The sequence below is a fragment of the Chanodichthys erythropterus genome, chromosome 8 (assembly GCF_024489055.1).
Source record: "Chanodichthys erythropterus isolate Z2021 chromosome 8, ASM2448905v1, whole genome shotgun sequence".
NCBI lineage: Eukaryota > Metazoa > Chordata > Actinopteri > Cypriniformes > Xenocyprididae > Chanodichthys > Chanodichthys erythropterus.
Window position 1 is genome coordinate 22,136,922 of NC_090228.1, and position 72,089 is coordinate 22,209,010.

Below are 72,089 nucleotides of genomic sequence, written 5' to 3' on the forward strand. Positions count from 1 at the left end.
CAATGCATGGACTTTTTTGTCAGCTGAACCTCTTTGACCTAATAATACATTTACTTGAAGTAAAACCCCCTGAGATTTTAAGTTAATAAGTTCAATAATAAAATTAAATCAATAATAATAATAATAACATTTTGTTCACGGTTCTCTGATGTTGTTTAATGGTCACATAACATGCAGGTAAACTAATAATAATAATAATGATAATATATATATATATATATATATATATATATATATATATATATATATATATATATATATATATATATATATATATATATGAACCCCTCTAGTTCCATCATGAACCCCAGCCTGGGAAACCCTGACCTAATATACAGTAATACTTGTAATACTAATGTAAAATGCACTTCTTGTTGTTGATAACAAAGAATGGAAAATACTTTCTTTCTCTTTGTATTTTTATGTGATTTTTATGTTTTTTATATATTTTTATGTTCTTAATTAGCTTATTTTATTTGTATATGAATATAGTACAAGATTATCCTATTCAAAGCAACGCGATAAACAAGTTAGGTCAAGAGTAATTTAAAAGTATTAAAAAAGTAGTCAGTAGTCAGTTATATTACTTTAAATGTGTAAAGTAATGTTTATGATTAAGTTACTAACTACTAAAAAATGCTGGGTTAAAAACAACCCAAGTTGGGTTGAAAATGGACAAACCCAGCGGTAGGGTTAAATGTTCGCCCAACCTGCTGGGTAGTTTTATTTAACTCAACTATTGTTTAAAAATTACTGTATTGCTTAATTAAAATGAACCCAAAGTATGTTGGAAATGAACATTTATTAAGGTTCAATGAATAATTATTAAACAATAAACATTTATTAAATTGCTTATTAATAATTTTATATTAATAAACTATTAAACTTTTAAATTTATATTAATAAAATATTAAAGCTTATTAATAAACATTCACCTTTTGTCTATTATTGTTGTCTCTAATTGCATCTGGTTTTTAATTTGCCAACTATTTTGGGTTCATTTTAAGCTAGCTATATAGCAATTTTTAAATAATAGTTGGTTTAAATAAAACTACCCAGCAGGTTGGGCAAACATTTAACCCAATCGCTGGGTTAAAACAACCCATTCGCTGGGTTTGTCCATTTTCAACCCAACTTGGGTTGTTTTTAACCCAGTATTTTTAAGTAAAGCATTACTTTTTCAATTTACACCAAAATAACTTTATTTTTAAAGTTACTTTTTCAAATAATTTTCACATTTATTGATTCTGACAGCTCTCCTGTCCCCATGTTGAGAGAAATAAAGTGCAGAGGTGTTGTGTGTGCTGTATGAACATGATGGTTATTGTAGTTCTTCACTAAATGTGAACATGTTTTTACTCATCTCACTTGCACGAAAACATTCAGCACTCCTCAAAATGAATAAAAACAGTGAAATGCTGACCTTCAATCTAATTCAACCATACTAATCAGAAAAAAGACTTTAGATTAGATTTAGAAATAAGAGTGCTGAACTTCCTTTTCCTATATCCTATTCTCCTTTAATCCAGAATGGCAGCACAGCTGAAAGGCTTGTTTAAACTGCGCCCTCTACTGTACAGCTGTAAATATGCATTTCCTTTAGTCTGAGGTTTATTCATTTAAAGGTGCTACAAAAGATGTTTTGTTTTATACATTTTTTTGCAATATTACTTGAAACTGTCTTTACTAACTGATAAAAGACTATTTATTAGGTCCACTGAAAGGAATAATATTAATATACATCATCTGTGCACAAGGTAGGGCCTTAAACACATCAGCCAACCGTTTATGCGATCATCACGTAAACGATTGGCTCTCTGGCTTGTCAGTCACTGCCATTACGTTCCTTGTGAGAGACGTGCGCGCTTCAGTAACTTTCCAAAGAAAAGTCTTCCAACTGCAGATTATGAGTTACCTGCGGTGAGTCTGACATAATGAATCCACACAGCGAATGCCAGTGGTAAACAAATAAACTCGTGTTCCAATACTCGTGCACGAGATACCCGCTTACCCTACGTTTTTGAAGAAAAAAAAAATCGCAGGCAAAATGTTTGACTACGTTTTTAATACACTGTATGATTTGCTAACTGTTTTCTCCTTTTTCTTTCACTGATCTTAAGCATTTCCAGAGTTTTCCAAAGAGGTATGCATTGCTAAGGACTTAATTTGAACAACTTTAAAGGCGATTTTCTCAATATTTAGATTTTTTTTTGCACCCTCAGATTCCAGATTTTCGGCCAAATATTGTCCTATCCTAACAAACCATACTGTACGTCAATTGGAAGCTTATTCAGCTTTCAGATGATGTATAAAAATACCAATTTAAAAAAATTTACCCTTATGATTTGGTTTGTGGTCCAGGGTCACAAATAATCATACCTCTCTCGAATTCATCCGTGAGCTCCACCTGCGAGTCCCATGGCTTCAGTCTCCTCGCCTCAGCCACAGCAGGTCCTGAACCATGAGGCAGAGAAGGCTGGCCCGATTCCCTCAAAAAAAAGGCCATACGAAATCAAAGTTTCCTCATTGGAAAGTGCCCGCAATGCACACAAACAGCCCCCTCAAGGACTAAGTGTGCATGCTCCTCACCCATGCAAAATAATACACATATCATGTGTGTCATCTGGTGTCAGTGCTTTCCATTCTGAGGCAGTTGAGCTAGAAAAATAAAGATGGTGTTTGAAAGTTGCGTTTGCTATTCAGTTTGTGTGTTAATGTACGTTTTGACCAACATTTTCTACTTTTGATGTCATTTCTAGCAAGAAATTACTACTGTAGTAATTAAATATTTGTTACATTCTCACCAAAGCTCACGCTATTTTGCTGTTGACCATTAAACTGTTACGCTGCCTCAGAAGTCTGTCTGAATCAGTTTCGTTAGATGCCTTCATGCACAAACGCTGCCTTACAAGTCATTGCCTGATAACAAGTCAGCTGTTCTCAAATACTGCCAATGTCAAGTTCATTGTCGTGTTTAGACTCATGCTTCAGATACCTGGTATACCAGAGGCTTTCCCCATAGCGACCCCCAGGGGACACAGCGCGAGTTCCCTTTCGAAAGGGATTTCGCTTATGTGCCTGAGTACTGTACAATTTAATAGAATGACATGCACATGCACCATGAAACTATTTATAGGTTTACCTATTAACCTATATATAAAAATAATGAATATATTCTGAATAAAACTCTTAGGTTTAAATGTAAACCTGCTTATTTTTAAACAAGGTTTAAAGTTTGGTGTAACAGAATTATTAGATAAACCTTGATTTAATCTAGATTTAAGATGAATCTTTATTGGTACAACCCACCCTTAAAGGAATTTTACAGATTAAGTAAATACAAGTCGATCTTTATTGAAAGTTAATGTCTGTTAACAGCATAAATTTAAACAAACAAACAAACAAACAAACAAAAACAAGCGAACAAGCAAACAGACAAAAACAGTGACAGAAATGCAGTTACAATGAAATGTATATATATCTGTCAATGTGTTTAAAATTAATAACTTATGGGATGGATTTTTCACCAATATGATTTTACATTAAATACTGTCATTACAAAAATTTCATGCATCGTATGATTTTTTAATGTTCCTTTTAAACTCATTTCTGTCCACTGAAATCCAAATATTTTAATGAGTGAACATACCTTTGTAATTAATACATCACAGTTCTATGGAATCACTTTTGTCTATTTTAAATTAAAGGTGCCCTAGATTGTTTTTTTTACAAGATAATATAAGTAATATAAGTCCTAGGTGTCTCCTGAATGTGTCTGTGAAGTTTCAGCTCAAAATACCCCATAGATTTTTTTTTATAAATTTTTTTAACTGCCTATTTTGGGGCATAATTAACTATGCACTGATTTTTTTTCAGCACGGCCCCTTTAAGAAATGCGCTTCCTTTGCCACACGAGCTCTCAACTATATATACATCGCATAAACACAGTTCACACAGCTAATGTAACCCTTTAATGGATCTTTACAAGATGTTCGTCATGCATGCTGCATGCATGCTTCGAATTATGTGAGTAAAGTATTTATTTAGATGGTTACGTTTGATTCTGTGTGAGTTTGAGGCTGTGCTCTGTGGCTAACGGGCTAAAGCTAACATTACACACTGTTGGAGAGATTTATAAAGAATGAAGTTGTGTTTATGAATTATACAGACTGCAAGTGTTTAAAAATGAAAATAGCAACGACTCTCGTCTCCGTGAATACAGTAAGAAACGATGGTAACTTTAACCTCATTTAACAGTATATTAGCAACATGCTAACGAAACATTTAGAAAGACAATTTACAAATAGCACTAAAAATATCATGATATCATGGATCATGTCAGTTATTATTGCTCCATCTGCCATTTTTCGCTGTTGTTCTTGCTTGCTTACCTTGTCTGTGCACAGATCCAGCCATTAATGCTGCCTTTCCTTGTCTAATGCGTCGAATGGGCTGGCATATGCAAATATATGGGGCGTACATATTAATGATCCCGAATGTTACGTAACAGTCGGTGTTATGTTGAGATCCGAGTGTTTTCCGGAAGTCTTTTAAACAAACGAGATTTACATAAGAAGGAGGAAACAATGGGGTTTGAAACTCAATGTATGTCTTTTCCATGTACTGAACTCTTGTTATTCAACTATGCCGAGGAAAATTCAAATTCTGATTCTAGGGCACCTTTAAAATAAATGAATGCAGTTAATTCAAATGAATCAAATGAAATAAATGATTTAAAATACACTATTTGAAGAAAAAACATTATAATTGATAAATATGAATAGGTATTGGATATTACTTTTATGCAACAGTTCTATGAAAAAGTAAAATACCTGGATTCATTTAGAATATGAGAAGATGAATAAACAATCAAATTTTATTTTGCATAGAAGATTTTTTTATAAAAATAGCCATAAATCCTTCAAATCTTTGTGTGAAAGGTGTTGAAAGGCAGTGATGCATTGAGCCATCAGTGGCTGCTGAGTTGGATACTATAATAACAGTGGTGAGCAAGTTCTCCATAACTGTGTTGGGATCATGTTTCAGAATAAATAGCTAATGCACCTGCTCTGGAACAATGACTGCATGTCAGTAAGGTCATTTGTCTACTTCCTCCCATTGTTTTCTTTTCTATTACCATTACAAACTAGTGTGTTTGAAATGTCACAATAAAGCTTACCAAGAACAATGTCATAAATCGTTGATTCTACTAATGGTTTCTCGCATTGACAGTGAAGTACAGTCATGTGTTTGTTGGTAGAGTAGATGAAATTGATGCCTATTTTAAATGCAAACATCTGACCTCTAAGTTGATCACTTCCTGCACATGGAACTTTAGAAATGTGCGGAACGGGCATGTAGAGTGTCTGAAAATTTAGCAGGTGAACAGGCAAAAGTTCACTTTTTCTTTAATTGTGAATACAGTTTTTTACTGCTTCTTGAGACAAGGACAAAATATGTTCCATTGTTTCCATTTTGTTTTAACTGACGTTAGTCTTGGATTTAGTGAGACATCAACAATTCACTACACGTAAATACCATATACCAATTTAAACACCAAATACCAATTATTACAATACTCACCTCAGCACCACCTGTCATTTTGATTTAAATAGGTAACACTTCACTTCAATAGTACACTTGAGATATTCTACTAACTATAAGTAACTTTGCAACTACATGTTATCTACCAGTCATTAGAGTATTAGTATGAGGGCTAGATGAGTTCCAGGAGTGCGTAGTTAGGTGCCAGGGAAGATGACGGGAAATTCAGTCCATGACAAAGATTTGTAGATGAAACATCAATATAAAGACAGACTCTCCTCTATTGGTATCAATAGCACACCTTTTAACTGGTTCCATTAATATCTCTCAGGTCGCACCCAGTTAAAATCATTAACCTCCCATCCATTTCCTGTCAACACAGGTGTGCCCCAGGGTTCTGTCCTGGGGCCCCTGCTGTTCATCATTTACCTTCTCCTCCTTGGTTACATCTTCCGTAAAATCAAATTCACTTCCATTGCTATGCAGATGACACCCAGCTCTATCTTTCAACCAAACCCAACTCAAATCTCCCACCATCTTCCCTTACCAATTGCCTCCTTGACATAAAATCCTTGTTCACTTCAAACTTCCTCAAATTAAATAGTAATAAAACAGAACTTCTTCTTATAGGTACAAGATCAACATTAAACAAACTCCATAATTTTTCTATTCCCATTGATAACTCCTTCATCTCCCCCTCCCCTCAGTCTGTGTGTCATCTTTGATATCACCCTCTTTTTCATCTTCCAAATTAATGTTACCCGGTCTGTTTACTACCAATTTTGAAACATCACCTACGTCCCTTCCTCACGCCTCACTCCACTGCCATTCTTGTTCATTGCCTAGTCACCTCTCGTTAATCCAATTCCCTTCTGTTTGGCCTCCTGCATAAATCCCTCCATAAACTACAACTGGTCCAAAACTCAGCCGCCCATATTATCACTTGTACCCCCTCTATCCATCACATCACACCCATTTTACAACAGCTCCATTGGCTCCTTCACAATCTCGCCCCTTCATATCTTTTTGACCTCCTCCATATTACCACACCCGCTCGCACTCTCAGATCCTCTTCCTCCATCCATTTCATTGTTCCCCCTGTCCGCCTTGTTACTAGCTCTGGAACTCACTTCCACCTGACCTCAAAACACTGCTTCATGAAGCTTCGAAGCTTTACGAATCTTTTGTTTTGAATTAGTGGTTCGGAGCGTGTATCAAACTGCCAAAGTCACGCCCCCCAGTGGTGAACCATTGAAATTTCGATACACTTATGATGTAACGAAGCCTCGTTTACTGAAATCAAGTGACTTTGGCAGTTTGATACGTGCTCCGAAAAGATTCGTAAAGCTTCAAAGCTTTATGAAGCAGTATTTTGAAATTGCCCATCACTAGATATTGTTGAATAAAGTCGTTATTTATTTATTTATTTATTTATTTATTTTTATGCACAAAAAGTATTCTTGTCACATCATAACATTAAGGTTGAACCACTGTAGTCACATGAACTGTTTTAAATGTGTCTTTAGTAGCTTTCTGGGCATTTAAAGTGTTAATTGTCTTGCCTCACTGGCCTCAGTGAGCCATCAGATTTGATCAAAAATATCTTAATTTGTGTTTTGAAGATGAACAACGGTCTTACGGTTGTGGAACAACATGAGGGTGAGTAATTAATGACAAAATTTTTATTTTTGGGTGAACTAACCCTTTAAATCCAAACTCAAAACCCATCTGTTTATAATAGCTTCCTTCCTCTGATCACAACTGCATTGTCTTTTTTAAATTGTATTGTATTTTAAACTGTCTCATTGTCTATATTGTTTTTACTTGTGATTGTCTTGTTAATGATGTATGGTGACCTTGAGTGTCAAGAAAGGCACCTATAAATAAAATACATAATAATAATAATAATCATCATTTATGAAATCAAAGTATTTTTGAGTACTGCCATCAAAAAGTACGATAGCAACAAATGCCAAAATGAAATACCCTGTACTGGTTTTGCTACAGGTCCCAGACTTTACATTTTGTGGTGACCCAACACAGTATCAAAACTGTACTATTATTTTACAAAAGGAAGATATTACCATAAACTGCATAGGAAATAACAATTTCACACACAAAAGACAGTAAATACGAAAATTGGTATTTAACACATTAAAAACAAACAGTAGTGTGTGTTACCAAAAACACTGGGCTACATACTGATTTGCTATTAGCCACATTACTAAATGACAGATGGATTTGCATCACTAAGTTTGATTGAACACACTGTCTTTTAATAGCAGCAATTTGGTCCCACTTTATATTAGGTGACCTTAACTACTATGTACTTACATCAAAAAATAAGTACAATGTACTTATTGGGTTCATATTGAATTGCAAAACACTTTTGCTGCTATTGAGGTGGGATACGGGTAAGGTTTGGTGGTATGGGTAGGTTTAAGGGTAGGGGAAATAAGGGATGGGTCAACGGTGTAATTATAAATGTAATTACAGATGTAATTAAATGCAGGTGTTTTTAAAATATAAGTACAATGTAAAAACATGTATGTACACAATAAGTGCATTGTATCAAATGATTAATTTAAATGCAAGTGCATAGGAGTTAAGGCCACTTAATATAAAGTGGGACCAGCAATTTTATATGGGAAGGCAACAAATTCTATGAAAAATTTACAATATCCTTACTATTTAAATTAATAAAGTTTATTATTTGCATTTAGTATTGTTTTTCCTTGCTGTCCAAAACCCAAGAGAACAGACCTGCAATCCATTTTGGGGTTGTGACACATCAGAAACTGTTTTAAGAGGGTATAACAGCATGTGAATGGTACATTTTAATAGAGTTTGGTGTTTGTTTATGAACTCAATTCTAGTCCAAAGAAAAGTCATTGTGTATTCTTTCATATTGCTGTGTTGTCACAGCTTTACAGTTGGAGATATTTCATTTCTAGAGCACTGCCAAGGCATTCCTGGCGACAGACACTATATCTGCCAGCCAGTGGCGGCTGGGCTATAAAATCCCTTTGTCTCGACACCCTGTTGTTCTGCCTCTTGTCCATGACCATCAGCCAGACAGAAACCAGGTACAGCATCCATGCTTACTTTAAAGAATTGACAATGTCTTGAAAATATTTTCAGTTTTTTTTCTTATTTTGTAAGTTTCATCTGAAATCTCTAGTTTAATTTCTTTTTTAGTTGTTCAGCAAGACGTCACAATGGGCGAGTAAGTACAATTATTTTTATTAAAAGGTTATTAGATTATTTAAAGGTTATTAAAGATAATTTAAAGGTTATTTATTATTTATGATACACATTAGCATGTTAACGAAGAATTCATTATGTGACTGTGTGATATTGGTATGTATAAATATGTGATATTGGTGCTAGTTGTCACTTTCTTTTTTTTATTTTAGTGAATGTTTAAGAGTTGCTATCAAACTTTTCTTCCAATATTCACCATAAAAAAAGATATACATTGATACTTTGTGACAACAAGCCAAGCAAATTACCCAATATTATTATTAAAAAAAAAAAAAAAATAAATAAAATCACGATCAGCTTAATTTGTCAGCACACGTGGGATGCTCGAGATTCCACAGCAAAGACATTCTAAGTTTAGTATGTCACTGCAGATGACATGTTGAAAATGGAAGTGAACAAGCCACTTAAAGTGCATTATTTAGTGATCAATATATGCTTTGAAATACTTCAAACAGATTGATTACTCAAAATGCTTTAATAAATGCCTTACTGATGATTGTTTTCCTTTTTTTGTTTCTTAACAAATGATACTGACAGTCAGGTAAGCATTTGATATGCCTTTGACATAAAAGTACTAGATATTGTTTTTAGTATTTACATAAATATCAAATTAATATGCTTGCTTTCAAATTTAAACATTGTTGCCTTCATTTATATTGTCGTTTGGCAGATACGAAGACCTGGAAATCCAAAAGTGGACATCAAAGTATGTCTTGATCATGTAACAAATCATGCCATGCCACTCAATATTTTACCAAAAACTAATTTCCCTTACCTTTTTTAACAGCCTAAGTCAAAGATTTCAGCATCACGGAAACTTTCTCTAAAGGTTAGATTTATTTTCATAACTTATTTCCTATTTTGTGGTGAAATTGTTATTAAAGCTCATCTTCCATCTTCTATCAGATAATGCTTCTTAACAGAGCAATGGAGGATTTAGAGAAAGAGAAACAGGACAGGGATGAAGAGAAAAATCGCTACCTCAAAGACAAACACCCTCCTTTGCAGCTTTCTGGACTCTCTATGGGGGAGTTACAGGTGATTCGTTCAGTCATACAGAGTCAGCTGAAGACAAAACATGCTGTTTAGCTTAATTAATTTCTCAAATCTTACACCAGTTGTATTTACTAATGTTGTATATTCATCTTCAGAATCTGTGCAAGCAACTCTACGCAAAAATTGATGTAGTAGATGAGGAGAGGTATGACTATGAGGATAAGGTCATCAAGCACAACAAAGATGTAAGTCTAAACCAACACATAAGATACATTTGGTAAATACTATACCAGGGGTGGGCAACTCCCAGCCAACATTTCATGGTGAGGCCAATGTAGGCACGATATTTGTTTGAGGTATGGGCCCAAATGGGTTTGTCCATAGGTTCCATGCCAGCCCTATATGAAATAGTCCATATGTATCTCATATAGAAGCTAACTGGGGCAAATTCAGATAGAACCAACATGGAATCCGTGGATACCTGTTGAGGCCCATACCTCAAGCCCATATTGTGCCTACATTGGCCCCACCATGAGAGGCTGCCTGGACTCTGGCCCTCAAGGTCTGCTGTACTGCAGAGTTGAACTTCAACCCAGATCAAAAAAACCAGAACCAGCGTATCAAGGTCTTGAGGATTACTAGAATCAGGGGACCTAATTAATATAGTGGACCAGAGTTACCCACCCCAGGGTAGGTAGGTCTCCGGATGTCAACCCCTTCAGGAGCAGGATTAGTTACCCCTGAGTCTAGAACAGGCATGGGCAACTTCAGTCCTGGAGGGTCACTGTTCTGTAGAGTTTAGCTCCAACCCTAATCAAGCACACAAGCCAATCAAGTTCTTCAGGATTAGTAGAAAGGTATTGGCAAGTGAGTTTTTTTTTATTTTTTTATCAGGGTTGGAGCTTAACTCTGCAGGACAGTGGCCTTCAAGGACAAAAGTTGTCCATCCCTGGTCTAGAAGCTTTATTAAGATTCTTGGATATTCATTAGAACAGGGGTCTCCAACCCTCCTTCTGGAGAGCTACGCTTCTGGAGAGCTACCATCCAGCAGAGTTCAGCTCCAACCCAAATCAAACACACCTGAACCAGATCAATGTGTTCAGAGTTACTTGAAAATTACAGATAGGTATGTTGAAGCAGGGTTGAAGTCTGCAGGGAGGTATCTTTTTAGAAACAGGGTTGGAAACCACTAAATTAGAGATGCAGCTTCTTTTTGTCTGTATAGGTTCTTAATTAGTGATTACAACTTCTGCAGATTGGCAAAAGTCACAACTTTCATGTGATTAGGTAATGCCTAAGGCGGGGGTGTCCAATCATGCTCATAGAGGGCCAGTGTCCTGTAAAATTTAGCTCCAACACACTTACCTGGAAGTTTCTAGACAGATGAAGACCTTGATTAGCTGGTTCAGTTGTGTTTAATTAGGGTTGGACCTAAAGGTTTAACTGGATATCATGGTCCAATGTGAAACAAACCGTGTAGCCAGAACTGATCAAAGATGGATGTCAGAGATTCTGTATGGAGAAATGACCCAAGAGCAGAGTGATCTTGAATAGAAACTTTATTGAAAGCTAATCATCAGAATACAATCAGCGGTCCATAGAGTCCTGGTGCAAACAGCACATAGAGAATCCGAGGGTGAATCAGAATCAAAGTCAGTGACAGGCAGGGGTCAATAACCAGGAAGCAGTCAACTCGAGCAACCAGATCTGATGATGAGCCAGAATTAGTAACTAGGGATTAATTTCTCATACTACACCGTGACTTAACGTCCATTGTACGATGCATCGTTGGAGAAAATACCTAAATTGACATGACTGTTTCCCAAAACCGTAGAATCTCAACAATATAGAACTGTTGTTAATGCCATCATGGGAGTGGTGGAGTGATTTTTTTTTTATTTATTATTTTTTTTTATTTCGGCTAATTAATCTATGGAAGAGGATTAGGGCCAAGCAATAATAAAAAAATAAAACCATCTTGAGATTAAAGTTGTTAAATTTCGAGAAAAAACTCGTAAAATGTTGAGAAAAAAGTCGAAATAACATGTTGAGAATAAACTCATTAAGTTGCGACAAAAAACTCATAAAATGTCAAGATAAAATGTTGAGAATAAAGTCATTAAATTACGAGAAAAAACCCGTTAAATTTCGAGAAAAAAAGTTGAGATAAAATGTTGAGAATAAACTCATTAAATTATGAGAATAAAGTCATTAAATTACGAGAAAAAAATCGTTAAATTATAAAAAAAAATCGTAATTTAACGAATTTGTTCTCATAATTTAACGACTTTTTTCTCATAATTTAATGACTTCATTCTCAACATTTTATCTCAACTTTTTTCTCGTAATTTAACGAGTTTTTTTCTTGTTATTTAACAAGTTTATTCTCAACATTTTATCTCGACTTTTTTCTAAAAATTTAACAAGTTTTTTCTCGTAATTTAACGAGTTTATTCTCAACATTTTATCTCGACTTTTTTCTCGAAATTTAACAACTTCAATCTCGAGATCCTTTTATTTTTTTATTATTGCTTGGCCCTGATCCTCTTCCGTATGAATCTGATCTGATTGAATTAATTTCTACAACATGATTGCATCTGAGGACTACTTTTTTTGTTTTCTGTTGTTTTGCTTTATTTATAGATGTTTGAATCTTTTGGGGATTCCCTCTTATGTAATACTCCAGGTTTTCCCTGGAGATATAGATATGTACTGCATTCTAGCTTTCTTATTTTGATTAAGAGTATGACCTGTCCATGTCATATTAACAAGAAACTATAGACTTCTTACTACAGATCGAGAGCTATAATTCCGACCACACCTTTGCAATTCTGTTTGCAAATGTTTGTTGGAATTATGGTTTTGGGAAATACCAAATGGTTGAAATATGTTGCTAACAATGGAATTTGGAACAGTAATTGGCTGTCAATGCTTTTGAGAAATGCACACTTGAACAAAGCAGATGATCAAACCAGGTAGAGCAGACAGGAGACCAGAAATTCACTGATGAGACTTACCGGAGACACTGCCTGAAAGACTATCAGAATTGACAGGACTGTCAAGACCAACAGGAGAGAATCGAGAGTGACAGTGAAGGTAATGAAACACTTTGGATCTGAAGAAAAAAGTGTAAAATCAGATATAGTGTGAATACTGATTGCCAATGCCATACAATCACCATGTGGAGCAAGAAAACAGAAACAAACAGGACTGAGAGAACCCAAGTCCTGACATACTAGGGTGCATGTACTAACCAACAAACAGCCATTGAGATGAATCAGAGTTCTAACGGATTGATATTATGCTAGGTATTAGATATTACTCTAGGTATTGTGTACCTCCTTGATAATGGACATTTTGTATTCCCTTGATTTTAGATCAATGAGCTTAAGTTGAAAGTTCAGGATCTAGGGGGGAAGTTCAAGAAACCCGCACTGAGGAAAGTACGTGTGTCTGCTGATGAGATGATGAGGGCTTTGCTGGGCTCCAAACACAAAGGCTCCATGGACCTCCGTGCAAATCTGAAGTCGGTCAAGAAGGAGGATATAAAGCAAGAAAAGGTCACGACAGATGTCATAACAGATTATAGAAATGAATTGAATGCCATGACTTTAACCATTTCAAATTTTACCTCTACAATCCAATGTTTCTTTCTGTCAAATAGGTCTTGACCAGTGAAGTAGGTGACTGGCGTAAGAATGTGGAAGCCATGTCTGGCATGGAGGGAAGAAAGAAGATGTTTGACGCTGCTGGGGGAAGCCAGTGAGCCCCTTCATGATACCAAACTGACTTCTGGATGGCCTTGGTCTTGACAGAGAAGATATAAAATGGAAAGTTTTCTGGCTTTGTTGACCTCTCTGAGCTGCTGTCTTTTTAGCAAATTCATAGTAACTGCTAATCTTTTAAAGATATTAATTGACCCAAAATGTACATTCTGCAACAATTTAAGTACCTTTTTGTTGATCCAAACCTGAATTATGGACAAAAGAAGAATTTAGAAGAATGCTAATGTGACTCTTTTTCCAATCAATGACAGGGGAGAGCTATTCCTTTAAAAATATGATTGACATCCTTTCTCCAAAGAGTAATATGCCTTCGTAGTTTCAGGTGTTTTTGATACCTGTATAGTCTGCATCCTACATATTATAGTCTGCCGTCATTTTATTCATTATGTATGCATGCATGATGAATATAAATGTGTTGAATAAAAAAACCCCAAAAAGTCAGATAGTATAAGTTACACTGGGATATATGTATGTTTTTGTGCGCTACATTGAAGTCTTAAGTTGGCATTAAAAGTTGCAGAATTAAGCAGAAATTGACCTTTTTTCTATTCTTTCATTAATACAACTAATTTTGCTGAAGAGCCAGGAATGTGTGTGTATATATATATATATATATATATATATATATATATATATATATATATATATATATATGTATACACACACACACACACACACACACATATATACATTATGCACTGTCTTTTTAAAGAAGAGAACGAAAAAACATGTAATCGTTAGGTTCTACATTTCTAATAGCATTAAAATGCATGGAAACACAATTTTTTTTACAAATGATTATTTGTTTTGTTCAGTCAGTTACAATATGATGATATGATTCATCATTATCCATTCTTACTTTCTGCCTTAAATACGATATTTCATGGTGAATATGATAAGACCAGCTAAGCTAGCAGGTTAGGTGACGGGCCATCTTCTGTGGTGACAGCAATAAATAAAGAGGTTAAGCTGGCCATTGTTTCAGTACTGCACAGCTAACGCTGTATTTTTAGTCCTGTTGTACCCCGTATCTAATCTGACTCAACCTTGAAGAGATGAACATTAGAAAGTGCACACGTCATTGGGAACATAAAGCATGCAGGACAAGAGAGCTTTCCTGTTGTCACCTACATGGGTCATTCACACAACAACACTGGAAGTCCAGACGTGGTTGTCTGCTTAAACAGTGAGGTTTATGCTAAAAACAAAACAATGACAAAAAATCTGTACTGATGTAGACTCCAATGTAGACTCCATTTGCTGAAATTAATCCACATTCTTGCAAATATCAACTGAAAAGATTTGTAAAAAAAGAAAAAAATTGTATTGTCACTCAATCCTTTATTTTTATCATAGTCATAATTTTCACATAATTAATTTTTTTGTAACTTCAGTCGATATTTCATGTACATGTATTTATTTCTGTCTAGTAGCCTTGTGATAAGTAGGATAGGTCCCACTTTACATTAAGTGGTCTTAACTACTATGTACTTACATTTAAATTAATCATTTGATAAAATGCACTTATTGTGTACATGTTTTTACATTGTACTTATATTTTAAAAACACCTGCATGTAATTAGATCTGTAATTAATTTATGTAATTACATTTATAATTACACTGTTGACCCATCCCTTACACCTTACCCTTAAACCTACCCATACCACCAGAGCTTTCCCTAACCTTACCAGTATCCTACCTCAATAGCAGCAAAAGTGTTTTGCAATTCAATATGAACCCAATAAGTACATTGTACTTATTTTTTGACGCAAGTACATAGTAGTTAAGGCCACTTAATATAAAGTGGGACCGTAGGATAATGTTCAGTTAGATGGTCATATTTGCATTTGTTCCACTTGTCCTACATAGGTTAAAAGTTGACAACACATAAGATAACTCATAAGATTGTATTAAAAGGGGTGAAAGATGCACATTTCCAAGTATGTTCGCTGACATACTGGATCATTGGATGATTCAGTTTAAATCTTTAAAAAAAATTAGACTTCACAGTAATCCTCCACAGTAATGTTTTTTTTTTTTTTTGCTGTTATGTTTTAAACACTTTTGACACAATAACACTGTCTTTTAGAACTACTTTACAGCAAAATTGAATTCTGTTTGCATAATTTTTTCCCTATTTATCACTGTAAATCTGCTTTGAAATAATCTGTATTGTATAAAGAGCTATACAAATAAAGGTGACTTGACTTAAACTGCATCCTCTGCTTTTCTTTACAGGTATGGTTTGTCCATGTTTGAATGTTACACATTCCCATTGAGATGTGAACACATAATGCAGCGTGGCAATAAACACTTGGAAATAAAATACTTGTTATTAATTGATTGACTAATGCTAGTGCTATAGTAACTAAATTGTGATTGGATACTAAAAGTCTTTGGTAGAAAGTTGAGAGGGTAGTGACTAAAGTTGGCATCATCTAAAGTGGTTCACACTATATTTTTAGACTATTTGTTCATTGCAACTAATCTCACTTAACCTTGAAGAACATTTGACACTGTGAACTCAACGGCAGAAGAGACAAAGCATGGCTATAATAGACTGTGGGCCTTCATACATTAAGTATGCATGCCACTCAACAATTTGGGGTGAGTGGTAAGGAAAGTGACATTAAAAACATTTATAATTTTACAAAAGATTTCTATTTTAATGAAATACTGTTCTTTTTAACATTGTTTATTAAAGAATCCTGAAAATAATCAATAATCCATTAATAATAATACAAAAAATAAAAATAAAAAAATGTTTCTTGAGCACCAAATTAGTGTATTACAATGATTTCCGAAGAATCATGTAACAATGAAAACTGAAAATGCAGCTTTGCTATCACAGGAACAAATTACATTTTGAAAAATATTAAAATAGAAAGCAGTTATTTTGTTGTAATAATATTTTACAATATAACTATTTTTATTGTATTTTTAAACAAATAAATGCAATTATGGTGAGCAGAAGACTTCCTTAAAAGAATAGGCCTGGAGCTAAACATACAACAAAACCACTTTCGAGTGTACAGACCAAGCTGAATAAATAATAGATGACAAAGGAAAATTATTAGCCTTCAGATGTTTGTACATTGAGTATGAGTATTTTTCCAGAGTATTAGTAGGACTTACTTTTATTTGACTTTGTGTGAGAAAGATCAAGAATTTGTTGTACTGAGTTACGGCTGGGTCACACAGAACTCGTTTTTGCTGTTAAAAACACATAAACAGTATCTGCAAAGTTACAGTGCTGAAAGTTCACTGCAAATGGAGATATTGTCTTTTAAAAGTTATGGTAGTTTAATGCTGTAAGGAACCCTGCATCGTCCCAGAAACGGACTCCGACGCCCCCGGGCGAAGGTTAACAGCCTTTTCAGCGTCTCTATTAAGTTCACTTAATTTCACTCGTTTAATCTGACTCCAATTTCAAATGATTCTTACACTTAGGTTGTGTTTCCAATTAGAAATTCATCATTAGTTATGCATTAATTTAGATATTTGATGATTCTGGATATTCCATATTTCAATTGTTCAGTCATTAGGGACCCAATGCCGCACAGAGATACTAGCCCCGGGATTTCGTGGTCAACTCACGGAGATAAACTCGCCAGTCTGATCTTTGTCAGAGGGTGTAATAAGTTAGCTAATACCTTTAGTCGGTTGCCTACTGCTCACTCGAACAAAAGTGTATTTTAATTTAGCCACTTCCATACAACTTGCTAAATCAGCGGTAAACAGAAATCAAAAGGTCTTCAGATGAAGTGCCTACTGCTCCTTCATTCATGCGCCTTCAGTTTGTTCTACCCTGGACACAGATTTACGGTAGCACTAGCCTCCCATAATTTACTGGTAATAATGATATCAGGAGAATCCAGAGTAAATCAAATATAACATTTTATTTGTCAGGTAACAGTGTATCGTGTCAATTACACACATAACCAATTAAAGCCAATTCAGAAATGATAAATGCATAACATCGATTACTCAAAGAAATGCATATATACACAGTGATGGGTGAATGTCTTCAGACATTCACCCATCTTTGTGGGGGCCTCTCCTACAGATGATCCCCCATGACTGCTTTGCTCTTTACCTTTTATACCAGGACCACAACACCTGTTTTGGGGGAGAGGAGAAGAGACACCACCCAAAAAGAGGACAGAATTTTCCTTAGTTTTCCATCTTCTTCATAATTCTAGTGACTGCTGTGAAATTGAGACCATTTTACCAATCGCACCTGAGACATTTATAATGATACCAAACATGAAAAGGGAAAAACAATAAATACACAAGTTACATTATATGTGTTGAATAACTTTGAGTCAGGGGAAGGAAAGGTGTGTTTGTGTGTTGGGGGAGGCGTTGTCCTTTTGGAGTTAGGGCAAGGCGTTGCCCCATGCTATTTCTCTGAGATCTTCTTCTCTAGGCGAGTTTTATTGCTTTATTGCAGGATGCTTGATCTCAGTTTTCGTTTAGCAGGAAAATCAAGCCTTACAATGCCTACAAAAACGACCGGTTTGGACTACAATGAGCTTCTTCCCGGGTTGGTGACATAATAAACCCTGCAATTAACATAAACACTGCCCCCGGGAACATGCAACAAAGGCCATGCCGCATGCATACAAGTCTTCTTCCTAGGGACACTGGACTTCTTTAATTCTGTTCCTGACAATTGTAATGCTAATTTAGCTGTCTGTGCTGCACATTTTTCGAAAGACAGCTTCCAGAATCTACACGAGTTTAATGCTGGATTTGCACAAAGGCTATTACTGAAAGATGGAGCAGTTCCCACTTTAAAAGCAGAAGCTGCTGTTTATGGGCCCCAACCTGTAAGAATGTTTTATTTTTTTTATAAAGTTATATAGTTTCTGGGATGTAAACAAAGACCAAGGCGGTTTGACTTCACTATCCAGTTAGCTAGGTTCTATTTCTTTTCATCAGAACACTATGGGGCAGCAGTAACATTTACACGTGACAGCACTTTGACACAAATGCAAACAAAAATACTTAACATTCATAAACAGCCATTAAAAGCAGTGCTTGCGGAGGTTCTGCTTGACCCTCTTATTATTTAACACTTGCACCGAAGCAAAAACTGGACTTTGACCGAAGCACATGTGATGTTTGCCCATAATGGTAAGGGGCGTGGCGTTTCCGGACAACATGACTCGTGACAACGTATTCCGGACAGCGAATCACAATACACAGGGCCAGCTAACCAATCTCAGTCCATTGCATATTTCTGAGGGAGGGGCTTCATAGAACCAGGAACTCAACAGAGCGTTTTTATGAGAAGAGAAACAGCGGTGTAGGATAAAGGTAAAATATATGAAACATGCTGTGTTTTTTAAAAAAATGAAGCATTAAGACATGTTAAACTGCACCCCATAAACACAATCAAAAAACCAGTGAACCACCCCTTTAAGTTGAAGATATTTTAACTTGCGTGCCACATTTTTAGAATAATTTGTCATGCATAAGAAGGTGCAAAAGATGTCCATCAGCATATGTTTACATTGAAAAACAATGGAAAAGCAGCACAGTGGAATGGAAAAACGTGTTCTGTGTGAACTGCCCCTTACAATAATTCAGTGTCATTAAACTTTATTCATGTCATCATATGCTTGCAATTGATCAAATCCAAAGTACTTTAAGTCTGTGTAAAGTCAATTCTGAGAATTATTTCTAAACACTTTATAAATGTTACAAATGCATTGCTGAAACACTTTACAAAGACTGTGAACTATGTAGTTCTGAATTGTGGAGTTAGACCGTTAAACAGTTTTTCACCAATTCTGTGTTCAGGATTTTTTTGGGCGGGGCTAAAACGTTGGCTTGATGACACACTGGAGTCACCGAGCATGGCCCCGCCCTTAACACTTTAATAACTACAGTGTATTAGCATCAGTGGCTCGGCTGCTCAATCGCGAGTTATTGTCATTACTGTTAAGTTAGTTACTACAGCCTATATTTTGCTAGCTAGCTATGCCTTTGTCACACAAATGCATATTAGCTGGTTGCGATAATATACAAAAGACTTTGGTCTCCTTATTTAAATTTCCTAAAAACGATGATATGAAGAAGAGTTGGGTTAATTTTGTGAAGAGTTGACAATCACCACCAACACCTGCCACTGAAGTGATAATTTTACACTGGATGGTTTTACAAACTTAGAGACAACTGGGATTCACTGATAATCTGCTGTTATTGGTGAATGGGGCTAAACTGACTATCTGCCACCCAGGCCTTCATCCTCCTGTCTCGCGGAAGGGACATCTGGTGTGACAGTCGGCAGTACTTCCCTACCAATGAGCGTAAGATGCCTTGTGTGCTTATGTTGTACTTAGTAGTCGACAGTAACTCACAGTACCACAGTAACTAAGTTTTCCAAACCTCTAACTGTCACAGACACGTCAGGCTCCACCTCCCGTCAATACCCACGCACTCAATCACCGGAATTCTAATCGTCGTCACCTACACTTCATCAGCCACTTTATCACCAGCACTATTTAACCCACACTCACACACACACCAGTTGTCCGGTCTCGTTTGTTGTACAGACTCATGTATGCGAACCTCAAGGACTCTACCTGCTACTTACCTGCTACTTACCTACTTACCAGCGATCCCTATCGCCCCGTCGTCTCCAGTTCCCCTCCTGTGTTCCTCCTTCCGTGTGTGTGAGTGTTCCTCGTCAGCCATTCTCCATCTCCTCGACTTCTACCTCCATCTGCAATCACAAGGACAGTATCAAACTTCTATCATCTCCTTTGAACTCTCCATCTTCCATTTACTCACCTGCTCATTGCTGTTTCTCAAATAAACCACCATACTTGCTTTTACCTCTGTCTCCGTGCCGTCTGTATCATAACAGAAGACCGGACCAGAAGAACACGGCTAGAGATCAGCATGAGTCAACAAGACCCGTTCCAGGAGCTCGTGAGTGCGCTGCGCCGAGCACTCACTCCACCACAACCATCGTCACCAGCACCTGCCGCCGCTTCCCCAGTCACTTCTTCATCGCACTTTCCAACCATGCACGCCAGTCCCATGGCCAGGCCGGCGCCCTACTCAGGATCGGCGGAGGATTGCAGCGGATTCCTCCTGCAATGTGAGCTGGTCCTGGAGATGCAATCGCAACTTTTCCCTACTGAAACCTCTAAAGTCGCATTTATCATCTCGCACCTACAAGGTAAAGCTCTCCGTTGGGCAGACGTACTCTGGATTCAAAAGAACCCCGTGGTTAAATCCTATTCAGCCTTCGTCTCTCACTTCCCTGAAGTCTTTGGAAAACCCCTTAAGGATTCATCTGTCGAAACTCTATAAATTAAAGCAAGGATCTAACGCTGTGAGTGACTATGCTTTGCAGTTCTGTACCCTGGCTTCCAGTAGCGGATGGAATGAACAAGCCCTCATCACTTCCTTCCGCCAGGGGTTAGAACCAAAGTTGCGATTGCATCTCGCTGCATACGAGGATAACATCGGCCTCGAACGCTTCATCCAACTCGCCATCCGTGTGGGCACTCGTGTCTTGAAGAGCAGCAGGGCCAGCCACCTCTTCAACCTCTCCTCCGTCGGTCCGAACCCGTCAGCTCCCCAGAACCAGCCAGCAAACCTATGCAAGTTGAAAACTCCCGACACACCCCTGCAGAACGACAACGCCGGCTGACCCTGAACTTATGCCTCTACTGCGCCTCTCCCGGGCATGTACTCTCCGCAAACCAACACGCCCTCCAAGACCTCTGGTGAGTGCCATCCTTCCCTCTTTAATCCAGATGAAACCACTCACCACCGTTGTAACCCTTACTGCTGCCAATATGTCTGTTCCAGTTGTTGCGCTCATCGATTCAGGGTCAGCCGGGAACTTCATCTCCGGGTCCCTCTGCCGTCAACTCAAGTTCAAAACCTCGCCTTCGCCTAGTATCTATCAAGCCCACTCCATTACCGGAAAACCCCTAGGCCGCAAAAAGATCACCCGATGTGCTGGTCCTCTACAACTCCGCATAGGAGTTTGCCCCTTGGGGCAACCTTCATGTCGAGGATATCCATCTGCTGGTTCTGGAGGAATCCACCGCTGATGTGGTTCTAGGGCGCCCGTGGCTCGAACTCCACAGCCCAACCATCTCCTGGCGCACGGGCGAGATCCTGAAGTGGGGCGAACACTGTTTCTCGACCTGCCTCTCCGGGTTTCCTGTTCCTCCATCTCCACGTTCCAAAGAAGTCTCCATCTTTGCCACTTCCATTGAAAGCCCCATCGAGAAACGATCCATCGACATCCCAGCCTGTTATGCCCCCTTCAGCGATGTCTTTTGCCCACAACAAACCTCCAAGTTACCTCCACACCGGCCATGGGACTGTGCCATAGATCTGCTACCGGGTGAACCAGTGCCATGGGGAAGGATCTACCCCCTATCCGTGCCGGAGGAGAAGGCCATGGAGGACTACATCGACGAGGCCCTCAAGCAAGGATACATCCATCCGTCTACTTCCCCTGCTGCTTCCAGCTTCTTCTTCGTGGCCAAAAAGGACGGAGGCTTGCGGCCCTGTATTGATTACCGTTCACTCAACAAGATCACCATAAAGTTCCGTTACCCACTTTCCCTCGTCCCAGCGGCCCTGGAACATCTCCGTGGTGCCACTGTGTTCACTAAGCTGGACCTCCGCAGCGCATTCAACCTCATCCGGATACGCGAGGGGGACGAGTGGAAGACCGCCTTTGTCACGCCCACTGGCCATTATGAATACCTGGTCATGCCCTACGGACTAGTCAACGCCCCCTCCGTATTCCAGGATTTCATTCATGAAGTGCATCGATGATATCCTCATCTACTCCCGGAGCCTGGCTGAATATTGCCACCACGTTGCGGAGGTCCTCAAACGCTTACGGCAGTTCCAGCTGTTCCTCAAGGCGGAAAAATGCTCCTTCCACCAGTCGTCAGTCCACTTCCTTGGATACTACATTGACCACAGTGGCATCCGGATGGACGAGGGGAAGGTGGACGCCATCCGGTCCTGGCCCACTCCGACTTCCATAAAAGAACTCCAACGCTTCTTAGGCTTCTCCAACTTCTACCGCCGTTTCATCAAGGGCTACAGTTCCATCGTCTACCCACCCACCAACCTTCTACGCCATCAGCCCAAGTCTCTGTACTGGTCCGAAGAAGCCACACAAGCCTTTGAAGCCCTTAAGGAAGCCTTCACCACCGCTCCCCTCCTCGTCCAACCTGATCCCAACTGGCCATTCATCATAGAGGTAGACGCATCTGCCACAGGAGTGGGAGCGGTACTTTCACAGCAGCAGGGGCAACCAAGTAGACTCCATCCATGCGCCTTCTCCCGCAAGCTCAACCCGGCGGAGGTCAACTATGATATCGGTGACCGTGAACTCCTGGCCGTCAAGCTCGAGTTGGAGGAATGGAGGCATTGGCTGGAGGGAGCCAAACACCCCTTCCAAGTTTTAACTGACCATAAAAACCTGGAGTATCTTAAAGCTGCTAAAAGATTAAACCCCCGACAAGCCCGCTGGGCCATGTTCTTTTCAAGATTCGATTTCACCATCTCCTATCGTCCCGGCTCCAAGAACCTCAAGGCTGACGCCTTATCCCGTCTCCATGCTCCTGATGAGAAGTCTGAAGCTCCTGAAACCGTCCTCCCAGAAACCATGTTTGTGAATCCCATCCAATGGTCTGAAGAGACTCTGCCCTCCTCCAATGCCTCCTCCAACACTCCGCCGGGTTGCCCTCAAGGTCTCCAGTACATCACCCAAGCACGACGCCCTCAACTCATCCAGCAGCTCACTCATCACTTGGCACTGGTCACCTGCGCACTCAATCACCTGAATTCTAATCATTGCCACCTGCACTTCATCAGCCACTTTATCACCAGCACTATTTTAACCCACACTCACACACACACCAGTTGTCCGGTCTCGTTTGTTGTACAGACTCATGTATGCGAACCTCAAGGACTCTACCTGCTACTTACCTGCTACCAGCGATCCCTATCGCCCCCGTCGTCTCCAGTTCCCCTCCTGTGTTCCTCCTTCCGTGTGTGTGAGTGTTCCTCATCAGTCATTCTCCATCTCCTCGACTTCTACCTCCATCTGCAATCACAAGGACAGTATCAAACTTCTATCATCTCCTTTGAACTCTCCATCTTCCATTTACTCACCTGCTCATTGCCGTTTCTCAAATAAACCACCATACTTGCTTTTACCTCTGTCTCCGTGCCGTCTGTATCATAATACTAACGTGATTCTTTTGTTTATATGCATCAGTATGTTTTGACTCATTAGACAAGTTAGTTGAGAGAGATGGAATCTTTCTCGCAAGTGGGTGTGGTTTCAGCGGCAACAGCAGACACGCCCCAGTGTTTGAGAACAGAGAATACTGCTTATTTTTTCAAAAATTTAATAACTTATTTCATTTAATTGGCGTTTTTTTAATCATTCAAATTTGGCTGGGTGGTTAATACATTTTTCTGTGGTGTGACACACTCAAAATACACATTTTAGTATTGCTTTAAACCAACAGATGCAAATATATACACAAACCAACACATTTTAACCAAAAATGTACAAAAAAAAAATGGTATTATGTACTCAGTAAATACATTTACATTGTATAAATATAAAACATTCAACCTCGTTCAAAGTTCAACCCTCCACCAACTTCATTCGAAAGGCTGATTCTGCTTGTAAAAGATGCAATCAGCACTTGGCATGTGTGTGTTTTTTAGCCTGAATCGTTGGTTACCCACATTCCACGTCTGGAGTGAAAATGGTGGAAAAAATTTTTCAGGTGGAGTCGTTCCACCTCTAACCCATTGCCTAAGATTCTAAAAGAGAGACAGAGAGAGAAAAACAGGTTTAAAGAGATATTTTGAGAAAATAGTAAAACAGTAGTAAATGTAAAGGTGCACTTTTTGTTGCAGTAACACCTAATCACATGGATGGATGTTTATTGCCTGTTTAGTTTTATTTATTTATTTTTTTAATTCTGCCACTTCACAGTGAAGCTGTTTTGTTAGTTTTTGTTGCATTTCTTGTCATCTGTTTTTCAGTACACACATCAGTATTACAGTCCTACAATCCATTAAAATATGATATTCAATTCGTTTTTGCATGTTATTGCATCTGTTTTGTATTTAATATGTGTATTTATTGTTATACTGTTTTGTTTTCTTATTGTTAAGTACATTGGTTTGTGCTTTGTAAAGTGTGAGACACACATTCACTGAGAAGAATGCACCAGAAGTTATCAAAGAGGTGGTGGAAATGTTAGATAAGTGACGTTGGTGACGTTTCTGAAGAGAACAGGAGCTATTGCAAGTTTAGCCAACAAGAATGTGAAGAATGTACAGTGGGCCCTATCATATACCCGGCACCGGGTTGCAAGGGACTCAAGTCTTTTTTGCTAGTTTCAGCCCGACACAGTTATCATTTTCACGTCCTGCGCCATGTTGTTTAAATAGCAGATGCATTTGTGCCCATTTGTGCACCTATGGGTGTGCTGGTATGAAAACGAGGTGTGTTCAGGCGCATTGTTGGCGCATTGCTATTTTGAGGCAACTGAAATAAACTGCGCCATTGACCAACTGAAACCAGGTCTAAAGTCAATGGTACAGTATTTGTTTTATTTAAAAAGCGCGTTAGTAATGTGCGCCTATAGGTGGGTGCACAGCTCGCGTACACTCTATTACACACACAAGGACGTGCAGCAGCACACAAACATGCCAAATATTAAAAATAAAAGGATTACAATGAAAAAGATTATTATTGTGTGCATAAAGTTAAAAATGCTTTGGTGGAATCCGGCTTGTCCCATAACTTGTGCACTTTAACTGTCAGAGTTCTGGCCTGGCAGCCTTGTCTGTGTTGTCTTTGTTCCATGTCTCTATGTTTGTGTTGTGTGTCAGCACATGGCTTTGTCTTTGTTGGTGTTTGCCATGTGCTCATCTTGTCCTGCCTCCTTGTTTGCTGTCTCCACGCCCCCTTGTCTAGTCCTCGTTTCACTAATTGTGCTCACCTCTTCCTCATGTGCTCTGGTCCCTTTATATTGTGCTTCCTTCCCTCATGTCTTTGATGGTTTGTTGTGTTCATTGTGCTTTCAGATCTGGTCAATCAGTGATAGATTTAGTTTCCTTGTCTGATTATGTTCCTTCTTGATAAATTCTAGTAGTGATGGGAAACAGAGGCTTTTTGAAGCATTTGAGGCTTTCATCAAATTGGGCCGAAAAACAGTTCATTACTCGAAGCTTTTAACACAGCGCGCATTAGCGACATCCGGTGGTCAGACTTGTTTTCTCCACCATATCTAAATCATTGCGGAGCAGATCTGGTTTGAAAAAGCACGTGACCAAAGCTTCGGAAGTCCGTGAAATACGGAATCTCTTGTCTTGATTCAGATATATCTAATCTGATCTAATGTCATCTAAATTAATTTGTGACCATGAGACCACCACTCGTGTCATGTGTAGTCTGCAACGGATTCACATACTGATCAATAATATAAAATATACAATGATATGATCATAACTGACATGAGTAGGCTAGTTGAAATATTTTGGATTAACCCTTATATTCTGTTCAGGGTCTCTTAGACCTATCATAAAACCGAAATCATAAAATATGATTAAATGCATTTTCGAAGCTTCAAACGTCATCAATCATGTGGTATTGTCAATTTGATACAAGCATCGGTACAGTGTGTGATACAATAGTGCTTTGAAAACTGCATCGGAGCCCCGGTATCAAGTGTCCCATCACTAAATTCTAGTTTTTCTTGAGTTTTGTCTAGTTCTTCTCTTTATTTTGCTCTAGTTCTCCAAGGCTTCATGTTTTTCATTTCTTTTGATTTGGATTTGAACTAATCCTTTATTAATTTTTAGTTTCCTGCTAGGGTGTTCTCTTGCTTTGTGTTTGCTAGTTTCAGTCATTTACTTTTTACATTTCTTTTGTTTCTCTAGTCTAAGTTCTCTACTTCATAATTTTGTTGCCTCATGTTTTATTTTATTAACCCTCTTGTGCCTTGCCTGTTTGTCTTGTGTCTTGTCTATTGTTTGAGTCTTGTCTGTTCCTGCCCTCCTGTGTCCTGAGTTTGCTTGGCCACGGTTGACTGCCTGACAGTCAAGACTGGAACTACTTGAGAGATCCGCATCAAGCCTTGAGTTCCTTGTATTCCTGTCTGGTTCTTCCCACCTTCATCCCACCTGGTGCTGCTTCCCAAGCTGTCTCCAAGTCTGTTGTCACCTTAGACTGATTCCCAGTGGTCATCCTCCCTGCCTGTCATCGTTTCGTCTGCCTGGCCCTGCTGTTTGCCCTTATTCTCCCTGTTGTGCATGGTCTTTAGTGTTTAATAAAATCCCCTTATTGCTCATTCTGCGCCTGGGTCCTCACTCCTGCAAAATCCTGACATTAACCTCGCGCATGAGCAGATCCGTTTCCTTGCTAGAGAAGCGTTCAGTTTTTCCACTTGCAAATTCCGCCATGGCGCGTGCGCTCAGGGGCGTTCAGCCCCGACAAAACATTGCAAAATGTTTTTTAAATGGAAACGGTAGTGCGTTGAACACCCTGTTCTGATGACACAAGAGTTGCAACTGTGAGTGCAAGAGTGCAATTTTCGGAGCCTGATTAAATCTGTATAAATACGTGTTTAATACTACAAAATATGCTCGATGTTACAGTCACTGCCCTTGCCGTCCAGAATAAAGAGAACATCCCAATCGAGTGAAGGGATTTGTGGAAACTTCTACTTATTGTGATCCAACATTTGTCTCGCATTTCAGCATAAAAAAGACAAACATTTCAGGTGAAGGATTATCCACTTCTTACCTCTGAGACTGTTATGATCTAGGCTATATTATTTTTATTGTGAGTATTATGCTTATCATTATTGCTGATCACTGTTGTTGTGCTATGATATTGTAATATTTACCATTATATAATCAGAGGAGTATAGAAAAGTTTATTAAAGTGTCACTTCACAATACAATAGCAAAATATGTAAGTATAGTATTTTTATGTTACATTAATATCCATTGTGTGAGCTGTCTCTTTAATACCGCATGGTTTATATACATCTTGCCGCTGATTGGGCTGACATTTCTGACACACCCACCAAACGAGAAAACGTATCTCAAACCTGTTGCACACCGTTTCTAGGAAACATGTCGTTCAACCCGGAAAACGTAGCAAAACGTTGCGCACCGGTTTGAGCTTGAACGTGCCCCTGGCTTTTATAGGGAATGGGAGATGAGACTGTGATTGGTTTATTGCATGTTATGCCCAAAACACCCTTAAGAGAATAGCGACAACCCTTCTAGACCATGCGCCGGGCACGCCGACCATTTTTCCCATCGTTAAACTAGCAAAAGTGGATTCAGACACGCCCTAAGTGCACTTGCACCATGCGCTTAGATCGTTAAAATAGGGCCCTAAAACAGTATAGTGACATCAGACAGCTCCTGGATGACAAAGACCAGCTGTATCGGATGGAGGGCATTTTTCAAGACCAGCTTGTGCACTTGAATGAATTCCTTACTCAAACTGAATTCCTCACACATCAAAAGTTCAGTTCAATGAGTCATCAGAGGAAAATTTGCTTGCTTTCTTGGAGAAACAAGATCGCTTATTCACATGGCTGCAAAGCCTTGCTATGAGTATCTTGTGCATTCCTGCAACAAGTGCTGCGAGCGAACGCTCATTTAGGCTGCGTTATAGAAACAAGGTAAATCGCCTGAATCCTGGCACAGTAGATTGCACAGTGCAAAGAAAAAGTTTAAATAAGACGGGGCCATTAACAGCCGTTTTTGTTCTATATCTGTAGGCTTTAGAAGCAAGGAGTTTTTGTAAAAAAAAAAAAAAGTTGTATAATATTCCGGATTGTACTGAACAGATAAGGCTAATAAATTAGCCTATATCGAGCCATTAATTGGGCTGTGTGTTTTTGTGTTCGCCTGTTTGGGAAGTGAAAGAAAAAGTGGCATTCAAGTTTAAGTTTCGAGGGAGTAAAGCCTGTGTTTATGCCATTAAGAAAATGAAATTTTGTCAAAGCAGCATTCCTCAGCGTATTATGTTACCATTAGAGATGTGCGCATCAGCTCTGGTGTCGCCGAGTCTGCTGTTGAAGGTGATTATACATTTACCATATCATCATGCTTAACACATAAGAATAATTGCAATTGATAATTGGGTGCGGATATCTAAATCAGAGAAAATTATAGGTGCGGGTGGATGATTTGTTTTTGGCCGCAGATTTTGGAGCTGATCCGCGCATCTCTAATGTGTATATAAATTAAACATCTTCTTCTAATTCTTCTTATTAGTACTACTAGTAGTAGAAGTACTAGTAACAAGCAATTGTATGACATATTTAGTAATGTGATTTCAAAATGGCAGTGCCCATGAGGGGGCAACCCACCCCTTGAGGAATAAAATAGTTTTTGCTGGAAGACTGATTATTCATGTCATGTGGTTGTACATAATTGTAATGATATATCTCATAAGTACTATAATTTCTTTAACTGAAAAACTCTTTCAATTAGTGAAAAATAACTGAGGGCACAGGTGTAAACAACACTATGACTTTTTTAAAATAATGCCAAAGACAATAGGCTTTTAATACCTGTCTAATAACTCCCAGTCTTCACCCCCCCATTTGTCTTTGAATTCTCTGGTGTTCATGCCACCAATACGGTCCATGTCTGACTTGTAGATTCCCATCAAGCCATAACCAGCAATCTCCCAAAAGCCTATGGAAGAGCAAAGATATTTGAGCTTACTCAACCAATGCCATATTGAAAAAGAAATAAAGAGTACATTAGCATTATTCGCATGAACTAGATTTGCATTTCCTGTTGAAAGTACCAGTACCTGCAAAGCAGGCAAGGTATAGGTAATCTTAGGTTTTGGTTCAACATAAGAGCCACTTTAACTGCACTGTTGACATGACACACTGCCTTGTAAAGGCAAGTTAAGTTTGACAAAAATGAAGTCTATGATATTGTAGTCCCTAAATCTATTAGTTTTTTCCACTTGTTTTATTGTCAACCTGGCAAAACTTTGTTGAACCCTGGAAACTCTAATTAAAATTGGAGACCAGTACCTTTTGGGGCTCTTGGGGAAGAACCACAATCTAGCCTCATCACAACTGGAGCATAGACCATTTTTCCCTCAATACAGTGTTTTCGTATACTGTTTATAATATTCACAGGATAGTAAAGGTGCAGGTCACACAGGAACAAAATACTGTTTTCATCCTGAGGAGAAAGTTCAAAAATGAAAACATTCCATTCATCCATTATAGCTTCACAGGAGTAAGATATCAGAAACATGAAGAACTTTGATTGATAAAATGAGGTTACCTACTTCAACAAGATCTATTCCAGCTTGAAGGCCACCTGTTCTTTGAAAATTACCCTCCATCTTCTTAAACTTGTAACTGTATATTTGTAATGTGAATGGTGACACCATTAGCCATTGATATTGTGCACTGACAAACACACTCATGTACAAAAAAGAAAAAAAGTGTTTTACCTTGGTAATTTTGCCTTTTTGAGTCTTTTCTCAATATCTATGTCAGAGCTGTTGTAGTCTACAATTATTACATTAAAGTTTTTGTCCCCAGTTGCTCTGTACACTTTTTCCATTTCCCTGATAAACTGCATGATCCATCTGGCCTGATCTTTCACTGTTTAGAGTCAAATAAAGATTACATTCAGAATTTGAACACATGCATGGATAATATCTGATAATTCAAATCAAAGTATTGTTGCATTCAGTTTAGAAATGGTGCATTCACATTGTAATGTTGGCATAATTTTAGAATTTTGGTAATACTTTATTTCAATACTAACTAACTATAAGTAACTTTGCAACTGCGTGTCAACTAGCAATCATTAGAGTATTAGTAGACTGCTTAATATCTGCTAACACTTAATTTTGATGGGCCCCCAACTGACATTCTATAAACAACTTTGTGACTACATGTCAACTTATTTTACTAACCTAAACCCTAACATCTAACCCTAACCTAACACTCTACTAATAGTCTAATGAGTGTAAGTTGACATGTAGTTGCAATTTATGGTTAGTATGGTTGCATATAATTTGTAAAGTGGACCATCAAAAAGTGTAACCAGAAAGTTAATTACAAGACTTATTCATAAATGCATCATTCAAAAACAACCAGAATGGCAACTGCTTTTGTCAATGGTTGTTTTTTGTTTTGTTTTTTGGTCAAAAATGTAAAAAAATGTTGCAAATCCACTGAGATGGTGCCTCATATGTACACAGAGGACAAACGCAAGAGTCCATGAAAGTGTTGTGAACTTCACACTTTTCCTGATGAATGTGCATTTCAGAGAGTTGCTTTTAGTAACAAAATTTCACATAGCGTATTGCACTTAACTTAAAGCCTGAAAAGAATCTTTCCACATGCACCCTCTCAACAAATCACATGCAAACACTCAGCTTTCTTAGCACTCTTAGAAAAAATTGAAAAATTCAGTTTTTATCATTTTCATGATCTCTACTTATTTTACTGCTTGATATAGCTTAATCTTGATTACTATAACCATGTATTTCGCTTTTAAGAGGATTTTGATGTGTTGAGCATTTGGAGTCTAAAGACATGAATAGCTCCTAGTCGAATATCAAATTTGACATTTTGTAATTATTTTAAGTGCCACCAAGACTTGAATGCAGTACAGTTATTGACAGATATTGATAATCTGATTAGTTTCACCTGCCACAATTACATGAACAGTAGCAGATGGGTTCCAGTTGAATGCTTTTGGACTGCAGAGAAACACTTGTTTTGATGAATCCTCAGCTTTTGCATAAACATAACGTGAAACAAGAACTTTCTGACCCTGTGGGCCCATAAGTTCCAGTTCCACCAGATAACGACTGCCCAAGTCCTCGTCTTCACGCCTTACAACATTCACCACATGCAACAAGGAGTAGCCACTGTTGATATGAAAAAAAAAAAACATTTTTTTAGATCATATATAAAACACACAAATATTGTAATACCAAAGGTATGCGGGCACACTACACCTTCTTTGTGTATTGTCAACAAAAAAAGGGCCTCATTCTATTAAAAATATTTTATCCACCTGTTAGTAATTGGTGCAGCTGAAAAGGTGAAACATACTAATTAGGAAGGGGTGTACATACTTTTGCCTATGTAGCATAGGGTAAACTGTCACTTAAGTTATGCTTAAATCGTCTGGAACGTATAACTGTACAAAAATAATTTTAAAAAGTGACACAACTTGCCTCACATTCTGGGGGTAAGATGTGTCTTGTCAAGTTAAAGCACTGAGAAATATTTCATGTTGATATCCAAAACATCAATATAAATGAATGTTGTAAATGTATAAGATATTCATAAGCCAGTCAATAAAAGGTTTAATATTCTGAATATGAAATGAAACAATCTTCAATTTTTTTTTTAAATCATCTTAACAAAGAAAAGTTAAATTCTTGATAGAAAATTGAAATCATTTTTTTTTTTTTACACTTTTCTTGAGTGAGAAAGGTTGAAAGAGGCAAACCCTGGACATACCGTGTCTCTTCTCTTGAATGCAGTGCTTTCAAAAAGGCTCTAACTATGGACATGGCATGACTTTGGGACATCACAATGTTTCCAGCTGTTCTGCAGGAATTTGCCACAATAGCAGTTTGCTTTGAAGCAGCATTAAGGGGTTTCACGTCATAGACACGCTGCCAAAAAGGACCTTCACCTAGATTTTGAAAAATGTTTTAGAGTATTGAATTCAATAATTATTGCATTGGCACTATATTTAGTACATAAATGAAGCCTACAATTGTAAAAAAAAAAAGAAGAAGAAAAAAAAAAAAGGTTCTTCAAGTGTTCTTTGATTCACTCTAGGTCCAGAAAAAGAACTGTCAAGTTTACAAATAACTGTCTTCATAATAAGAACCATTTCATTGCTGTACTGTAGGGTAATGATATGGAAATCAAATGTCTCAAATGTCAGATGTGCTTATAATGTAAAATAACATTTAATTTATTAATACAGTTTATTCACTATAGTTTAAAAAATGGTAATAATATATGACAAGATCTTAGAGTTAAACTGTCAGAAAAACAATCTTAATTATGACAGATAACACTTACGCAAAACATGGTCAGGTCAAAGTGTCTGAATAAATTTTGGTTACAAATTTTTATTAATTTTACTGGTAGTCCACCGTATTAATAAATTTGGTAATATGTCACAGTTTACTTTATTTTGCTATCCTCATAAATGAACTATAGTGTCCTGCATCCACTTGTAAAAATATATCAAAAATGTCTGAATATGTTTTGATTTGACAAGATGCAAAAAATGGCTAAATAGCAATTAGCTATTAACATTAACCAATTGTCTACGTGGCCTAGGTGACATCAACCAAAAAGGAAATTTCATGAGCAGAATCCTTCATAATAAGACATTTTTCCTATTACTTCAAGGTGTAAAACTCATTCTGGAACCTTCATTTTCAGTATTAATATCAGGATAAGAGTTTTACCTGTTTCATTCTTTTGTATATCAGGGTCTTCAACCTCGATCAGGTAAGCAGCAAGTCCTTTTCTAAAAAAGTGAAGCATGCACAATACATGCACAAGTACCAGTTAGTTATAAACAAAAAAAGCAGGTGAAACTTGTAAAATAACGTGAAGACTACAGAACAAGACAATATCAAGGTGTATTCTGATTAATGCAATACTGTGTGCTTCATACTCTGCCTGAAATGATGGATCTTGATTGTAAAAGCACATCTCATCATTGTGATCGTTAGTTTGTCTTGTGTAGTCAATTGGGTACACTGAAGAAAACTGAATCTACAAGAACAAGAAACAGGGCCAAAGATATCCATTAGCCTGATTGTTTACAGGATCTGTCTCTTTAATGTGGCAAGTTGTCAAAATGTATACGATTTATCAATTTAATTACAATATTTAGCAAAAAAAGAAAAAAGAAAAAAAAAGGTCTCTAATTTGGTCTTTTGGAAACACTTTACAGTTCAATTATTTTATTTCTTATTAATCTAGGTCAAAGTTTAAATATATTGTTCTTTGTTAAAGGTGCAATTGATTCAAAAATTGAATTTACGTCGGCATAGTTGAATAACAAGAGTTCAGTACATGGAAATGACATACAGTGAGTCTCAAACTCCACTGTAATCTAGATGTGCTGTGTTTGACAGAAAACTGGCTAAAACCGGACGATTACATTACTTTAAATGAGTCTAGTCCTCAAGGTTATGATTATTGACACAATCCTCGTCAGAAAGGCAAAGGGGGAGGTGTTGCTGTAATTTATAGTAATATTTACAGTATCAGCCAGAAGTCTTTCAAATATAATTCCTTCGAAGGGATGGTGCTTTATGTAACATTATGTAAGTTGACATTTGTGCTGGCTACTGTATACAGGCCACCAGGACACCATACAGACTTTATCAAAGAATTTGCCGATTTTCTATCAGAATTAGTACTAGCTGCAGATAAAGTCCTTGTTGTTGGTGATTTTAATATCCATGTAGATAATAAAAAAAGACTCATTGGGATTGGCATTTACAGACATTCTAAACTCTATTGGTGTTAGACAACACGTGTCAGGACCTACTCATTGTCGTAATCATACTTTAGATCTAATAGTCACATGGAATCGATATTGATGCCGTTGAAATTCTGCAGCAGAGTGACGACATCTCAGCTCATTATCTAGTCTTGTGTATACTACATTTAGTCAAAGAGGCTAAACTGCCTCCCTGCCATAAATATGGTAGAACCATCACTTCTACCACTAAAGGTCACTTCATAAATAATCTTCCTAATCAGTTTCATCACCTTAGCATACCAGACAGCTTAGAAGACCTCGATGTTGCAACAGAAACTATTGCCTCTGTCTTTTCCAGCACATTAGACTCAGTTGCTCCTTTGCGTTTAAAAAAAAAATATTAAGGAAATTAATCCAATGCCATGGTAAAATGAGCACACTCGGGCCCTAAAAACAGCAGCTAGAAAAATGGAGCGCAGCTGGAAGAAAACAAAACTAGAAGTATTTCGCATTTCGTGGAGAGAGAAAATGATTGAGTACAGAAAGGCCTTTAAAACTGCTAGATCTGCCTATTTTTCAAAACTTTTAGAAGAAAATAAATACAACCCTAGGTATTTATTTGATACAGTGGCTAAATTAACAAGAAAAAAAATAAAAAGCTATAAATAAAGCTTCAACTTCTGATGTTTCCAAAGAGCATAGCAGTAATGACTTTATGAACTTCTTTACTTGCAAGATTGATAATATTAGAGAGAAAATTATAACCATCCAACCGTCTACTACAGTATTGTGTCAGACAGTGCATTGTAGTGTCCCTGAAGAAAAATTCAATTCTTTTTCTGCTTTAGGAGAGGAAGAATTGTCTAAACTTGTTAAATCATCAAAATCAACAACATGTATGTTAGACCCTATACCGACTAAGCTATTGAAAGAGATGCTTCCCGGAGGTCATAGATCCTCTTCTTAATATTGTTAATTCATCTTTATCACTAGGATACATACCAAAAACTTTTAAGCTGGCTGTTATTAAACCTCTTATTAAAAAACCACAACTTGATCCTAGAGACTTAGTCAATTACAGGCCGATTTCAAATCTCACTTTTCTATCAAAAATACTAGAAAAGGCAGTATCATCACAACTATGTTCCTTTTTAGAAAGAAATAGTATCTTTGAGGATTTAGACTGTAGATTTAGATTTAGACTGTACCATAGTACTGAGACTGCTCTCATTAGAGTTACTAATGATTTGCTCTTATCAACAGATCGTGGTTGTATCTCTCTATTAGTGTTACTGGATCTTAGTGCTGCATTTGACACTATTGATCACAATATTCTTCTAAATACACTCGAAAACTATGTTGGCATTAGTGGAATTGCATTGGCATGGTTCAAATCATACTTATCTGACCGTTATCAGTTTGTAGTAGTAAACGATGAGATGTCATATCAATCACAAGTTAAATATGGAGTACCGCAAGGCTCAGTACTAGGACCATTGCTTTACACTCTGTACATGCTACCCTTGGGAGATATCATTAGGAAGCATGGCGACGGCGTTAGTTTTCATTGTTACGCTGATGATACTCAGCTCTATATTTCTTCACGCCCTGACGAAACTTACCAATTCGCTAAATTAACAGAATGTATAGCTGATATAAAAAACTGGATGACCAGTAATTTCCTACTACTAAATTCAGAAAAAACAGAGATTCTAATTTTTGGACCGCGCAGTAACCTAGAATACTGTCTAACACTTGATGGCTGCTCTGTTAAGTCTTCATAGTCAGTTAGGAACCTGGGTGTGCTCTTTGATACCAATCTTTCATTTGAAGGCCATGTTACTAGCATCTGCAAAACCGCATTCTTCCATCTTAAAAATATATCTAAACTACGTATGCTCTCAATGAAAAATGCAGAACAGTTAGTTCATGTGTTCATGACCTCAAGGCTAGATTACTGTAACGCTCTACTGGGTGGTTGTTCCTCTCGCTTGATAAATAAACTACAGCTCGTACAAAATGCAGCAGCTAGAGTTCTTACTAGAACTAGGAAGTATGACCATATTAGCCCAGTTCTGTCATCACTGCATTGGCTTCCTGTTAAACATCATATAGATTTTAAAATCTTGCTAATTACTTACAAATCACTAAATGGTTTAGCTCCCCAGTACCTGAGCGAGCTCTTAATGCATTATAGTTCTTCACGTTTATTGCAATCTCAGAATTCAGGCCAGCTGATAATACCTAGAATATCAAAATCAACCGCAGGCGGTAGATCCTTCTCTTATTTGGCACCCCGTACTCTGGAACAATCTTCCTAGCATTGTTCGGGATGCAGACACACTCTGTCAGTTTAAATCTAGCCTAAAAACACATCTCTTTAACCTGGCATACACATAACACATTATCAATTTATATTTTCAAATCCGTTAAAGGATTATTAGGCTGCATAAATTAGGTCAGCCGGAACCAGGAACACTTCCTTGACAAGACCGCAACGCAGCCCTGAAGTATCAGCAGAGATCGAGTCAACTAGATCATCCATTGTGAAGACATCATCAACACGACAGCCAGTGCCACAGTTCCTCAACAAACCATCCATACCGGCGTGATGAATACGATCCTCAATTGGACACGACCACAACGCAGCCCTGAAGTATCAGCAGAGATCGAGTCGACTAGATCATCCATTGTGAAGACATCATCAACACGACAGCCAGTAGCACAGTTCCTAAACAAACCGTCCATACCGGCGTGATGAATACGATCCTCAACTGGATGGAACTGAAATAAATGCTTTGAATGTTGCGATCCTATCAGATTTATGATAGCAACCTGATTCGTAACAAAGCACTGTTCGCCAGAAGGGAACTGGCCCCCGACTAAGCCTGGTTTCTCCCAAGGTTTTTTTTTCTTTCTCCATTTTAACACCTATTTGATACAATCTGCATTGTAAAAAGTGCTATATAAATAAAGGTGACTTAACTTGACTTGACTGTTTCCTCCTTCTTATATAAATCTCATTTGTTTAAACGACCTCCAAAGAACAGGCGAATCTCAACATAACACCGACTGTTATGTAACAGTCGGGGTGTACGCCCTCAATATTTGCATATGCCAGCCCATGTTCAATGCATTACATTGAACAATATCATGTTATTGATAACATGATATTGTTAGTGCTATTTGTAAATTGTCTTTCTAAATGTTTTGTTAGCATGTTGCTAATGTACTGTTAAATGTGGTTAAAGTTACCATCGTTTATTACTGTATTCATGGAGACAAGAGCCGTCGCTATTTTCATTTTTAAACACTTGCAATCTGTATAATTCATAAACACAGCTTCATTCTTTATAAATCTCTCCAACAGTGTGTAATGTTAGCTTTAGCTCATTAGCCACGGAGCACAGCCTCAAACTAATTCTAAAACAAATGTAAACATCCAAATAAATACTATACTCACAGGAATCGATGTATGCATGATGAACACTTTGTAAAGATCCATTTTGAGGGTTATATTAGCTGTGTGAACTTTGTGTTTGCTATTTAAGGCAGTTGACAGCTTAATCGGTGCATAATTAATAATGGCTCAAAATAGGCAATTAAAAAAATTAATAAAAAAAAATCTTTGCATTTTGAGCTGAAACTTCACAGACATGTTCAGGGGACACCTTAGACTTATATTACATCTTTTGAAAAGGCACCTGTAGGGCACCTTTAAATCATGTTGTCATGTTTATACTTGAATAGTTATACTTGAATTGTCATGGGCAGGCTGTGTGTAATCCAAATGAAGATGATGCGTGATGGAGAATGAACAAATAGAATATATTTAATAAACAAAGATAGCTTGGACACAGGCAATAATCCACATAACGAACACACAAGAAAATGAACAGAAGGAACAGATGGCTTAAAATACACAGGGCAAGATGATTAACCAGACAAAGAACAGATGTGTTTGTTTTTGTGAATTGTGGGGACTTTCCATAGGCCGCAATGCATTTTATACTGTACAAACCGTACTTTCTCCCTACCCTACCCCTACCCCTAACCCTAAACCTAACCATCACAGGAAACTGTGCACACCTTTATTTTCTCACAAAAACATCATTTAGTATTTTTATTAATTAATTTACATTGTGGGGACCGGTGGTTGGTCCCCACGATGTAGGTGAACTCAGGTTTATATTACAATGTAAATGTTACAAATGTTAGTAAATGTTAGCAGAGATTAAAAAATGTTTAACTCACCAAATTTACACCTTGATATCGTTCAATCTGTTCACTGAGTATGTAACTTGGTTTGTATTGGCATTCGGGAAACAAGTCTTTCAGGTAGGATTCATCTAGCACGTTGTCTGCTTAACAGAAAGAAAACAATTAAAATGGCATTCAGGCAATTGTCATTGTCAAGTTTCCATGTAAATTGGAGATTATGCCGACATTTATAGATGTGATCCCGTGGGTCTTCTCTGATCTTGTCTCGCACTGGATGGGGTGACAAGGGAATCGGATCAAGGAGTCTATCGTAACTTGCTTTTGTTTGAGGTATGTGATCAATATCTCCCATTTGTAGAGAAGATTCATCTGACAAAGAAATTAATGTATATGTTATGATCATTTTCAATAGAAAATATATTAATATGGCCGGGGAGAGTGCACAGACAAAAAATGGTCCTTGTTAAGCCTGAATATCCTTTCTGTTGCCAAAGTACACATAACAGTTATATTCATTTTTGATAGATGCCTTCATAACATCACATTAACAAAATTTTGCAAAACTTTGACCATTTCTATAATCAGGCTCATAATTTTGTAATTTTGAGACAAACATACCTTCATATAATGATAAAAACTCAGAGGTTATCACAGAAAATATGCCATTGTCATGGTTTAAACTCCACTGCAGAAGAAAAACAGAATCTGAGATCAATAAAATGAACCATGTTAAGTTCATTGTAGAAGCTAAACTATCTTTGTAACACACATACAATACATGGACATCTGCAGTAGGTGGCCATCCAAGGTCGCCTGCCGCCGCGTCGCAAAGTGCATTTGCAGCTTTTGACCGCTGAGTGCCGCTTTAACCACATGTTATCCAACAAATGCATCAAAGCACATTTATCTTTATGCAAAATGTAAGTTTTCTCACATATTAGGCCTATATTTATCACAAATACATGTTTTATTTATATTTTAAACTCCTTTAATAAAACAGCATGGATTTTTGACTCGCACATACTTTGTTACTCGTTACCTGTCCTTTATTTGACAGATAACTACTTAGGAAAAATATAGCCTATCTGTTTAAATTGTTGCGTGTTTCATGAATTATATCCCTTTATTTTAGTAAAACGTGAGTCACTGAATCATTTCACTCCCATTATTAAGGCACGATTTAGCTAAATCATTAAATGCAGCCGCATTTAAATGCAGGAGTGTAGCCTATTCTATTCCTTAAAATATCAAATATCAAATTCAGAAACAACACATTCCATCGGATAGATCACCTCTTATTTAACACAGACGTACGAATTTATTATCGAATTGAGATATTTCTTTCTTTTTAGGTAATTATTCGCTGAGTTTAAGTTCACTTTTGAGACGTTTCAGTTTCTCGCAGAGAGACAGCTAAAAGCTCACCCTGTTTTTATTTATTTTATTGTACTAAAGCACAAGGTTTTGTTGTTATCGTAAGCGCACAAATAAAAGTAGACCATTTGTATTCTTGTACTAATCTGTAGGCTATCGCCAAAAATGACGGAAGGCCTGTTTTAAGTTGTTTCTGTCATGAGGAGAAAATCCATCAGAACGCGGCGGCGCTTTCGTCGACCAGAGGGATAAAAATGTAACCAATTTAGTTTCATATTTATATTTAAATATTGGGCTATAGCTTAATTTTTTTTTTTAAGATGTCACCAATGTTCATTATGAAAAGGGAATAGCATGACGGTGTCAGGGTTCTGTCACTTCAGTCTTGTTTATTTCTTGGTTTTGTGACAGAGCTCTGACACTCCCGTTCTTGTCGTGTTTTTGTGTGAGCGTACGGTCTCGAGGGTTCTCGGGGCTGTGCGCTCTCTTGTCTGCGTGCCTTGTTTCATGTTGGGAGTACGGTGTTCATATTAGGACTTCCTCACACATCAGTCATACAACGAAAAGGCGTCATGCCTCAGACGAAAAGGCTTCAGTCATCGGACAAAACGGCATCGCGCCTCAGACTGAAAGGCTTCAGGTCTCAGGAAAAACAACGTCAGGTGTCAGGTCTCATACAATTAGGCATCGAACTAAACAGCCTCAGACCAAAAGGCTTCAGACGAAACGGCCTCAGACTAAAAGGCATCAAACTCAAAGGCATCAGACGAAACGGACTTAGAAAGAAGCGAATTGCCCCGCCTCAATGTGATGTCACGTGCACGCAGTTTTCAGTTAAATATTACACTGAGTTGTATAAAACATATCCCACTGAGATTATTTTGTAAATTTGTATTATTCACTAGTTTTATTTGCATGTAGGCTATAAAAAGTTAGCAAAATAACACATTGAAACTAGCTTGCATTGTGAACACATACGAAAATTAACCATGGTTAAAAGTGTGTTAACTATGATTTTTTTTTTTTTTTTTTTGGATTGATAGGCTATTTGTATAACAATAATTTTACTACAAATACCTTATACTATAGTATAGCAAAACCATGGTTAATTTGTGGTTACCATGGTTAACTACAATAACCATTTTGTTTTATTTGTAGTAAAACCATGGTTCATTTTTATAAGAGAGGTAAAAAAAAAAATATATATTTTGAGCTATTTGAATGCGTAGTTATAAGTTAAGCTGCTTTGTGTACGTAGGTTACCAAGGAAACGGCTTTATTTCTGCTGTTCCAGCGGCACCTACTGTCAGAGAATCGATTAGGCAAGGCGATTTTATTTATTTAGCACATTTCATACACAATGGTAATTCAAAGTGCTTTACATAAAAAGGAAACAAATACATAAAAATAAAAATGGAATGCATAAAAGATTACAATAAAAACAGAATACCACTATCTGGTTGGAAGAGTCACATTTACATTTTCATTCAGCCCGTTGCTGTTTTTCTGCAGACCAATGTGAAAATCGGCATGTTCTTTTCTGTTCTTTTCTTTTCTTTTCTTATTCACATGAATACCATCAACAGATAGATTCTACATAATTAACATGCACACATACACACCTTAAATTAATTTGGGAATAGTAACAGTAAAGAAAAAGACAACTGAAGGACGACATATGAGGGGATAAAAGCCAACAGAAAGTTAGGCTATACAAAAAAAAAAAAAAATGATGCCTTTTAGTCTGATGCCTTTTCGTCTGAAGCCTTTTGGTCTGAGGCTGTTTAGTTCGATGCCTAATTGTACGAGACCTGACACCTGACGTCGTTTTTCCTGAGACCTGAAGCCTTTAAGTCTGAGGCGCGATGCCGTTTTGTCCGATGACTGAAGCCTTTTAGTCTGAGGCATGACGCCTTTTCGTTGTATGACTGAGGTGTGAGGAAGTCCTAATATGAACACCGTATGGGAGCGTGGCGTTCGGATCCCGGCACTCGTGTCTAGTTTGGTTTCGGTTTCGTGTCGGGATTCGGACACTCGCGCTCCCAGTCCTGTCTTTATTATGAGCGCACGGTTTGTGTGTACTTTCACTTGCCGTGCGCTCTTGTCTCATGTTTTGTGTAGCACGCGGTTATTTCCACCTGCCGCGTGCTTTCATGTTGTGGTGTTGTCTTGTGTAGCACGCAGTCAGTGTTTCACGGGCTGCCTGCTCTCTTGTTGTCTTGTTTTGTGTGAACACGTGGCTTATGAGTTTTCATAGTCACGTGTTCATGTCTCGTCTTGTGTAAGCACATGGCTTGTGATTTTGTCTTCATTGGCCATGTGCTTGTGTCTTTGTTTTGTTTTTTATTATTAATAAAAAGCCCTTCCTTCCCTGCATTATTGAGTCCTCGTCCTTCCATACCTGACAGACGGATGCGCAATGTTGGGAGACAAATGCAGCGGGTCAGACCTAAGTTCGACCACTTCATTAAGTTTTGTTTTATGTAAGTCTTTCTTTAAAATGAATTTCGTTTTGTAGAAATTGTATCTTAATTTCAACCAATGTTTCATCAACCAATTGCCTATATTTAATTAGGAAGAAAACCATGAACGTCAGGAGTGGAATGGAAACGAAACCATGTTTCCGCGGCCTTTGAAAAAGGCTGAAGCAATAGAAGTCTTTCTGTTTTTATTACATTTCTTAAATACATGTCTTTGTTACTTAATTAATTGATAAGATGTTTTGGTCTAACAATATATTTTAGCTGCTCTAAATTCTAAGTTAGACACAAATTTCAAAACTAAATTTATGTATTTACAGTAAAAGAATAAAGAAATAGCCTAACTCTAGACTTATATACTATTTACGTTTGGGCAATATAATAATAATAATAATAATAATAATAATAATAATAATATCTCAGCAAAGACCGAACATATTTATTTGTCTCGGCACAGGACCGCTAACAGTAACACAGCGCATCAAAGCTTGCTGTTGTCTTGGCTACCTTACAAACGGCGATGGAAACAACAGTGAATTTTCCCCCCTTTTGTGGTAATTTAGCACTAGTTTCTGTGGTATTCTGCTTGCACTTTTGGGCTTCAGTTGGATGCTTTATTTTTATCTTTAGTCAATTGAGTTTAGTTCTAAAAAAAGCAAAGGCTAAATGGTATAATCTGCGCCGGGGCCCATCATAGGGTGGGGAGTGTCCCGTACGCCCATGATGTAATGGTAATACATCGCTTACAATGGGTTCATGTTAACTACTGTATGATTATCAGACGATTTTAATGTGTTAGTGTTTCAACTATAGCTATGTAACAATCTGATAAACTGCAATTGTGCAGTTTGTATCCATTAACACGCTCATAAACATTACAAAAAGAAATCATGCCATAAGCTACACAATTACGAAAAAAAAAAAAAAAACGTTATCCCAATAATCAACATTTTGTTATTCAACAAGTGCTAGGCTATTAAGATAAAAAGTTTCTGCTGTAGAGTTTGCGCCTAATCTGACTCTCCATGGGCTACACAATGCATATGAGTATTTTATAGGCCTATTTGTATTTTGACTGTTAAGAGCAAAAGGACGAGAACATGTTTAACATTGGAAGTTTAAGATTCTTTATTAAATATTACTTTGTGCAAAACATATAGGTATCTGTACATTGTACTTCTATAACATCATAACATAAATCATTAAATTATAGTTCAGATGAACCGTACAAACCCAATCTTGTTTTTTGTAATTTATTTAGGCCTATTTATTTATATCAGCAGATCTGTGTTGATTCAGTTCATTTCAGTAACTGCTGATGCAAACTGTGGTTAAGCTGTAAAGCAGCTCGAAAGAATTGACCAAGATAAAATTATGGTTCTCTATATTATTAGAACAATAACTGTACATAATCTGCCATCCAAATAAAATAAAAATGTTGTTATATATATATATATATATATATATATATATATATATATATATATATATATATATATATATATAAAAAATATATGCCTAATGACTGTTTGATGACAAGCATGCAGTAAGACTTTGTGTAAAGGTCTTTCTTTTAATTTTTGATGCATAGAGTAGCCTAAGACTATCCCACGTTTTGAAATTAACTCTCATTTTAAATTTTCTAATGGTTTTTAAGGATGTTAAAAGGTTATACTGTAATGTTGTTTTACTTCGTCCTTTCATCTCCGTTTACAAACTGACATTTTATCATTACAGTCACTTTCCAATCCGTCCCTTTGCGCCACCTGGCGGTAGTTTTTTACACGCGACTGAATTTCAGTTAACGCGGCGGCGGTATGCGCGGCGGTAATACCCATTTTGGTTGTCCACCTACTGTATGTTGATCCTAGAACAACATTCCAATAAACCAATCAGATTTGAGGGACAAGTTTACCATTTATGTCAAGTTTAGGCTTACAAACAGGGTTAGGTGCTTCCACAACAGTGTTATTCAACTATCATTTCCCTCTAATTTTAGGGATAAATTATAGGTAGGGTTACGTTTAGGGGTTTGGAAAAGGTTAGGACTAAATTTAGATAGGAATGTTGTTCCAGTCTTACTTGGCAAAAATCATGGTGACCTACAGTACATACCGCTATTTCCAGATGATCAGCTCCGCTATTCTGTTTTAAAAGGACTTCAAAAAAATATTTCATGTCTTTCACTAACCTAGGGAAGAAAACAGCATCAGTTGGGTTACAGTGTTTTATGAGTATGTTTTTGAAATAAATAATCCAAATGTAAATATCCCATACAAGATAGGTTTGGATATCTGGGATGCAAATTTCCAATACTCGCCTGGAGCAGTCCATTCATGTCCTGTCTGATTTGTGAAAAGAAACATGGTTCAATCATAATCTAAGAGATTAAATGTTTCCTTTATGAAACCATTGAAGAGGATTTAGGAAATCAAGTCACATTTTATGTCTCTATATAATTGCATATACCAAAATTTTAAAGCCAAGTTGCATCTGCAAACATATTATACAATAGCTTGTTTCTAAATATTTTCCCTCAGTTTCACAGACAAGGCTTAGGCTAGTCCTAGAATAAAATGCATGTCTGAGCTGTTTAAACGGAAAGTAATTTTTACTGACATGTCTTAAAATATGTCAGAGCCATTGTTTTGTCTCAAGATGCACACCAGTAATGTATTTTTTCTAGGGTATGTTTATAAAAGCTACTTGCAACCTGATCTCACGGCAATTCGTACGTATTTTACGAGGTGGCTAAATCGTATGAATTCATACGACCTCACTCGTACTAATTCATACGTTTTTTGCTAAATCGTATGTATTTTACGAGTTGACAAATTCGTATGAATTCATACGAATGACCTACCCCAAACCCCGCCCCTAAACCTAACCGTCACTGGGGTTTAGACAAATCGTACGAATTCGCACGAGTGATGTCGTATGAATTTATACGAAATAGCCACCTCGTAGAATAAGTACGAATTGGTCATGAGATAGCGTTGAAATACCCTAATTCTGGCTTAGCCTAAGCCCTGTCTGTGAAACCGGGCCTTTATGATATATAGCATATTTGAGTATGTTTATATTTAGTAATAAGTGTATCATTAACAGAAATGGTGCTTGGATTTATATACGGTACAACCAGTTATTAAAAAAAGAAATTAATAAGTATAGTTCACCCAAAACTAAAAATTCTGTCATCATTTACTCACCCTCATGTTATTTTAAAACTTTATGACTTTTTTTCTTTGGAACACAAAAGAACATATTTTAAAAAAAAAAAAAAAAAAAACAACAACAAAAAAAACTTTTGTCCAAACAATGTAACATCAAAATCTTTCACTGAACAACACTATACTGAACAAATGCAATCCCTGAATACATTTGTACACTATTCTATTTCTTGCCAGACACATGGGAGCGCTTCTGCTCACACAGCTGAGCCACATTTGCCCAAGATGCCGTTTGAGCATCGGTAATGTTTATTGGTAGCACCGGATGCATTTCGGTGGTTTAAATCTACACTCGTGACTTGCGAGAGTGCTTTTCCTGTAATTTAGGCAAGCACACTCACAATAGAAGTGATGTGGTCGTGATGCGCATGCGGTTCGGCGTGCTATATGCCGCAGCGAGATGAAACATCAAAACTTTTCAGAATGTCGCAAGCGCACTGCAGGTCATGTGACAAGGACCAACTGATGAGCTTCGGCTTTTCCGTAACATTGAAAGCTCAGCCGAACAGCTGATCGTAGCTGTACAGGGCGGGTTTTTATTTCTCATCTCCATAAATATATCTAGTAGTAGAGCTAATGCAAGGACTAGATTTTTCTTTTGCTGAAACTTCCTTGTCATCGTCAAAGAGTATAGAACCCAAGAGGCGACACTCTGATACTTTTTCGGCAACAGTCACTAGGTTGGGCTCCGGTAGCACGGCCACCATAATGGGGTGAAAATACTAACTGGACCATAGAATCCTTCACATCTTATGCACCCAAAATTGGCGAATTTCACTGCCAAATCATAGGCGCAAAAGAACATTTTTCAAATTAAATCATCAGTAAATTTTATGGCACCTACAGTAAATGTTGTATTGTCTTATATATGTTTTGTTTTACCAGTTGTGGAATCCAACCATTCATCCATCAGAGGTAACGTAGTTTAGCCTACTTTATTATTTCCATTTTATGCAACTTTACACATTTATTAATAGTAAATTAATAATTAATATATTTAAGATCATCATGTTTGATGTTTGGGGGTTTGTAAATGGACCGCGGGCCGGCAGTTTGAGACCACTGATTTATGGTTTTAGTGTGTGACTCTACATTATGATTAACATTTTCCACATGTTGGCTTACATCGGAATGACATCAGGGTGAGTAAAGACAGAATCTTCTTCCACCAGTGTGATAAACTGCATAATTTTATATTCACTTACATAGTAAATCTCAACCACTTGAATCTCTAACAAACACACCCACATTTACACCAGATATTACCTCACCAACATGGGCGAGAAGTTGAAGGTTTTCTGGACTTTCATTTAAACTGAGCCAGAACTCTGAGTTATCATCAGAGGCAACAGCAAAAATATATTCTTCTATAAACAGAACAATATCATTGCATTTGTTAATTGCATCTATATGTGTTTAATTACATTCAATATACAATAAAAAACAACAACAAAAAAACATTTCTTTTCATTTCTTTTCATTTCTTTTCTTTTCAAACTTACCAGTTTCTGAAGGATGAAGGTAGCCAAAGATTCTCAGACCATAATTGCTCCATTGAGGGGACACAGCAAGTCTGCTCACCGTAGTACGCACCTTTATAAAACACAATGATATTATATTATACATTGAGACTATCATTGTTTATAGTATACAACTAAATGTGTAGAATTTACATTGGGAAATAACGGATAGAGCAGGTTATTCCTAAGTTGATCAAGGGATCCGCCGCAACAGTCTTCAAAAACATGCATATTCACTCGACCCTGATGGGAAGATAAAAAACAAAGGATCAAAGTGGTTCTCAATCTTTTTGACTCATTGACACCAATAGTCCGAAACAATGTATTTCTGTTGTAATTATTACAAAGATGCTTGTTTTCCAAATTTTTATTCAACACAAAATGTTGACATATTAACATAAAAAATATTGGGGGGTGGGGGAAGAAGAAAAAATTAAAAATTGAGTTTACATCTCGATTGTTTTTAACAATTTCAATTAAGCTATATATTAAATTACAAAAATAACATCATAAGTGGTTGTCCCCACCTAGTACTGTCAGGAAATACCAGGTTTGAATAGAGCAATATGGTGAGAATAGCAGGTTTTATTTGCAGAGGTGCAGATACTGGACAGGCAGGTAAGTAAACTTAATAAATCAGATGAAAATTAGAACAGAATGGATAAAGTCTTTTACTTTGTTACTGGTTATATTCCTATTATCACTGAAGCTGCTTTGAAACAAACAAAAGTTTTAATGCCATGTTAGCATCATGGCTACAATCTGTATTGTAAAATGCGCTATGTAAATGAAGATGACTGGTGGTGTTGGGTCTTGTGGATTCATGACAGATGATGGTGGAGAGCACACACTTAGAATTGCCAAAGGAGGTGAGGAAGACAGATCTCTGGAGAAATGAAGACTCAATGAGCAGGTAAGAAATTGTAGTTGAATCACTAGAGGCAAGTATTCTGGTAAGTGATAAATGGAGTGAGAAGTGCGTGCTCTTATAGTGCTCTTGATGAGTGCACTGATTGAAGACTGGTGCAGGTGTTTAGTACTCAAGTGATAGTGATCGTTATGAGGGAGTGACGATGGAGTCTGGTGTATCCGTGACAGTGTACAAGGAGCGGTGCTTGGGTAAATGCCTTCTTGAGTTAATTCATGGCCTGTGTGGCGGAGGAATTCCAGGACAGAGACTTGGGCCTTTTCTTGAGGACATCCTTCTTGAGGATCCAGGACCCCTACATTGTGGAGGCTGCCCTCTGCTCCAAGGTGCTGGAAGATCTGGATGTGTAGAATGGAAAGCAGTGAGAAAAGCAGGATCAAGGATATCATCTCTTGGGACTCAGGATCTTTCTTCAGATCCATACCCTTCCCAATCCACTAGATATTCTAGATGGCCGGCACGGCGGCAGGCGTCCAAGATCTATTGTACCTCAAACACCGCTCCATCATCCAGGTTCATTGGTAGAGCCTTGTCTTGTCATCTACGTGACAAGGCTCTGTGGGGGAATCATAGCTCTTCTGGCAGTGCACTGCCCTCTGAAGGTGGTGATGTGCAGCGTCCCAGATCCTCTTACTTTCCTGGAACCAGTTTTCTACTGATGAAATATCAGAGGGTTCCCTGGACCATAGGACCAAAGGGGTCTGGAAAGCGAGCATGCACTGGAAGGACATGAGTCCAGTGGCAGATTGTGCGAAGGGAGTATTGTGCATACTTGGCCCAGGCGAGGAACCAGTTCCAGGAGTTCTGGTGGCTATGGCAGAAGGTTCTCAGGAATCATCTGATCTCTTTCACATTTCTCTCAGCCTGCCCATTTGATTGGGAATGGTAGCCCGAAGAGTGGCTCATGGTCACACCCAGGAGAGTGAAAAAGGCCTTCCAGACTCTGAAGATGAATTTTGGACCCCGATTTGGTCTGCAGTATGGAGTCGAGAAAGTGCTTCAGCCTTCACATTCTTTGTGTCTTGGGAAATATAGGGAATCTTGAAAATGGAGTTTGGCTGGAGTCTCCTGCTGCTGAGTTTGACAGGATCGGGGTGTACAAGGAATTGTGCTTGGGTAAACGTCTTCTTGAGTTAATTCATAGTCTGTGTGGTGGTGGAATGTCAGGACAGAGACTTGCAGCCACATGTTTGGCTCCAGTCTTTGCCAGAAGGTGGTGAGGAGCGAGCATTCATTCCATTTACTGGCTTTTAAGGGTATAATCATTGATTGACATTCTTCCTTGTTTCAAATGATACAATTGCTCACCGACTGATGAATCACTAGGTGGTTAACCAAACACTTCCCAGAAATGGACCACAAAACTGTCCAGAGATTGTGTAACCGGACTGCTTCCTGCTAAATTGTCTCTGCCCATTGTAGCACTCGCCCCGTCAGCAAAGAAATGACAAAGGGTATCTTGGTTTGCTCAGTGGGAAAGCGATGCGGCTGCATCAGGACCAATGAACACTGAAGCAGAAATCCATTGCAGTCCTCTGTCAACCCAGAGCACTGGGTTGGTCATGGGACTGGCAGCATACTAGGCAGGAGAAGAAGTGTTGGGTGTGGTGATGGAAGTGGTGGTGGTAAGAACAAGGCGAAGAGAATCTACAAGCTCTTGGAAAGGGAAGCTCTTAAACTCGTGTTGCAATCACAAAATACCAGGTTTGAAGACAGCAATATGGTGAGAATAACACAGGTTTTATTTGCAGCATTGGACAGGCAGCTAAGTAAACTCTTATCAACAGATGAAAATGAGAACAGAATGGAGTCTTTTATTTTGTTACAGGTGGTGTTAGACCTTGTGGATTCATGACAGGTGACAGTGGGGAGCACACACTTCCGTAAAAGATCCAAGGAGGTGAGGAAGAGGGATCGCTGGAGAAATGGAGACTCACGGAGCCGGTAGGAAATTGTCTGAGAATCACTAGAGGTAAGCGTTCAGGTAAGTAGTCCAAAGTCATTGACCAGACATGTGCAGGTGCTCAGTACTCAGGCGATATTGTGAGGGAGTGACGGTGGAGCCTGGTGTATCAATGACAATTACATATTAGTGGGTCAGTGAACCAATTTAAATTAATCTTTTCATCGAACTGGTTTAAAAGAATCGAGTCACTGAGATGACTCATACCCCCCACCAATCACAAGCACACATTTTGCTGCAGAATTGAACTGTTAATTATATTTTTTCTGCAATATGAGATCTTTCTGAAACTAATCTAATCTTTAATCTGTGTATACAGTTGTTCCTTTCATTCACCTTTTATTGACCTGCTTATTTACTTTATTTACAATTAGGGTGGTTCAACGATAACATCACGGTTACAAAGGTAATCCTCGTTTCCTGAAGGAGGGAACGGAGATGTACGTCGGACAGGCCGACGAATAGGAATCTCGCTAGAGAGGCCAATCTACTTCGAGTGTAACTACTACGAGCCAATGCACATTGGCATGCAATCATATGCATCAGCTGCTCGCCTCACAGCACGGGTATATAATGAGCAGCAGCATCAGCAGGACAACGACTGTGGCGACGGGACGTACGTCTCCGTTCCCGTCCTTCAGGGAATGAGGGTTACCTTTGTAACTGAGACGTTCCCATTCAGTCGGTCACGTTCGACATACGTCGGACAGACCGACGAATAGGAATCCCTACCAAAGCGCCACAGGAGCTGCCCTCTTCCAGCGCTCTGTGTAAGCCACCTGAACCCCCTTGCCTGAGGACGGTGGGACAGGGCTAACACAGAGAGGGTCGATCACTGCTGTTCCCAAACCCATTCAGTGAGACTATTGGATAACACTGGGAAAGTGTAACCTTTCGTTAGAAAAGGAACGCTGCGGAAGCCACATCCTTCCCCGAAGGAGTTATGTGGAGGAGAACATATGGACTAACCTTGTAGGTTGTACAACATATGGAAGAACTGGGGTGACTTCAACTCGATGAGAGATGGGTTCTCCCAGAGGGAAAGACACAGGCTTTGTTTAGGAGCAACCGTGGAAAAAAACATATGGGATCCCCGTAGGGTCACACATATGGAACCCAGCCTGAATCCGGTTCTCAAGGATGCAACGGAGTATAGGCCTGGCGCCAGACGCTCCGCCACGTCGGCTGCCAAAGCGTAACCGGAGGACTCAACAGGGAGGAGACCGGCTCGACACGAAGGCTATAGTATCTAGCGAACGTGTTAGGTGTCACCCAGCCCGCAGCTCAACAAATGTCTGTTAGCGAGGCGCCACGAGCCAGCGCCCAGGAGGATGCTATACCTCTCATGGAGTGAGCATGCAACCTGAGTAGGCAGGGCACGCCCTGGGCTTGGTAAGCCAGGGCGATGGCATCCACTATCCAGTGGGCCATCCTCTGCTTGGAGACAGCCTTTCCCTTCTGCTGGCCTCCGTAACAGACAAAGAGCTGGTCTGAGGTCCTGAAGCTTTGAGTTCTGTCTATGTACAGTCACAAGGCGCGAACTGGACAGGGCAAAGCCAGGGCTGCCTCCTCCGAGGGCAGCGCTTTCAGGCTCAATACCTGGTCCCTGAAGGGAGTGGTAGGAACCTTGGGCACATAGCCAGGCTGGGGTCTCAGTACCACGTGGCCGTCACCCGGCCAGAACTCTAGGCACGATTCGTCGACCGAAAAATGACTGCAGGTCCCCTACCCTCTTGATGGAGGCCAATGCAACCAGCAGCAAAGTCTTCAGAGACAGAATCTTTGAGTCTGCTGATTGCAAGGGCTCAAAGGGAGCAATCTGAAGTGCTCGAAGCACCAGAGCAAGGTCCCAAGAGGGTATGGAGGGAGGAACAAGTTCCACTTCGAGGCGTAAGCACGTCTTGTAGACGGTGCACGTGCCGAAGTGATGGTGTTAAGTACCTCGGGTGTACCTAGAACCTCCGCATCCCGTCCAGGGACCAGACATGGAGTTTCCAGAGGTCTGGACGCGGGTGCCAAAGAGTGCCCTATCTCTGAGAAAGAAGGTCTTTCCTCGGAGGAATGGGCCAGGGAGGGGCTGTCGCGAGGAGTGAGAGTTCTGGGAACCAGGTCCGGTTGGGCCAATAGGGCGCAACTAACAGGACCGTTCCTCGTCCTCCCTGACTTTGCACAGTGTCTGTGCAAGTAGGCTCACTGGGGGAAACGCATATTTGCGCAGGCCCCGAGGCCAGCTGTGTGCCAGTGCGTCTGTCCCAAGTGTTCCCCCGGTCAGAGAGTAAAACAGCTGGCAGTGAGAGGTTTCTGGTGAGGCAAACAGGTCTACCTGAGCCTCTCCGAACTCTCTCCAGATCAGCTGGACCACCTGGGGGTGGAGTCGCCACTCTCCCGGCAGCGCAGTTCGTGAGAGCTCGTCGGCTGCACGGTTGAGCACACCGACGCCACAGGAGGAGATGGCGGGTGAGTTGCGACATGCGACGGGAGCGTAGACCACCTTGACGGTTGATGTACGCAACGGTCGCAGTGTTGTCCGTACGGACCAGTACATGCTTGCCTCGTAGTGGCCCTTTGAGGCGGCTCAGAGCAAGGCGTACTGCAAGCAACTCAAGGCAGTTGATGTGCCACTGCAGATGGGGTCCCGTCCAAACCCCTGAAACTGCAAGCCCGTTGTACGTGGCACCCTAGCCGGTGGTCGAGGCATCCGTGAAAACCACAGCATGCCGGGACACCTGTTCTAGGGGCACTCTTGCCCTAAGAAACAAGGGGTCCGACCACGGGCTGAAGGCTTGGCGACACTCCTGAGTGTCGTGTTGCCACGCCCATCTCTGGACTCGGCCGTGAAGCCAGTGTTGAAGCGGTCTCATATGAAGCAGACCGAGCAGTGTTGCAGCCGCTGTGGCCGCCATATGCCCCAGGAGCCTTTGAAAGTATTTCAGTGTGACCACTGTCCTGCTGTTGAACGTATTCAGGCAGTTCAACACCGCTATCTATTCGACCGAATCCAACTCCATACAGAGAAAAGAGATCCTCTGCACCGGGGCGAGTTTGCACTTTTCCCAGTTGACCTGAAGCCCCAACTGACTGAGGTGTCTCAGCACAAAATCCCTGTGTTTGCACAACTGATCCCGAGACTTTGCTAGAATGAGCCAGTTGTCGAGATAGTTGAGGATGCGAACACCCTGTTCTCTCATGGGAACAAGGGCTCCCTCCATGACTTTCGTGAAGACGCGGGGAGACAGGGGCAGCCCGAAGGGTAGGACTCTGTACTGATATGCTCGTCCTTCGAACGCGAAACGCAGGAATGGCCTGCGTCGCAGAAGAATCGAGACATGAAAGTATGCGTCCTTCAGGTCGATCGCTGCAAACCAATCCTGGGGACGGATACATTCGAAAATGTGTTTCTGCGTGAGCATCTTGAACGGTAGCTTGTGAAGGCTCCATGATAGGTCGTAACCCACCGCTCTTCTTGGGTACAATGAAGTAGGGACTGTAGAACCCTGACCTCATTTCGGCTGGAGGGACCGGCTCTAACGCGTCCTTCGCCAGTAGGACTGCGATCTCCGCACAGCAAGACAGGGGCAGACATCTTTCACTGTAGTGAAGAGGACGCCCCTGAACTTGGGGGAACGCCGGGCGAACTGAATCGCATAGCCGAGCCTGATGGTCCAAATGAGCCAGCGAGACGGACTGGGGAGCGCTAACCAGGCTCGCCGAGACCGTACAAGCGGGACCAAAGGGACCACAGTGGGACAGTGAGGTGGAACACAGGGACGCGGCTCGGAGGGCTCTCTTTACGAGGCGGCCCGAAGCGGTGTCACAGTGTGCTGGGCAACACTTACCTGGTTCCACAGTTGGACAGAGGGAGCAGTCAAGGCTTTGTTTACCCGCTGCTCGCTGATGTCTGATGGCGACAGAAGAGGGGGATGAGAGTGGTGAGGTTTTTCTCCTCCCACTGCGCTCCAAGCCCTCTTCAGACCTGGACATGAAGGAACTACTCTTTTTTTTGGCGGAACAGAAACAAACCCAATAAAAGGTTTTACCACCCGGCCCTCCTCCGGGGGGTGGAAAGAGCAGCCCCACCCATCTCTGGGTCGCCGGTCTCAGGGGTGATTTTCTCACCAACCGCTTAAACAGCAGCAGAGACGGGAGGTGTCATCTCCCCACAACGGACACAGTAGAGCAGGCTGGGCCAGAGTTTTTTGCAGGGGATGACACCCTTGGTGATGAGCAGACTGAGGGGCAGCCCAAGAGGAACTCAATGGTTTGTCATGGGAAGCTCCCTGGTCTGCTACTAACTGAGGAGAACCGCTGGGCTCAGTCTTCGACAGTGTCACCGAAAAGGCCACCTCGTGAGATGGGAGCGTTGAGAAAGCATCAGCTAGACAACCTCTCGCACCTCACAAGGTCGAGAAGCGCCCCTTGAGGTGGACATCGTCTGGCTGGGGGCCTGCACCGTGACTTTGATCACGGTTAGTCAACAAGCGCAGATCAACCCCAGCTTAGAACTGCCCTCATGCATAAAGAGTGCCTTGGCCTCACATGCAGGGTGGGAATGGTCTGTGTACAGCCACCCCATCCAAGAGTGTAGTGAGAGAGGAAAAACTTATGCAGATTTTGGCAGTTTTGGCATTCCATATTTATGGCACCAAAATACCTCCATACTGCCAAGTTTTCCATGCACATCCGGGACACCAGGGAAAGCATGGCTGTAAACTCTGAATCTGAGTTACACACCATCACAGTGGGCAGTGTCACCCTCATTTCCAGAGCAAAACAGGACTCTCTCCGATGCTGCAGTCGACGTCTGACCCTCAGCTGGAGCTCTGAATGAAATGCTAGGTTCCCCTATGAGAAGGACCAGAAATCCAAATTCAGAAACTGCACAGCTTGCAATGAGCTAGAGAGGGAGGGGCCCTAGGGGGTTGGTTCCCCGAAGGAACCCCTCAACCTCATGTCACCCAAGCCATATCAGCAAAGTAGACCTCTTCTGGTGCACCAGAGAGGGCGCTACAATGGAGATTTGGCAAGGGAACCGCGCATCCAGAGTGCCGAGCGAGCGCTGGCGGCACACAACGCACAGAGGAGCAAGAGTTTTGCTCTCGCTGATCTCCACGGTCTCTGTGTTGGGCAGACCCGCAGCTGTGTTTTTACACACAATCGGCAGCTGGCCAACAACAGAGGGGACTAAAGCTTCCCAGAGAAAGAAGAGTCACGACCGGCGTGTCGACGTGATCATGTTCTCATATGAAAACATGAATCACCCACGAGCATCGCTTCAGCACGCGCCCAGACATGTGAAACAATGATCGTGGCTGTCAGTGAGGACAGGAAACGACTGCATCCAGAAGCACACAGGTAGAATGTCATCTTTAAAAAGACACAAATCTACTTGTGTAAGTTCTTTTAGGGACTAATCTTTTAGGTGCCGAAGCACACAGGGGAATGACCGCTGCAGCACAGACAGGGGATAGTGCAGCCTGTCGTGTGCACTCTCTCCTTGTAGCCGCCCTCTGCACCGTTTACCAGCCGTGAGAACGGCTTTTTACAACTGAGGCTTTGCGCTCTCAAAAAGGCAAAACAAAAGAAAAGAGAAAATAAAGAAGAGAGATCGGTCCCGCTGCAGTGCTGACTGCCTGCACCAACACAAAAAACAGATTTTCCAAAAAAGCTGACTAGTTGAAGACAAACACTCGCTCGTAGACACCACTGTTTGTTACAGACGGTTTGGCTCCGATGCGAAAAGCTGAAGATGCAACGCACCTGCTGCTCATTATATACCCGCGCTGCGAAGCGAGCAGCTGATGCATATGATTGCATGCCAATGTGCATTGGCTCGTTGTAGTTACACTCGAAGTAGATTGGCCTCTCTAGCGAGATTCCTATTCATCAGTCTGTCTGGCGTACGTCGAACGTGACCGACTGAATGGGAACCGTGGTTATCGTTTACAAAATAAGAGTCTGTGTTTACGTAATATATGTGTGTTTGTTTTGTGTATAATTATTATGTTTATATAAATACACACATACATGTATATATTTAAGAAATATAAGCATTTATGTATAAATATATAAATATATTTATATTTTTATACATTTAAATTATATATAAATGTAAATATTTGTATTGAAATATAAGGTATTTTTCTTAAATATATACATGTATGTGTGTATATTTATATATACATAATAATTATACACAAAACAAACCCACATATATTACTTAAACACAGACTCTTATTTTGTACACGATAACCACGGTTATCGTTGAACAGCCCTATTTACAATGTACAATTACAAACTGAGCACTTTTTCTCACCCCTATACCCATAATTAACTTTCAAAAGTAATAATAGTGAAATGTTTGATATTTTTACTCATAAAGGGATAAAGGGTGTAGCATACAATTAAAGGTGCCCTAGATTCAAAAATTGAATTTACCATGGCATAGTTAAATAACAAGAGTTCAGTACATGGAAAAGACATACAGTGAGTCTCAAACCCCATTGTTTCCTCCTTCTTATATAAATCTTGTTTGTTTAAACGACCTCCGAAGAACAGGCGAATCTCAACATAACACCAACTGTTACGTAACAGTCGGGGTGTACGCCCCAGTATTTGCATAATGCAGGGTTGCCAACTCTCACGCATCTGGCGTGACACTCACGCTTTCAGCATCAATCTCACGCTCTCACGCACACGCAAGAAATGTCACGCCAAAATCCATTCTTCTCCCCTCTCAATCCGTTACATTCTGTTGATGACTAGACCACAGCGTATTAATGACAGGAGAGGAGTTTAAGGCCCACAGCTGTTACATCTCCCTACAACGTTCTCACTGCAGTATTCTCTGATCGTTGATTGGCTGAAAACCTTGTACCTGATACGTCAGTTGCGTGTGAGAAGTGAGAGAGAGCCCCGGCCGCGCGCGTGCGCACTCAATATACAGAGCGGCCAAAGCGTCAAGCACAGAACGTTTTTAGCACTCCCGGATCGTGCACACTCCGCCGCTGGCCAGGCTGCTTCTGCTTTACACACCATTGCCGTTATTTTCTCGAGAAAAGGAGTTTTCTCATAGCGTTTGCAACGCAATACTCGTTCCCTTATCTCTCAGGGAACCGAGGTTACGTAAGTAACCGAGTACGTTATATACGTTTTGTTATATAACAACCGATATGACAACTTTAGCACATTTATCGCTATACATTCATTCAGTGTTTTCCATTAATGACCCTCTGCTGCCGCCACCGTTTCATAATGAACTGAAAATTTAAAACATACTTTGCCAACGAACTAAAATCGAAACTGTGATATGGCGTTGTGCCTTTATAAAACAGCAAAAGACAGCGATTAAGTATATATACAGTCTGTCTGTGCTGCGTGTTTTAAAGAGAAGAGCGCGCATTTGTGCACGCGATCAGCTGGTGATCTGGTGATCAAAATAAAAGCTCAAGGATATCTTTTAAAAAGAAATGAGTACAAAAGTATTGTAAAAAAAAAAAAAAAAAAATGTTTGAACCCTTTTTAATGTCCAGGTACAAGTCAATGCTGTTTCTTTGTTCAATTTGCACACTGTACATGGGTTGAAGCTCTTAATTTTGAGTTTCCAGAGTGCACCAGATTGATGCATTTAACCTTAAAATGTACAAAATTTTCTTTTAAAATGTACAAAATTTTACTTTTACAAATTACAGTGTCAAATAATGTACATTTTCATACGACAACAAAAGCTCCTTTCGTGTCATTAAAGCTATTAATATAAAATTTAAATGTCTTTGGACAACTATAGATTTGGAATAAGCCCCTAATGTTTACAATGTCTGGCTCCGCCCCTGTCAGGTAACAAAACTGACAAAAAATAAAATAAATTATTTCACCCCAATGATACTAAAACATGGACTGACATTGATTTTTAAATTAGGGTTACCAAACATTTTCTCCGCACACGCGCAAACAGAATTTTTTACAAAGTCTCACTCCAGCCAAAGTCCCAAAGTTGGCAACCCTGGTTAATGTCTGGAGCTGCATACAGCCGAATCATCAGACTAGGTAAGCAAAAACAACAGCGAAAAATGGCAGATGGAGCAATAATAACATAATCCATGATAGCATGATATTTTTACTGATATTTGTAAATTGTCTTTCTAAATGTTTCGTTAGCATGTTGCTAATGTACTGTTAAATGTGGTTAAAGTAAAGCCGTCGCTATTTTCATTTTTTAAACACTTGCAGTCTGTATAATGCATAAACACAACTTCATTCTTTATAAATCTCTCCAACAGTGTAGCATTAGCCGTTAGCCACGGAGCACTGCCTCAAATTCACTCAGAATAAAACTTTAACATCCAAATAAATACTTTACTCACATAATTCGAAGCATGCATACAGCATGCATGACGAACATCTTGTATCCATTTGAGGGTTATATTATCTGTGTGAACTTTGTAAATGCGCTGTAATATAGTCGACGGCTCATGTGGCAGGGAGCACGCGATTTAAGGGGGCGGCGCCGAGTGTAAATCAGTGCATTGTTAATGATGCCCCAAAATAGGCAGTTAAAAAAATTAATTAAAAAAAATCTATGGGGTATTATGCTGAAACTTCACAGACACATTCAGGAGACACCTTAGACTTATACTACATCTTATGAAAAAGCATTCTTGGGCAACTTTAATGTTTGATTCAGATAAAACAACTGATAGCTTTGTTAAAACGATATTGAGGATTTTATACAAATAGTTGTTTTGGATTAAAAGAAAGTATGTCACCATCTTATGGTTGCTTACTTTATCAAGAAAACTTTTTTTTTTTTTTTTTTTTTTAATTTAACAGATTATTTGAAAAATAATTCAGAATTCTGTATTTCAAATTTAAATCACAATTCACTTAATAAATGTAATCTTATACACACCTGATGTGTTTTGATTGACTGTTGGTCATCAGCAATCTTTTTTTAGGAAAGTCACAGGAAAAAGAAAATATTTATTTTAAATCAGGGAAATGGGACAAAAATGGTCTTGACTCTGGTTCAGGTATTGTACATAAATCATGATGATGACAAACCTACAAGTCAAAAATCTTACCTCAATCTCCTGTGCCTCAGGAGGTTCGTTTTCTATCCTCTTGTTGATATCTTTATTTACATTTGTTTTTGCAGGCCCTTGAGGAAGCAAAAATGTACAAAGCAAAAGTATGTAAATGCCTCAAAATTTGAAAGGTTCACATACTGGATTCACAGAGCCAAGACTGACCCTTTTCATGATTTTCAAATGTATGAAATAGCAATGAAATTTGCAAATGTTTCCATTTATTTTCTTTAACAATATTTTGGATGGTGAGTACATTCCAGTACATGCTAAAGCCATCTTTAACTAAAGTCATCTATAAACCACTACAGTTTGAAGGTGAAATGTCCCCTGGGTGGCGCCATAACAAGTTTTATTTTTTTTCAATACAGAAGATGCTGTAATAATGCTAAATACTGTTAAAAAGATCAATACTTCTAAAATAATTGATATTTTAATAATTTATTAACTAAAATGTAACTAACCATGAGTAATACATTTGTTACTGTATTTGGTAATCTTTGTTGATCTTAGTTAATAAAATACTGTTGTTCATTGTTTATGTTAGTTCACAGTGCATTAACTAATGTTAACAAATACAATTCTTGGTTTTAATAATGTTTTAGTAAATGATTAGAAATTAACATTAGAAATTAGCATTAACAAATATTAATAAATGCTGTAGTAGAAGTAGTTTATTATTAGTTCATGTTAACTAATGTATTAACTAATGTTAACTAATGAACCTTGTAAAGTGTTACCAAATATATTATTTAATGGGGATGATAATAATAATTTATTTTCTTTTAACCCAACCAAAAGTAATACATTTTCTTCACCAAAAGTTTTGAAATCTTTTTATTCAACTCAGACTTTACATAACATAATTGGTGTGTAGCCTATGTGAAACAAAAATGAATAAAATGAGCAAATGCTCATTTTACATCCCTCAGTTTATCTTTCTTTTCAAACTGTTTCTAAATTATCTGGCATCCTGATATAGATCTTATAGGACATGAACTCCATTAAATAAATAAATCATTGACTTAGAGTATGAAAAAATTAACATTTAAGAAAGAGCATAACAATAATTAAATAAATAAACTTATCCAGCCTAAATAATAAAATAAAGGTGACTCACCAGCAGGCATTTTTTTTTTCTCTTGCGTCCACATGATATGCTCCCGAGGATATAAACACATAAAATACAATACATATAATGAGTAGACAAAATAAATACCACATCACCTTGCGCTGGTTAAAAGCTCTCACAACAAACATTTTGCTGGAAACTGAGCCTGGTATGATGCACAGGATGTATTACGCTATTTTCTAGACACCACTGTCAAAAAAAACAAACAAAAAAAAAAAAAAAACAGCTAAACAAGATAGGAGGAACTTTGTGTGACAAGAATTAGTTATATATAGTTATATATCCTGATCACAATCTAACTAAACAATCCAACTGTCTCCATTGACTTTTTATTGCGTGATGCTGCCTTCTTGTCATTTCGGACTTATATAAAAAAAAAAACAGAACAAGGTCTAAAAGCTGCTATGTGACAAGGTGTGCAGCAAACAAGCTAAAAAAACCCAGAACTAAGTTTTTTTATAAGCTACCGAGCCGTAAAAACCGTAAAATAGCTTGTTTGCTGCACACCTTGTCACATAGCAGCTTTTAGAAATTGTTCTGTTCCCTCCGGTGGGCGTGGTTTTCAGATTATGACGCGTGTCGCTGTCTCTATAGTAACTATTTACCTTATTCCGCCACGCTCACTTTTAATACTTCACTCTTATATTTAATTATACATTTTCTAAAATACAAATCACAAAGTTATCTCGTTTACCAAAAATGATTTAAAATAATTCCAGTCTTCTTCACCAACACCCTCTACATGTTGCTCCAACTCTTGACAGTCCCGTTGGTTACCCCTGGCCACTTTTTTTATATCGTCTACCCACGTTAACAATGACGATATGAGACCATCTGATCGCTCCCAATTTAAAACATTTTGTCATCCGACTTCCGCTCAACTGAGGCGGCACATCCGGTAGCTAGATCAGTAGTTAGAAGATTGTTTATAGTGACCTATAACTTTAGCGAAATGACAAATAACGTTAATGCCGTAAATGTTTTAAATTGGGAGCATGGAGAAAACTTTATATGACAAGAGATAACTTTGTGATTTGTATTTTAGAAAATGTATAATTTAATATAAGTTGTGATAAAATCAGTTGTAAGAGTGTTTGTTGTCATCAGGAAGCTAGAGACACCTTTTACTGACCTTCATGTAGAGGTAATATTTCACCATTTAATGTTCATATGCAATAAACCAAGATAGAATTAATTTGCAAACTTGACATATTCCATTTAAATCAGAAGACTTTAATTCCTTTAAAGGAACACTCCACTTTTTTTGAAAATAGGCTCATTTTCCAACTCCCCTAGAGTTAAACAGTTGAGTTTTACCGTTTTCGAATCCATTCAGCCGATCTCCGGTTCTGGCAGTACCACTTTTAGCATAGCTTTGCATAGTTCATTGAATCTGATTTGACCGTTAGCATCGCGCTTAAAAATGACTAAAGAGTTTTGATATTTGTCCTATTTAAAACTTGACTCTTCTGTAGTTAAATCGTGTACTAAGACCGACGGAAAATAAAAAAGTTGCGATTTTCTAGGCTGATATGGCTAGGAACTATACTCTCATTCAGGCTTAATAATCAAGGAACTTTGCTGCCGTTCCATGGCTGCAGCAGTGCAATGATATTACGCAGCGCCCGTGAGCCCCTGCTTGCACAGGGAACGTGCCTTGCAACCATGGAGACGTATGTGAGAGACGCTGCGTAATATCATTGCGCCTGCTGCAGGCATGATACGGCAGCAAAGTTCCTTGATTATTACGCCTGAATGAGAGTATAGTTCCTAGCCATATCAGCCTAGAAAATCACAACTTTTCATTTTTCGTCGTTCTTAGTACACGATTTAACTACAGAAGAGTCAAGTTTTAAATAGGAAAAATATCAAAACTCTTTGGTCATTTTTAAGCGCGATGCTAACGGTCTAATCAGATTCAATGAACTATGCTAAGCTATGCTAAAAGTGGTACCGCCAGAACCGGAGATCGGCTGAATGGATTCGAAAACGGTAAAACTCAACTGTTTAACTCTAGGGGAGTTGGAAAATGAGCCTATTTTCAAAAAAAGTGGAATGTTCCTTTAAGAGCTCACATTATATGGTTTTATTAAAACATATACTGACAGCTAAAATCTGGCCACATTGAAAAAAAAAAAAAAACACTTCACAACTGATCATATTGTAAAGTTTTATAGAAATAATTTACATCTGGTCACATCGTAAAGGTTTATAAAAATAACTACATACACTATTTACACTGATTATTTATATCAAAACCACAGCACAGACAGACGTGGAACGCACCTACAAATCAACACTTATTCCTCCTCTACATCAGAAATTATATTGCTTAGAAGGTTACACAGGGCAAATTCTCTAAATTTGATCAATTTTAGGGGTGAGGTTAATTGGAACTGTTGTAAGAAAGGATTTTGAAGTTTTTCATTGTCATATCACCCGCTCAACATGGACGCGTACATTGGCAATGCGCATAGTGTCGGTGGTGTCTTCTGAGAGTTGCATGCCTCTCTTGTTGAATGCTGGAAAGACAAGTTTCATCTTCTTTTCATAGAGGAGATCGGTAATGGTGAAGCCTCTGTCTGCAATTACTTCATCGCCTGGAAGAAGGTATTCCAAGAAGCCTGAATTTGCAGTTTTGAATTTATCACAACACCAGGCTTTGAAACACCAAAACTTTTAGCAAGATAACCCTCCAATAAATTAAGACGCCGCTCCATCTGAGTCATCAGGAGCTGAACCCAAGTGTGTAGCTTGTTGGTGTATGTATTGGTAAGGTGCTCGGCGACTGAATGAATGGTGGTTGTTTCTCAGCAGAGATGTGTACAATGGCGCCGGCTCAACGCATTGTGTTCTTATATCAGATGTAGGTGGCTTCAGATTGAGTAGTGATTTTGAAGTGTAGTTGTGGTCAGAGACAGATGGTTCCTCCTATTGCGTTTCTGCATCACAGTTCAGGGGCATGTGGATGTGATCATCCTCACAGTTGTCCACTGCATCACTGACGCATCTGTGGAATTAATATAACCATAAACATATTTTTACATTAGTACTATACATCATGAGAATAAATATATGATGGCACCCATACTTGAACAGAACAGTGTGAGAGAGAAATGCATTAAAACGAGACAGTATACACAGGGGATTACACTTTCAGTGCAGCTTCAAAGGGCTTTAAACGATACCAGACGAGGAATAAGGGTCTTATCTAGCGAAACGATTTGTCATTTCCAAAAAAACAAAAAAATGGAAATGTATATGCTTTATATAAACAAATGATCGCCTTCTAAGTGCTACCGTACTTTCGTATTCTTCAAAAAGCTTACAATGCATGTCCTACACCTTCCCTATTCTACTTACAGAAAAAATTTAACTGGCACTGCGTTTGTTCCGTAAGTTTTGGCGGAAGCACTTGGAAGGCGATCATTGTTTATATAAAGCATATACATTTATGTTTTTTTTTAAAAATGAACGATCGTTTCGCTAGATAAGACCCTTACTCCTCGTCTGGTATCGTTTAAAGCCCTTTGAAGCTGCACTGAAACTGTAATTTTGACCTTCAACTGTTTGGAGGCCATTGAAGTCCACTATAAGGAGAATAATCCTGGAATGTTTTCATCAAAAATCTTAATTTCTTTTCAACTGAAGAAAAAAGGACATGGACATCTTGGATGACATGGGGGTGAGTAAATTATCAGGGAAATTTTATTTGAAAGTAAACTAATCCTTTAAGTGCTGAGAATTCATGAAATTTACTCCTACTTTCAAACTTAAGTATAAAAGCAAGTTATCAAATTTCTTAAAGCTAGGAATCAGTCTTACTCTCTCAGTTTTTTAAGACAACTCAATAGGTCTCTCAAGTGATTAGGAGTTGCCAGTAGGGGCTTGTGATGGCTCTGAAGAGACAGAGACGTACGCAAATCTTTCAGGGGAGTAAGAAGGTTTTTGAAATATTTAACAATGAGCAGTTAATCAAACTGTATCTTTGGACAGAGCAGGCATCATCTTTGTCAGCACTGATTAATGTTAGGCTGAATTGTTAGACTAATTCAGCAAATAGTAGCGCTTCTTCCTTGAGCTAGTTCGGTTTTCTTTCGGATTCCATGGTGGCTGATTATATCTTAAAACCTAGGCTACATAGGTCAGTTAACAGCACACCAGTTTAAAATTTGCAATTAAAACATGGTGGAAAACATGTTTATCTTTCCTTTCCAATGTGTATATCATAATGTATTCTTTTGAAAATTCTTTATTGTCAAATGTGTTGAATGTAAACTCTTAGGAATTTTACCATTCAATGTGAATTTATCTGAGAAAATTCAGAGATTGGTCCATGCCTATGTCATCATCCAAAACCCCATTTGTGGCACAGCAAAGTGTCGTTAATCATAAGTCTGACACATTTAAGATTTAGTCCTTTACTTCACTTAAATTACGATGCGTGATAACTAAGTTAAGCGCAGCTTTAAGTCAAGAATTTTTTTACTCAAGTCAATTCTTAGCAGTGTTCTTTTGAGTAATTCTCAGAGGCTTGATAAATACAGGTCCAGGTGCAACACACATTTACATGGATGGAGAACGGACAAGGAGTGACTTAACAGGAGGGAATTATATGAGGAGCGGGTACTAAAATAACTCAAAGGCCTAAATCTTTCCAAGGCTACTGGGTTTGATAACATCCCTGCCAGATTTCTTAAGGATGCTGCTGAAATAATCACTCCTGTCATAACTTATCTTATTAATTTATCTATTGAAAAAAATCATTTCCCCAGTAATTTTAAGGTGGCAAGAGTGATACCTTTATATAAAAAGGGGCCCAAATCTGATCCTGGAAATTTTCGCCCTGTATCTATCTTGTGTTCAATATCAAAAATTGTGGAAAGGATCATTTATGAGCAAATAGACAGTTATTTAGCAGAACATAACCTTTTATTTGACTTCCAATCAGGTTTTAGAAAGGCCCATTCCACTGATACCTGTCTGCTATATCTTACAGACTTTATTAGGAAAGAGGTAGAAAAGGGAAATTATTGTGGTATGGTGTTAATAGACCTTCAAAAGGCCTTTGATACGGTTCAGTATGATGTCCTTTTGAACAAACTAAAAGCCCTAGGATTTTCTCCTGCATCTCTTCAGTGGGTGAGGTCATACCTGGTGGGCAGAGAACAGGTGGTAGATGTAGAAGGGTCCTTGTCCTCTTCACTTAAATTAACTTGCGGAGTTCCCCAGGGGAGTATTTTGGGTCCTCTTTTTTTTCTATTATATGTTAATGATATGTCGTCAGCTATAAACTGTAATTTGTTTTTATTTGCAGATGACTCAGCTATTCTAGTCTCTCATAAAGACAAATCAGAGGTTGAAAGGTTGCTTAGTTTAGAACTCCTTAACCTCAGTATTTGGCTAACAGACAACAAGTTGTCTATCCACCTTGGCAAAACAGAATCAATTCTTTTTGGGTCCAGAGATAAACTGAAAAAGGCTATGGGTTTTAGGGTAGTCATAGGTATTGTTGAAATTACAGCCAAGGAAGCAGTTACTTACTTGGGCTGTATATTAGATAACAAACTGTCAGGGGAGCTTATGACTCGAAAAATTATCTTAAAGGTAAGCCAAAGGACTAAGTTCCTGGCAAGAATATCTAGCCTCTTAGATAGTAAAACATTAAAGATCCTGGCTGATGCGCTTGTTCAATGTCATCTTGACTATGCCTGTACATCTTGGTACACAGGCACAAATAAAGGTCTTAAAGACACGCTACAGATCTGTCAAAATAAACTAATCAGAGTGATCCTTAAATTACACCCTAGAACTCATCTTCTTCCTGACCATTTCTCAAGTCTTGGGTGGCTCAGAGTGGAGGAGAGGGTTTCTCAACTTAAACTGTGTTTAGTTTATAAGATAAGAAATAATCTGGCACCCAAGTATTTATGTGATTACTTTTCAAAAATTAGTGATACGCACAATTATTGCACCAGGGGGAGTTCCACAGATTACAGGCCCTGCCGCTTTAAGAGCTGTGTGGGAAAGTACTCTTTCCTATACTCTGCAGCTGTCTTGTGGAATGGTTTACCTTTAAACCTTAAACTGCTGAGCACTTCCTATTATCATTTTAAATCTTCAATAAAAAATTGGTTATTAAACTTATAAAGAGAGAAAAAATAGAAAAAGTAAGGAAATAGAAACCCTTGAGGTAGTAGGAATTATTGTTTTGACTACTTGTGTGTCTGCCTGTCTTTTGGGAATTTGTGTATTTATATTTGTGTTTTTTTATTTATTTATTTATTTATTTATTTTTTATTTATTTATTTTTTATGCTCCCTTTCTTCATTGTCCTAAATGTTGTTAGTATATGTACTGTTACTCATCTTCCATCTTAAGGACCACAATGGAAATGAGCCTATGGGCTTTTTGTGTTTTTATCCTTTTGAACACTTCGTGTTGATTGTTGCTGTTCAATAAAGTATTCAACAATATGTGCACAAACACATAAGAGGACCCCCGAGAAGGCGTGACCTCACACCGTGGAAGGAAGATGAAGGCAGCTTGAGAGAAGGCAGCTGAGGCTTGCCGATGTCTGGACCAAGGGGAGCTGACAGTCCAAGGGAGTCCGGCGAGGATGGTCGACACCGGAGTCGAGGGGAGGAATAGTGTAGATGCAGGAGCCAGGTCGATGGGTCAAGGCGGGACAGAGCATGACGAGGCTGGAGGCAGAGCCATGGGCTCGTAACGGCCAGGAGGAGTAGGCTCCCAGCAGGACCATGGTGTAGGCTCACCACTGAGAGGAGGATGTGGTGACACGGCAGGACTGATGGGAGACGATGATGACGGTAGGCTTGGCGGTGGTCTGGAAATGAAGCGTGGCACAAAACCCCCCAAAAAACAGAGTGTCCTTGATGGCAGTTAGTAGAGGTGGTGAGAAAGGGAGGCTGGGTGTGGATAACAGGACTGATGAAGAAGATTCAGATACGGGTTCAGATTTAGAAGAATTCCAGGGAAATACGGAATTGATCTCACCAAACTCCATTAAACTGTCTAGCAAGTCCAGCCGGTGCTCGCTTTCAGTGGCGGGAGAGAGGGTGGGGCTTGCTTCCATCCCATCAAACTCCAAGAGGCCTCTCACGGCGATGTACACGATGACAGCTCACACCCCTGGTCAGACTTGCTTCAGCTCCGGGGCTATGTTGTGGGCTATGTTGTGTTCCGTCATCCGTCATCCTGTTAATTTGTGGAAATGACAAGTAACTCCTTGAATTGTAATTATGATAGTTTCAGTGGAGCACTGGTTATTTGGAGCATGTTATTATTGTATACCTATAATTGTTGCTCAGTTAGGTACACTGTAAAGGCCTGTACACACAGGGACTAATATTGTGCGCGATTATCGCACAATATTATTTAACGCCTTGTGACTAAACAAAGGGCGCCAATGTGAGTGTGCACACAGACATGAAAAACGGCAGGCATAAAAGTGTCATTTAAAAAAAAAAAAAAAAAACGCCTCGGGTTTGTTTTTTTGGTTTGACGCGCCGCGTCAAGAGATTGGCACTTTTGTTCACATGCCTGGAGCTGCTGAAGTTACAGTAAAACACAACTTGGTGGCGCTCAAGCACAAAACGGTCTTGCCTAGCACACATTGATACCAAGAGATGCACACTATGGGTGCTCTGACAGTTCTTGGCCACACCAATAGATGTGTATTATTACTGTTTTTTTACTGTGTTTTTTCTTTTAAATTCAAGAAATATATTTTAAGTGTCTATTTCATAAATATGTTCATTTGCACTACCGTTCACTTGCACTACTGTCATTGTGACTTATTTGCACTACGATTTCTGACTACCATCTCTCATATGTCATATGCCATACTGTATATGCCATTTTATATCTGCATTTTTATCTTCTTTAACTTTTTTACTTTATTAACAATATCATAAATATGTTAATTTGCAGTACCGTTAAGCACAAGTGTCATATACTGTCAGGGAGTGAATTTGCACATTCACTCTGCACATCACCAATGAAAACCAGTGAAAATCACTTAGGTATGAACACAAATAACGTTGGTGATAAACACATGCGATATTCGTCCCGGTGTGTACAGGCCTTAAGACTTTTTTTTTTTTTTTTTTTTTTTTTTTACATTTTCTGCCAGGACATTACATGTTAAGTTGTAACCCTGTGAAACCCTAAAACACAAAATGCAATGCGTAATTTAAAACACAGGTAAAACACCTGTAAAAAATTAATATGGATAATTCCTTCATATTGTGCCCTATTTTTACAGAATTTTCTTAAAGTGTAGCACATGACTAACCAATGCACTGCCTAACCAATGCACTGTTTTTGCTCAAAATTTGTAGTTTTACTAGTTAATAAGAAAATAAATAAAATGTAATTGTTCAAAAATGTGTAACTCTTCAATAATTCAATGTTGAATTTAAAAGTACAAATATCTGATAATAAAGATGTTTATATTACCTTTTCAAATAAAATATATTCGGTCCCACTTTATATTAAGTGGCCTTAACTACTATGTACTTACATTTAAATTAATAATTTGATACAATGTACTTATTGTGTACATACATGTTTTTACATTAATTTAATTTCTGTAATTACATTTATAATTACACTGTTGACCCATCCCTTACACCTTACCCCTACCCTTAAACCTACCCATACCACCAAAGCTTTCTCTAACCTTACCCATATCGTATAAGTACATTGTGCTTATTTTTGATGCAAGTACATAGTAGTTAAGGCCACTTAATATAAAGTGGGACCATATATTTTTATATTATTTTTTATGAACAAATCTAAATGAACATATTACAAAATCATATTTTTTATGTGTATACTACTCAAAAAACGCAGTTTTGCGTCATGGCTACGCGATGACATCACAATGTCATTTTGCAACTTTTAGAAACAAATTGACCCACCTTTAGCAACTTCCACTGAAAATTATTTGGCAACACTGATTATATGTTTCACCTCTTCATGTTTCCATTAGAAGCTGTTGTTCACAGGTTTTTAGGCTATCCATTTTTGCATTATTGATTCTGTGATCAATCCTGTGGTCTGTTTAAGAATGCTGTGAACGTGCACTTATCCCAACTATCTAAACCTGGCTTGACATAACTAATCCTGGCTCAGCAAACCTGCAACGGACTAAGCCAGGATGCGGTGATTAAACTAGGTGAAGCCACGCTTTTTCTGTTATCCTGGCTTTCTTAATTCTATACTTTTGTGCAATACCCCTTGGGTGTCCCAGATACCCACAATATTATCGTCAGGTGAAAAGGTTGATGCCTACTCCGACCGCATAGGCGGTGGGTGGACCAAGGATAGATGCCATTCCTCCACAAAAACACATTTAAACAGAATGTCATGAAATAGTTACGTGTCGCTTATCAACAACCTACACATCCCAGCATAAATGCTCTTGTTATTAATGTGGTTATGTTCACAAACCACTATAATTAATTTGAATAGGCAAGCACTGTTTTGTGATTTGGCATGACAGCAAATTCGAATAATAAATAGCCAAACCATTGTCTTACCTAATGCAGTAAAAAATAAGCTATCTTCAAATTTTTTTTATGAATTACATATCGCCTAGAAAGCGTGGATAAAAGTGTTCCCTTTATAATCACTAAGCTGTTACTCATCTTAATTCTTCGCAATCTCACAAAGTTCTTCTAATCGATTAAGCTGACTGTACAATGATAGGCCTATTTTATTTAGCCTACATAATATATATATATATATATATATTTTTTTTTTTTTTGTTAAAAGTTAAATAATGAGAGGATTTGAGTGTGCAGATCTCAGCAGTGGACAAAAACTCGATTTGGCCAATGCATTTAAGAAATTCAACAAAACCTGTTTATATTAGTTTTGACGCTCTCATGAGCACAATCACCAAATCTGTTTATGTTTATCAGTTTATAATGAGACAGAGCATTAGCGAGAGTGAAGAATTCAGTCAGAATTCCGAGTTCAGCTCGCGCACTGAACAAAACTCTGGCGTTTCAACGATGACTAATCTGAATGCCTATGATTGGCCATTGCAATTACAATCTCAACAGAATCGTGTGTGATTGGTTATAGTGCTGTAAAACACGTAAAAAGTATAATGCAACTTGAGAGATCTATATGTAATGCCGCAATCGACACTTTCCTTTAATTCACTTTATTACTAGATTTAGTTTAAATGTGTAGGTGCATTTTTGGCCAAGCCATGGCTAGGGGAAGGCTAAGCCTTACACACACTCTGCCAATGTCTGACTGCATATGATGCCTAAGAATTATAGTTACCTGACCTCAATCAGAACCCCGCCTAAGAGTCTCAGACATCTCGTCCTCCTTTGAACACTATCACTTGGGAATAAGGTCTTTGGGTGTTCCCTAACTTGCTACAGAGCAAAAAACAAACAAAAAAAAAAAAAACAGACAGATTCCAGACTATGCCTTAGAATATGCTTTAATCACAGCCGGAGGACCTCATATCTATTACAGAGAATCACCCCAGCAAAAAGAATACAGCAGTTTATATAGGATCGGAGCATGGGACAGCATTCTATTATATGTCAAACTCTTCTGTTACTAGGTAAAGCATGATCTGCCCAAATCATGTTTATTAGTTCATTGGTTACTCCGTTTCATGGGGCTATTATATTTACATAGTTGTCTAGCAGATGATGATTAAACAACTCCAAAAACAGAGATCTACAGCAGAAGAGCATGGCAAAATAAGTGTGGGAAGAATTCACTTAAAGAAAATCTGTATGAAGGAGTTGTCTCATTCCATATGATTGCACTGCAAGTGGCAAAAAATTACTTTTGTTTTATACTTTATATTTACCCATGTGAATATCCATTTGATCCTTGTGAGGCCACTATGGCTGTTGGTTTTGCAACAGTAAGGCTTCCATTGTGTTAGATTCCACTGATCTATTGTTAAATGTAACGTCCTCCAGAAGATCTTTTCATGCAACAAAGAGTTGTGCAGGTATGACGTCAGAACACAGAAGTGTATGAAATTTTATCAGTGGTGTAACTTTGTTTTAAAAAGTGGGTGGGACAGCAATGTGTGTAGTTGGGATGGGAGGTGGTTGTATTGTAATTGTATCATTACAATAATAAATGCACAAAATTTATTGACTTAGACCTCATGTTTAATATGATAGTTTCCTCCTTACATCTACTATAATACAATATATTGTGAGTTTTGAGAGCATTTACATTAGCTAATAAATACTTGGATCCGCAGGTAGTATTAAATTGTCCTGATGGAGGAGGGGTAAAATTTTTGTTCAGCATAACAGAGGTTCTGGGTTCTAATCTGCCCTTGTGTAATCTATGTTATTTTTTTCTCATTAAAGCCAAAGATGTTCATCAGTGATTGTATAATAAGAGCAGGGACACGTTTATGTGCTATGGGTTTTGTGATTTCACTGGAACGAATAGAGTCTCCGGCTGCAACAGCGTTAAAGGGTAAGTTAACCCAAAAATTAAAAAATAATGTCATTTATTACTCACCCTCATGTCGTTCTACACCCCTAAGACTATTGTTCATCTTCGGAACACGAATTAAGATATTTTTGTTGAAATCCGATGGCTCAGTGAGGCCTGCATCGCCAGCAATGGTTCTTCCTCTCTCAAGATCCATAAAGGCACTAAAACATATTTAAATCAGTTCATGTGAGTTCAGTGGTTCAATCGTAATATTATAAAGCAACAAGAATATTTTTTGTGCGCCAAAAAAACAAAATTACAAAATGACTTTTTAACTATATCTAGCGATGGTTGATTTCAAAACGTCTCGGTTACGTATGTAACCCTCGTTCCCTGAAGGAAGGAACGGAGACGTACGTCAGTAGTGACCGACGAATTGGGATATCGCTTAGAGAGCCCTATCAGCTTCGTGTAAACTAAAACAAGCCAATGGAATTGGCGTGCGATATTTGCATAATGCGCACCGCCCCCGAC

At 38.7% G+C, this 72,089-nt stretch overlaps 2 protein-coding genes across 2 annotated transcripts; one reads left to right on the forward strand and one right to left on the reverse strand.

Moving 5' to 3' along the window:
• The first annotated feature begins 9,481 nt into the window (after positions 1–9,481).
• On the forward strand, positions 9,482–14,133 carry tnni1d (troponin I, skeletal, slow d). Its single transcript, XM_067391115.1, has 6 exons — positions 9,482–9,514; positions 9,596–9,637; positions 9,715–9,846; positions 9,960–10,049; positions 13,182–13,364; positions 13,469–14,133. Exons 3-6 carry the CDS (start codon positions 9,718–9,720, stop codon positions 13,568–13,570), a joined length of 504 nt encoding a protein of 167 aa, XP_067247216.1. The 5' UTR covers positions 9,482–9,514; positions 9,596–9,637; positions 9,715–9,717; the 3' UTR covers positions 13,571–14,133.
• Positions 14,134–24,326: 10,193 nt separating this feature from the next.
• Positions 24,327–48,339, reverse strand: b4galnt3a (beta-1,4-N-acetyl-galactosaminyl transferase 3a). Its single transcript, XM_067393125.1, has 18 exons — positions 48,169–48,339; positions 47,143–47,283; positions 46,972–47,062; positions 46,736–46,836; positions 44,517–44,584; positions 44,355–44,430; positions 39,004–39,070; positions 38,611–38,754; positions 38,419–38,525; positions 33,346–33,446; positions 33,134–33,195; positions 32,163–32,340; positions 31,338–31,561; positions 30,128–30,281; positions 29,960–30,032; positions 29,697–29,850; positions 29,217–29,343; positions 24,327–24,429 (listed from the first exon to the last, which is right to left on the reverse strand). Exons 1-18 carry the CDS (start codon positions 48,337–48,339, stop codon positions 24,327–24,329), a joined length of 2,142 nt encoding a protein of 713 aa, XP_067249226.1.
• Positions 48,340–72,089: the final 23,750 nt, after the last annotated feature.

What these genes read in the sequence shown, in the direction of transcription:
- tnni1d (XM_067391115.1), top strand. Translation starts at nt 9,718, where the DNA reads ATGCTTCTTAACAGAGCAATGGAGGATTTAGAGAAAGAGAAACAGGAC. An exon ending in TCTCTATGGGGGAGTTACAG is followed by an intron (nt 9,847 to 9,959) that starts GTGATTCGTTCA and finishes ATTCATCTTCAG; the next exon opens with AATCTGTGCAAGCAACTCTA. An exon ending in AGGATATAAAGCAAGAAAAG is followed by an intron (nt 13,365 to 13,468) that starts GTCACGACAGAT and finishes TCTGTCAAATAG; the next exon opens with GTCTTGACCAGTGAAGTAGG.
- b4galnt3a (XM_067393125.1), bottom strand. Translation starts at nt 48,339, where the DNA reads ATGGATCTGAAGAAAGATCCTGAGTCCCAAGAGATGATATCCTTGATC. An exon ending in TCTATCCGTTATTTCCCAAT is followed by an intron (nt 47,063 to 47,142) that starts GTAAATTCTACA and finishes TGTTTTATAAAG; the next exon opens with GTGCGTACTACGGTGAGCAG. An exon ending in TATACAAAAGAATGAAACAG is followed by an intron (nt 32,341 to 33,133) that starts GTAAAACTCTTA and finishes TTCAAAATCTAG; the next exon opens with GTGAAGGTCCTTTTTGGCAG.